Source organism: Zea mays, chromosome 2, assembly GCF_902167145.1.
Source record: "Zea mays cultivar B73 chromosome 2, Zm-B73-REFERENCE-NAM-5.0, whole genome shotgun sequence".
Taxonomy (NCBI): domain Eukaryota; kingdom Viridiplantae; phylum Streptophyta; class Magnoliopsida; order Poales; family Poaceae; genus Zea; species Zea mays.
In genome coordinates this window covers 7,122,816-7,189,965 of record NC_050097.1, presented here as the reverse complement: position 1 = coordinate 7,189,965, position 67,150 = coordinate 7,122,816, and the positions used below count along the sequence as shown (strand labels likewise).

Below are 67,150 nucleotides of genomic sequence, written 5' to 3'. Positions count from 1 at the left end.
TGCTACGCCTTGCTTCGGGCTCTGGTATCCAAAGGGGTCTACCTTTGACTTAGTTGGATACTCAGACTCCGACTATGCTGGATGTAAGGTCGATAGGAAGAGTACATCAGGGACGTGCCAATTCTTAGGAAGGTCCCTGGTGTCATGGAACTCTAAGAAACAAACCTCCGTTGCCCTATCCACCGCTGAGGCCGAGTACGTTGCTGCAGGTCAGTGTTGCGCGCAACTACTTTGGATGAGGCAAACCCTCCGGGACTTTGGCTACAATCTGAGCAAAGTCCCACTCCTATGTGATAATGAGAGTGCTATCCGCATGGCGGAAAATCCTGTTGAGCACAGCCGCACAAAGCACATAGACATCCGGCATCACTTTTTGAGAGACCACCAGCAAAAGGGAGATATCGAAGTGTTTCATGTTAGCACCGAGAACCAGCTAGCCGATATCTTCACTAAGCCTCTAGATGAGAAGACCTTTTGCAGGTTGCGTAGTGAGCTAAATGTCTTAGATTTGCGGAACCTGGATTGAATTGTAGCATACATGTATTTATGCTTTTGATCATGTTCCTTTTTGCATTTTGTTGCTTATTATGGTGCTCAAGTTGTACAAACACTCCCTGGACCTCACAAGTCCGCTGCAAAGTGATGCACATGTTTAGGGGGAGATGTGTTACAACTTGATCCTTTGAGACTAACCATGTGCTTGAGTTTGATGATTTAGTCTCGAAGGAGGATTGAAAGGGAAGAGGTGGACTTGGACCATGAAAGACTTCCACTCCACTCCGATGAGAGGGTAACTTATTCCAAGTTCATCTTTAGTCTCTTATTGCCTTTGTGTTCTCATTTGAAGATTTTGGTAAGGCAATGGGGTTAAAAAGGCCAAGATTGATCCCGTTTTGGTGCTTGATGCCAAAGGGGGAGAAAATAAAGGCCAAAGCGATAAATGGATCAGCTACCACTTGAGAAATTTTGAAAATAGTAGAATAGAGTTTTTGTTTTGTTAAACTCTTTTGTTGTCTCTTATTGTCTCTCTTGTCAAAGTTGGCTTCTTGTGGGGAGAAGTGTTAATTATGGGAAATAGGGGGAGTTTTTGAAATCTTTGATCAATCTCTTTTGGAATGACTCTCTTTATGCTTCAACATGTGTGTTTGACTTAGAGATAGAGATTTGAGTTTGATTTGCAAAAACAAACCAAGTGGTGGCAAAGGATGATCCATATATGCCAAAATAGAATCAAAATCAATTTGAGTTTTATTTGAAGTGATCTTGCACTTGTTCTAGTTGCTTTATGTTGTGTTGGCATAAATCACCAAAAAGGGGGAGATTGAAAGGGAAATGTGCCCTTGGGCCATTTCTAAGTATTTTGGTGATTGAGTGTCAACACAAGTGCTTAAATGTGAATCAATGCCCATGGATGAACAATGTGCAAATCTAGAGCAAAGGTATGTTTCTAAGTCTTAGTACATTGGTTTTGTGTACTAATATACTTGTCTAAGTGTTAGAAACAGAGAGAAGAAGAAAAGGAGAATGTTGGCTGTGTACAGCCAACAGGCTGGTTCGGTCTGGGGCACCGGACTGTCCGGTGGTGCACCGGACAGTGTCCGGTGCGCCAGGCTGCCTCGGCCGAAGAGGCCGCTCTCGGGAATTTGCTGACGGCGTACGACTAAAATTCACCGGACTGTCCGGTGTGCACCGGACTGTCCGGTGAGCCAACGGTCGGCCGCGCGATCTGCGCGGGACACGTGGCCAAGCCAACGGTCGGAAGGGGGCACCGGACTGTCCGGTGTGCACCGGACATGTCCGGTGCGCCAACGGCTCCCGCATCTGCAACGGTCGACCGCGCTGTTTAAGGAAGGAAATCGGGCACCGGACAGTGTCCGGTGTGCACCGGACTGTCCGGTGCGCCCGACGACAGAAGGCAAAGATGGCCTTCCAGATTTGCTCTCAACGGCTCCTAGCTGCCTTGGGGCTATAAAAGGGACCCCTAGGCGCATGGAGGAGAGAACCAAGCATTCCTTGAGCACTCTTGATCACTCACACATCAATCTTGCGCACTTGTTCAACATTCTAGTGATTTGAGCTCCGTTCTAGTGTGCTAGTCTCTTGAGCTCAAGTCTGGGTCTTGTGTGTGCGTATTCGCTGTGATCTTTGTGTCGTGTGTGAGTTGCTAATCCCTCCCTTGCTCCGTGATTCTCTGTGAACATCTTTTGTAAGGGCGAGAGGCTCCAAGCTGTGGAGATTCCTCACAAACGGGATTGAGAAAAGAAAAGCAAGAACAACGTGGTATTCAAGTTGATCATTGGATCACTTGAGAGGAGTTGAGTGCAACTCTCGTCCGTTGGGACGCCACAACGTGGAGTAGGCAAGTTTTGTACTTGGCCGAACCACGGGATAACCACCGTGTCATCTCTGTGATTGAATTCTTGTGGTTATTGTGTTTTGACTCCTCTCTAGCCACTTGGCATAAACTGTGCTAACACTTAATCAAAGTTTTGTGGCTATAAGTTTAAGTTTTTACAGGATCACCTATTCACCCCCCCTCTAGGTGCTCTCAGTGTTGCTGCCTCCTTCCAGCGTCAAGACCCGAGCCTGCAGGGTCAAAGTGTCTTGTAGCGTGTGCCTTGTGTGGCCGCCGAGGCCAGGACACGCACCCTCGCTGCATTGTAAAGCTGCGTCTCCTTTCCTCTTGTTTCAAGTATCTGGACTTTTTGTCGGTAACAGGGATGTTTGTGCGAGCGAGAGTTGCTTCTCACGGAAGGTGATGAGTGAGGTATCTGTATTCTAGAGGCGTGGGAGTCCCTCGGCTCGGTCGGCCTTGCCGCTTACGCGTACTTTCACCCGTCCATGAGGCCCTGTCACCGACTCGGTCGAGAAGGCTCGAAGGATCGCTTCGGCAGAAGGGCTTCCGAACGTAAAGACTTGTTCGATCCGCGGGGCCACTTTATCCGAACGCGAGTTACTTATCGCAGAAGGTGATGAGTGAGGTATCCGTATCCCGGAGGCGTAGGAGTCCCTCGGCTCGGTCAGCCTTGGCTGCTTACGTGTACTCCGTCGTTTCCAGGACCCACTTTTCGAAGTAGTCAAAAAGCATGGAAGATATTCTGGTGAAAGAGATCTTTTTTCGAGGAAAATTTCGACGCAGAGGGGGTTTCCCCCCTTTTGAGCCCCCGAGGGAGGGTCGGGCTTTGCCGAGGCGAGGCCGACCCTTCCTTGTTGACTAAACTTTGCATGGGTGCGAGGTATATGCACAACTTGAAAACATCTTAAGGGTAAAAGCGACGTAGTTGTTGGATGTTCCAAGCGTTGCCGTAGACCTCGCCTTTGCTGTTGGCCAGCTTGTACGTTCCGGGCTTCAGAACTTTGGCGATGACGAATGGCCCCTCCCAGGGGGGCGTGAGCTTGTGCCTCCCTCGGGCGTCTTGCCGCAGCCGAAGCACCAGGTCGCCCACCTGGAGGTCTCGGGGTCGGACCCCTCGGGCGTGGTATCGTCGCAGGGACTGCTGATACCGCGCCGAGTGTAGTAAGGCCCTGTCCCGAGCCTCTTCCAGCTGGTCCAGCGAGTCTTCTCGCCTAGCTTGGTTGCTTTGATCGTCGTAGGCCCTCGTCCTCGGGGAGCCGTATTCCAGGTCAGTGGGCAAGACGGCCTCGGCCCCGTAGACCAGGAAGAACGGCGTGAAACCCGTGGCTCGGCTCGGCGTTGTCCTCAGGCTCCAGACCACCGAGGGGAGTTCCTTCATCCATCGCTTGCCGAACTTGTTGAGGTCGTTGTAAATCCGAGGCTTGAGCCCCTGTAGAATCATGCTGTTGGCACACTCTACTTGCCCATTCGACATGGGATGAGCTACGGCGGCCCAGTCCACCCGGATGTGGTGATCCTCGCAAAAATCCAAGAATTTTTTGCCGGTGAACTGGGTGCCGTTGTCGGCGATGATGGAGTTCGGGACCCCGAAGCGATGGATGATGTTGGTGAAGAACGCCACCGCCTGCTCGGACCTGATGCTGTTCAGGGGTCGGACCTCGATCCACTTGGAGAATTTGTCGACGGCGACCAGCAGGTGCGTGTAGCCCCCGGGCGCCTTCTGCAAGGGACCGACGAGGTCCAGACCCTTCGGCGATGGAGATGCATCGCTGGAGGATGCCCGAGGGGCTGCGGTGGTAGAGCTCCTTCTCATCGCCCAGCAAGACGAACGACTTGGCGCGTCGCGCTACCCGCCGAGCCTCGGCTTGGTCGAGGGGTAGCTCTCCTTGGCAGAGATATTGCAGGTACGGGGTTTGCCAGTCTCTGTCAGGCGTGGCCCCGCTCTGCTCTTCCTCGATGCGCAGCGCCTCGCCCTCGAGGGCCGAGGGTACCTCGGGCCGAACCGAGGACGCCTCGGGATGGGCCGAGGGTACCTCAGGCTGGGCCGAGGGTACCTCGGGCTCGGGCACATCGTTGATCTTGATGGGGGGTTGGTGCAGATCCCGGGAGAAGACGTCTGGGGGAACCTTCGTTCGCCCCGAGGCTATTTTTGCCAGCTCGTCCGCAGTCTCGTTGTAGCGCCGAGCGATGTGGTTAAGTTCGAGCCCGTAGAACTTGTCTTCCAGGCGCCGAACCGCATCGCAGTAGGCCGTTCCCGACCCGTTTCCGACCCCCGGCTACTATCACAAAGTACTCGGGGGAAACGAGGCCGGAACTGTGGCTTGCGGACTACCGCCTGGCCTGCCAACTGGGTGGAACGGACGACGACAACCTCATCATCCGCAACCTCCCCCGTTCCTCTCTGACACTGCTCGCGCCTGGTTGGAGCACCTGCCTCCGGGGTAGATCTCCAACTGGGACGATTTGGTCCAAGCCTTCGCCGGCAATTTCCAGGGCACGTACGTGCGCCCCGGGAATTCCTGGGACCTCCGAAGCTGCCGGCAACAGCCGGGAGAGTCTCTTCGGGACTACATCCGGCGATTCTCGAAGCAGCGCACCGTGCTGCCCAACATCACCGACTCAGATGTCATCGGCGCGTTCCTTCCCGGCACCACCTGCCGCGACCTGGTGAGCAAGTTGGGTCGCAAGACTCCCACCAGGGCGAGCGAGCTGATGGACATCGCCACCAAGTTCGCCTCTGGCCAGGAGGCGGTCGAGGCGATCTTCCGAAAGAACAAGCAGCCCCAGGGCCGCCCGTCGGAAGAGGCTCCCGAGGCGTCTACTCCGCACGGCGCCAAGAAGAAATGCAAGAAGAAGTCGCAAGCGAAACGCGACGCCGCCGACGCGGACCTTGTCGCCGCCGCCGAGTACAAGAACCCTCGGAAGCCCCCCGGAGGTGCCAACCTCTTCGACAAGATGCTGAAGGAGCCGTGCCCCTATCATCAGGGGCCCGTCAAGCACACCCTCGAGGAGTGCGTCATGCTTCGGCGCCACTTCCACAAGGCCGGGCCACCCGCAGAGGGTGGCAGGGCCCGCGACGACGACAAAAAGGAAGATCACCAAGCAGGAGAGTTCCCCGAGGTCCGCGACTGCTTCATGATCTACGGTGGGCATGCGGCGAATGCCTCGGCTCGGCATCGCAAGCAAGAGCGCCGGGAGGTCTGCTCGGTGAAGGTGGCGGCGCCAGTCTACCTAGACTGGTCCGACAAGCCCATCACCTTCGACCAAGCCGACCACCCCGACCACGTGCCGAGCCCGGGGAAATACCCGCTCGTCGTCGACCCCATCATCGGCGACGTCAGGCTCACCAAGGTCCTGATGGATGGAGGCAGCTGCCTCAACATCATCTACGCCGAGACCCTCAGGCTCCTGTGCGTCGATCTATCCTCCGTCCGAGCAGGCGCTGCGCCTTTCCACGGGATCATTCCTGGGAAGCGCGTCCAGCCCCTCGGACGGCTCGACCTTCCCGTCTGCTTCGGAACGCCCTCCAATTTCCGAAGAGAGACTCTAACGTTCGAGGTGGTCGGGTTCCGAGGAACCTACCACGCGATATTGGGGAGGCCATGCTACGCGAAGTTCATGGCCGTCCCCAACTACACCTACCTGAAGCTCAAGATGCCGGGCCCCAACGGGGTCATCACCGTCGGCCCCACGTACAAACACGCGTTCGAATGCGACGTGGAGTGCGTGGAGTACGCCGAGGCCCTCGCCGAGTCCGAGGCCCTCATCGCTGACATGGAGAACCTCTCCAAAGAGGTGCCAGACGTGAAGCGACATGCTGGCAACTTCGAGCCAACGGAGACGGTTAAGGTCGTCCCTCTCGACCCCAGTGGCGACACCTCCAAGCAGATCCGGATCGGTTCCAGGCTCGACCCCAAATAGGAAGCAGTGCTCGTCGACTTTCTCCGCGCAAACATCGATGTTTTTGCGTGGAGTCCCTCGGACATGCCCGGCATACCGAGGGAAGTCGTCGAGCACTCGCTGGATATTCGGGCCGGGGCCCGACCCGTCAGGCAGCCTCTACGCCGATTCGACGAGGAGAAGCGCAGAGTGATAGGCGAGGAGATTCACAAGCTAATGGCAGCAGGGTTTATCAAAGAGGTATTCCATCCCGAATGGCTTGCCAACCCTGTGCTTGTGAGAAAGAAAGGGGGGAAATGGCGGATGTGTGTAGACTACACTGGTCTCAACAAAGCATGTCCGAAGGTTCCCTACCCTCTGCCTCGCATCGATCAAATCGTGGATTCCACTACTGGGTGCGAAACCCTGTCCTTCCTCGATGACTACTCAGGGTATCACCAAATCCGGATGAAAGAGTCCGACCAGCTCGCGACTTCTTTCATCACACCCTTCGGCATGTACTGCTATGTCACCATGCCGTTCGGTTTGAGGAATGCGGGCGCGACGTACCAGCGGTGCATGAACCATGTGTTCGGCGAACACATTGGTCGCACAGTCGAGGCCTACATCGATGACATCGTAGTCAAGACGAGGAAGGCTTCCAACCTCCTCTCCGACCTTGAAGTGACATTCCGGTGTCTCAAGGCAAAAGGCGTCAAGCTCAATCCCGAGAAGTGTGTCTTCGGGGTGCCCCGAGGCATGCTCTTGGGGTTCATCGTCTCCGAGCGGGGCATCGAAGCCAACCCGGAGAAGATCGCAGCCATCACTAACATGGGGCCCATCAAGGACTTAAAAGGCGTACAGAGGGTCATGGGATGTCTCGCGGCCCTGAGCCGGTTCATCTCACGCCTCGGCGAAAGAGGCCTGCCTCTGTACCGCCTCTTAAGGAAGGCCGAGTGCTTCACTTGGACACCCGAGGCCGAGGAAGCTCTCGGGAACCTGAAGGCGCTTCTTACGAAGGCGCCTATCTTGGTACCGCCAGCTGATGGAGAAGCCCTCTTGGTCTACGTCGCCGCGACCACTCAGGTGGTTAGCGCCGCGATTGTAGTCGAGAGGCAAGAAGAGGGGCATGCATTGCCTGTTCAGAGGCCAGTTTACTTCGTCAGCGAGGTACTGTCCGAAACCAAGATCCGCTACCCACAAGTTCAGAAGCTACTGTATGCAGTGATCCTGACGAGGCGGAAGTTGCGACACTACTTCGAGTCTCACCCGGTAACTGTGGTGTCATCCTTCCCCCTGGGGGAGATCATCCAGTGCCGAGAGGCCTCGGGCAGGATTGCGAAGTGGGCGGTGGAAATCATGGGCGAGACCATCTCGTTCGCGCCTCGGAAGGCCATCAAGTCCCAGGTCTTGGCGGACTTCGTAGCCGAATGGGTCGACACCCAGCTACCGACGGCTCCGATCCAACCGGAGCTCTGGACCATGTTTTTCGACGGGTCGCTGATGAAGACGGGAGCCGGCGCGGGCCTGCTCTTCATCTCACCCCTCGGGAAACACCTACGCTACGTGCTATGCCTCCATTTCCCGGCGTCCAACAATGTGGCTGAGTACGAAGCTCTGATCAACGGATTGCGAATCGCCATCGAGCTAGGGGTCCGACGCCTCGACGCTCGTGGCGACTCGCAGCTTGTCATCGACCAAGTCATGAAGAACTCCCACTGCCGCGACCCGAAGATGGAGGCCTACTGCGATGAGGTTCGGCGCCTGGAAGACAAGTTCTACGGGCTCGAACTTAACCACATCGCTCGGCGCTACAACGAGACTGCGGACGAGCTGGCAAAAATAGCCTCGGGGCGAATGACGGTTCCCCCGGACGTCTTCTCCCGGGATCTGCACCAACCCTCCGTCAAGATCAACGACGTGCCCGAGCCCGAGGTACCCTCGGCCCAGCCTGAGGTACCCTCGGCCCATCCCGAGGCGTCCTCGGTTCAGCCCGAGGTACCCTCGGCCCCCGAGGGCGAGGCGCTGCGCATCGAGGAGGAGCAGAGCGGGGCCACGCCTGACAGAGACTGGCAAACCCCGTACCTGCAATATCTCCACCAAGGAGAGCTACCCCTCGACCAAGCCGAGGCTCGGCGGGTAGCGTGACGCGCCAAGTCGTTCGTCTTGCTGGGCGATGAGAAGGAGCTCTACCACTGCAGCCCCTCGGGCATCCTCCAGCGATGCATCTCCATCGCCGAAGGTCAGGAACTTCTGCAAGAGATACACTCGGGGGCTTGCGGCCATCACGCAGCGCCTCGAGCCCTCGTCGGGAATGCTTTCCGGCAAGGCTTCTACTGGCCAACGGCGGTGGCCGAAGCCACTAGAATTGTCCGCACCTGCGAAGGGTGTCAATTCTATGCGAAGCGGACCCACCTGCCCGCTCAGGCTCTGCAAACAATACCCATCACCTGGCCCTTTGCTGTATGGGGTCTGGACCTCGTCGGTCCCTTGCAGAAGGCGCCCGGGGGCTACACGCACCTGCTGGTCGCCGTCGACAAATTCTCCAAGTGGATCGAGGTCCGACCCCTGAACAGCATCAGGTCCAAGCAGGCGGTGGCGTTCTTCACCAACATCATCCATCGCTTCGGGGTCCCGAACTCCATCATCACCAACAACGGCACCCAGTTCACCGGCAAAAAATTCTTGGATTTTTGCGAGGATCACCACATCCGGGTGGACTGGGCCGCCGTAGCTCATCCCATGTCGAATGGGCAAGTAGAGCGTGCCAACGGCATGATTCTACAGGGGCTCAAGCCTCGGATTTACAACGACCTCAACAAGTTCGGCAAGCGATGGATGAAGGAACTCCCCTCGGTGGTCTGGAGCCTGAGGACAACGCCGAGCCGAGCCATGGGTTTCACACCGTTCTTCCTGGTCTACGGGGCCGAGGCCGTCTTGCCCACTGACCTAGAATACGGCTCCCCGAGGACGAGGGCCTACGACGATCAAAGCAACCAAGCTAGGCGAGAAGACTCGCTGGACCAGTTGGAAGAGGCTCGGGACAGGGCCTTACTACACTCGGCGCGGTATCAGCAGTCCCTGCGACGATACCACGCCTGAGGGGTCCGACCCTGAGACCTCCAGGTGGGCGACCTGGTGCTTCGGCTGCGGCAAGACGCCCGAGGGAGGCACAAGCTCACGCCCCCTGGGAGGGGCCATTCGTCATCGCCAAAGTTCTGAAGCCCGGAACGTACAAGCTGGCCAACAGCCAAGGCGAGGTCTACGGCAACGCTTGGAACATCCAACAGCTACGTCGCTTTTACCCTTAAGATGTTTTCAAGTTGTGCATATACCTCGCACCCATGCAAAGTTTAGTCAACAAGGAAGGGTCGGCCTCGCCTCGGCAAAGCCCGACCCTCCCTCGGGGGCTAAAAAGGGGGGAAACCCCCTCTGCGTCGAAATTTTCCTCGAAAAAAGATCTCTTTCACCAGAATATCTTCCATGCTTTTTGACTACTTCGAAAAGTGGGTCCTGGAAACGACGGAGTACACGTAAGCAGCCAAGGCTGACCGAGCCGAGGGACTCCTACGCCTCCGGGATACGGATACCTCACTCATCACCTTCTGCGATAAGTAACTCGCGTTCGGATAAAGTGGCTCCGCGGATAGAACAAGTCTTTACGTTCGGAAGCCCTTCTGCCGAAGCGATCCTTCGAGCCTTCTCGACCGAGTCGGTGACAGGGCCTCATGGACGGGTGAAAGTACGCGTAAGCGGCAAGGCCGACCGAGCCGAGGGACTCCCACGCCTCTGGGATACGGATACCTCACTCATCACCTTCCGCGAGAAGCAACTTTCGCTCGCACAAACATCCCTGTTACCGACAAAAAGTCCATATACTTGAAACAAGAGGAAAAGAGACGCAGCTTTACAACGCAGCGAGGGTGTGTGTTCTGGCCTCGGCGGCCACACAAGGCACACGCTACAAGACACTTTGACCCTGCAGGCTCGGGTCTTGACGCTGGAAGGAGGCAGCAACACCCTCGGCATCGACGACACCTCCGGCGAGGCCCGACCTAGCCTCGTACGGCGACGTGGTCCGAGGTTCTCCGCTCCGAAGGACGACGTCATCACCACGCTCGGGCAATCGCTGCCTGGGACTCCTTCGGGAATCCGACCCGAGCAGGCGGCTCGGCCGGTCGCCCCTGGGGCCTCAGCCGACCATCTCCCGAGGGCGCCAGCCCGACCTGAGGCCTCGGCCGATCAACTCCGACATCGGTCCCGCTAACGGACAACCCGACTAGGCTCCGGCCAACCAGGTTTCATTCTTGAGCCGACTCCGCCTCTGTTCATACTGATATCGCTACCCCTGGCCTCGGCTCATCGAAGAGCGGCCGAGGGGTCCCTTTAACTGAGCTAGAGGAGCCTCGGACAGCAAGGCCGACCGAGCCGAGGAACTCCTACGCCTCCGGGATACGGATACCTCACTTGTCACCTTGACACGGGGCGACTCATGCTTGGTGAAGCGATTCAGATAATCAACAGACGAGTCTTAGCGCTCGAAAATGAGGAAAAAAACGTGGCTCTGTGCCGTAATTACATACATGTTCAGTCCCCGAAAGCCGTAATGAACAGAAATACCGGCATTCGAAGCGCCGTCTCAAACGGAACTCCGGTTCCGTCCCCCTGGGCACGAACAACCCCACAAGATTGGGGAGCCCGTGGAGCGATCGCGGGCCGACAGGTGGCCCGTCGCCGCCTGATCCGGCGATAGCGATAACCACCCTCGCCCCGAGCGACGAAGCAGCTTCAGCAGTGGCTTCGGGGCGGGTGCTACGGCAGAAGGACTCTCACCCACCGAGGACGAGAGCCAGCCATTCAGGCCGGGAGACGGAGCCCCAGGGCTACTGGCGGAGACCCGGGGCTACCGTCGTCCGGATGAAGGATGTGGTGCTGCGCCCTGGCTGAGTGACGGCGGCCCGCCTCTCCCGGCATGGCTGGAGGAAGTCTCCGTGAAGCTGGAGGATGCCGTTCTCCCCCAGACGCCCGGGGAAGAAGAGGGCAACCGACCCCCACGGAGGCAGCCCCCCGACTCGCCTCATCCTCCATCTTGGCCTGGATGACGAAAATCCTTGAGGCCGAGGTAGGGGCAGAGGCCGCAGCCCGGCTCGCTTTCCCCCACCATCAAGCCGGAGGTCACCGTCTTGGGTGACCGCCGGTGGAGGGGTGCGGCCGGGCTGCGTGATGAAAATCCTTGAAGCCGAACGATGGCTGAAAGGTACCAACTCCCACGGAGTTGCGTTCCTCCAACGATGAGGCGAAAAGACGGCGGTTTCCCCCATCCGGGGGCATGGAAGGTGGAAAGATGCGGCGCATGAGGGAGGAAGAAGACATGGTCGCCTTACGAAAGGGGTCGCCCTCCTTTTAAAGGCAACTCTCCCTGCTTGCGCTCCCAACCGTCACGGGCTGAGTCTTCTCCAACACGCTTCAAAGCCCTCCCCTGCGGCGCGGGGGCTAGGTCCCGCATGTCATGCAGACCGGCTCCGAGCAGAAGAAGCCAAACCGCCGCGCGTGGTGCACGCAACCGCCCAGCGGTTACAAGTGATCCTCCACCTTTGCCCAGACCAACGGGCGAGAGAGGCGGGCAGCCATGTAGGCAGCATGCAACCGCGCCAAGTGGACGCACTTCTCCGACTCCCGACACGCCCGCATGGAAGCCCAGGCCCACGCGTCGCGCAACCGGCGCGCCGGATGCTGCATGCAAGCAACTGCATCGCCTGCGCCACCACCGTGCCTCCTCGATTGCGGAACCAATACCGCGACTCGAGGCAACCCAGCGCGCGACCCAGCGGCGCCAGCCTGACACGGTGGCCAACGCGGCCAAAGGAGGGCCAACAGTAATGACGGTGGCAGACGCGCGGGAGCAGCGGGCACGTCGACAGCCAAGCTCACGTCCCATCCGGGGGCAGCGAGAGAGCCCCCTCTCACGGTGTGAAGACAACGCGCCCGTGATCCGTTCCTCGAACGGCTCGCACACGCGCAACGGCTGCCCCGACAACTACTCGCCCTGTTGCATTAACTCCAGGCTGGACAGGTGGCGCTTCTGGCAGGAGCAACGGGCGACGCTTCGCCTTTGCCGAAACAACCGCACCAAAAAGGTACGCCGCGTCGTTCGGTTTCGTATCCTTTTTCCCTTTTTTCCTCTTTCTCTATCTCTTGCAACAGGGACCGGGAAAGGGGGATACCCCGAAAAGGGATCCTTCCCCTTGAAGGAACCAGGCTCCGAGCCTCCTTACTGATCAGGGGTTCGAAGGCTGGCCCCCCGAAGGGTTCAACAGCCGCCTCAGATCGCGTGGGCCCTACACCCACTACTGGTCAGAGGTTCGAAGGCCGGCCCCTCGAAGGGTTCCACGGCCGCCTCAGGCTACTCGGGCTCCGTGCCCATTACTGATCAGGGGTTCGAAGGCTGGCCCCCGAAGGGTTCACAGTCGCCTCAGACGCCGAGCGAGGGATGACCAGGGGTACGTTCGATACATAACCGAGGCTCGGGCTGCGCTCCCGAGGTACCCTAGGACATTTCCGAGACCAGCGGGAGCGATCTTGTAACGGAATCCCATCAGAGGGAGGCATCGAGCCCTCGGACCCCGTCGCCAGGGGACCGGGTCCGGCAGATCACCCGCAGGTACTTTTGGGCGTGCCTCTGGGCCCCTAGCCGACCCCTAACGAACGGGGCACGGACGTCCACTCGGATTACCCGCTTGCAGCTCACCGGAGACACCATGTTCGGTGCCCATCGAGGGTAACATGGCGCTCTCCCCCCCCCTCCTCCTTGCGGAAAGGCGACGTAGGGGCGTATGTAAAAAAGTCGAGTCTGTCCCTGATCGCCCTCTCGCCCTGTGCAGAGGCTCGGGGGCTGCTCTCGCAAACCTGGCTCCGGCCGAACCGTTGACAGCGTCAACATACCAGCCCGAGAACTTGGGCCCCGACCGTACACCCGGGCTACGACCAGCTCGCATGAGGGAACAACCAGACCAGCCGAAGCATTACGCAAAGCATTAAGACCTCGAAGGAGTGAAACCACTCCTCCGAGGCCTCGGGGGCTACACCCGGCGGGTGCGCTCGCGCGCACCCACCGGAACCAAATGCAACCGAGAGAGGCTGGTCCCCTTGCAAAAAAGTGCGACGAAAGCCTCCAAGCGAGTGCTAACACTCCCTTCGAGGCTCGGGGGCTACTGTCGGGGACCATAATTAGGGGTACCCTCAAGACGCCTAATTCTCAGCTGGTAACCCCCATCAGCATAAAGCTGCAGAGGCCTGATGGGTGCGATTAAGTCAGGGATCAGTCCATACGAGCGAGTCGATCACGCCTCGCCCGAGCCTAGCCTCGGGCAAGGGCAGCCGACCCCGAAGGGGTTTCCGTCTCGCCCGAGGCCCCCCTTCAACGGCGGACACATCTCCGGCTTGCCCGAGGCCTTGCCTTCGTTAAGAAGCAACCCTGACTGAATCACCGCACCGACCGGCCAAGTCGCAGGAGCATTTAACGCAAAGGAAGCCAGGCCCTGCCAAAGGCACCATAGGAAGCTCCGCCCGACCCAGGGCTCGAACTCGGGCTAAGCCCCGGAAGACGGCGAACTCCGCTCCGCCCGACCTAGGGCTCGGACTCGGGCTAAGCCCCGGAAGACGGCGAACTCCGCTCCGCCCGGCCCAGGGCTCGGACTCGGGCTAAGCCCCGGAAGACGGCGAACTCCGCTCCGCCCGACCCAGGGCTCGGACTCGGGCTAAGCCCCGGAAGACGGCGAACTCGGGCTAAGCCCCGAAAGACGGCGAACTCGGGCGTTTCGAGACCGGGGGGTCCCTAAGCCGACGAGTGAGTGTGCCGCGTGCCCCAGCCCAGATGGGTCGAGCGCGTGGGCGAGCGCGAAGGGGGGAAAGGAGCGAGGAGGCCGGAGTCCGGCGAGAGAGAGGTGGGAATCCCGCGGCCTTCGTGTTCGTCCCGCGCCCAGGTCGGGTGCGCTTGCAGTAGGGGGTTACAAGCGTCCACGCGGGTGAGGGAAGCGAGCGGCCCCAAGAGAGCGCTTGTCCCCGTCCTCGTCCCCGCGCGGCCAACCTTCTCTAAGAAGGCCCTGGTCCTTCCTTTTATAGGCGTAAGGAGAGGATCCAGGTGTACAATGGGGGTGTAGCAGAGTGCTACGTGTCTAGCGGGGGGAGAGCTAGTGCCCTAAGTACATGCCAATGTGGCAGCCGGAGAGATCTTGGCACCCTGCTGGCGTGATGTCGTGGCTGTCGGAGGAGCGACGGAGCCTGGCGGAGGGACAGCTGTTGGAACGGTTGTGTCCTTGCTGACGTCGCCCTGCTTCCGTAAGAGAGCTGAGAGCCGCCGTCGTCATGGGGCTAGCGGGGCGCCATTATTGCCTATCTGGCGAAGCTAGCCAGATGGGACACCGGTCTTGTTCTCTGCGGCCCGAGTCGGCTCGGGGTAGGGTGATGATGGCGCTTCCTGTCGACGTGGCTGGCCTGTGCCCTAGGTTGGGCGACGTGGAGGCTCCTCCGAAGCCGGGGTCGAGTCTGTCTTCCATGGCCGAGGCCGAGTCCAAGCCCCTGGGTCGGGCGAGGCGGAGGTCGTCAGCAGAGGCCGAGTCCGAGCCCCTGGGTCGGGCGAGGCGGAGGTCGTCAGCAGAGGCCGAGTCCGAGCCCCTGGGTCGGGCGAGGCGGAGGTCGTCAGCAGAGGCCGAGTCCAAGCCCCTGGGTCGGGCGAGGCGGAGGTCGTCCGCAGAGGCCGAGTCCGAGCCCCTGGGGTCGGGCGAAGCGGAGTTCGTCGTCTTCCGGGGCCTTAGCCCGAGTCCGAGCCCTGGGTCGGGCGAAGCGGAGTTCGTCGTCTTCCGGGGCTTAGCCCGAGTCCGAGCCCTGGGTCGGGCGGAGCGGAGTTCGCCGTCTTCGGGGCTTAGCCCGAGTTCGCCGTCTTCCGGGGCTTAGCCCGAGTTCGCCGTCTTCTGGGGCTTAGCCCGAGTCCGAGCCCTGGGTCGGGCGGAGTGGAGTTCGCCGTCTTCCGGGGCTTAGCCCGAGTCCGAGCCCTGGGTCGGGCGGAGCGGAGTTCGCCGTCTTCCGGGGCTTAGCCCGAGTCCGAGCCCTGGGTCGGGCGGAGCGGAGTTCGCCGTCTTCCGGGGCTTAGCCCGAGTCCGAGCCCTGGGTCGGGCGGAGCTTCCTATGGTGCCTTTGGCAGGGTCTGGCTTCCTTTGCGTTAAATGCTCCTGCGACTTGGCCGGTCGGTGCGGCGATTCAGTCAGGGTTGCTTCTTAACGAAGGCAAGGCCTCGGGCAAGCCGGAGATGTGTCCGCCGTTGAAGGGGGGCCTCGGGCGAGACGGAAACCCCTTCGGGGTCGGCTACCCTTGCCCGAGGCTAGGCTCGGGCGAGGCGTGATCGAGTCGCTCGTATGGACTGATCCCTGACTTAATCGCACCCATCAGGCCTCTGCAGCTTTATGCTGATGGGGGTTACCAGCTGAGAATTAGGCGTCTTGAGGGTACCCCTAATTATGGTCCCCGACAGTAGCCCTCGAGCCTCGAAGGGAGTGTTAGCACTCGCTTGGAGGCTTTCATCGCACTTTTTTGCAAGGGGACCAGCCTTTCTCGGTTGCATTTGGTTCCGGTGGGTGCGCGCGAGCGCACCCGCCGGGTGTAGCCCCCGAGGCCTCGGAGGAGTGGTTTCACTCCTTCGAGGTCTTAATGCCTTGCGTAATGCTTCGGCTGGTCTGGTTGTTCCCTCATGCGAGCTGGCCGTAGCCCGGGTGTATGGTCGGGGCCCAAGTTCTCGGGCTGGTATGTTGACGCTGTCAACGGTTTGGCCGGAGCCGGGTTTGCGAGAGCAGCCCCCGAGCCTCTGCACAGGGCGAGAGGGCGATCAGGGACAGACTCGGCTTTTTTACATACGCCCCTACGTCGCCTTTCCGCAAGGAGGAGGGGGGGGAGCGCCATGTTACCCTCGATGGGCACTGAACATGGTGTCTCCGGTGAGCTGCAAGCGGGTAATCCGAGTGGACGTCCGTGCCCCGTTCGTTAGGGGTCGGCTAGGGGCCCAGAGGCACGCCCAAAAGTACCTGCGGGTGATCTGCCGGACCCGGTCCCCTGGCGACGGGGTCCGAGGGCTCGATGCCTCCCTCTGATGGGATTCCGTTACAAGATCGCTCCCGCTGGTCTCGGAAATGTCCTAGGGTACCTCGGGAGCGCAGCCCGAGCCTCGGTTATGTATCGAACGTACCCCTGGTCATCCCTCGCTCGGCGTCTGAGGCGACTGTGAACCCTTCGGGGGCCAGCCTTCGAACCCCTGATCAGTAATGGGCACGGAGCCCGAGTAGCCTGAGGCGGCCGTGGAACCCTTCGGGGGGCCGGCCTTCGAACCTCTGACCAGTAGTGGGTGTAGGGCCCACGCGATCTGAGGCGGCTGTTGAACCCTTCGGGGGGCCAGCCTTCGAACCCCTGATCAGTAAGGAGGCTCGGAGCCTGGTTCCTTCACGGGGAAGGATCCCTTTCGGGGTATCCCCCTTTCCCGGTCCCTGTTGCAAGAGATAGAGAAAGAGGAAAAAAGGGAAAAAGGATACGAAACCGAACGACGCGGCGTACCTTTTTTGGTGCGGTTGTTTCGGCGAAGGCGAAGCGTCGCCCGTTGCTCCTGCCAGAAGCGCCACCTGTCCAGCCGTGGAGTTAATGCAACGGGGCGAGTAGTTGGCGGGGCAGCCGTTGCGCGTGCGCGAGCCGTTCGAGGAACGGCCGTTTCGCTTCGCGTTTTTGAATCCCGCGTCCGGTCCGGGCGGAACGTTGGAACCGTCGTCGCCTTGGTCTTTATATACCCCGGAGAGGGTCCGGTGACGGTTCTTTGCTCCGCTTCCTGCCTCTTCCTTTAGGCTTTCGCAACCCGAGAAACTTTAGCCAGAGAAGAGGAAAACGCCCTTTCCTGCCCCCTTGCGCCGCCACCCTTTCCGTTCTGGTGATGGCTGATCGGGTGACCATAATCCCCCTGCGCGACCCGTGGCCTTTTTCCACGGTGACGGCGAGCGATTTGGAGGAGCTGGTCGGCGAGGGTTTGCTTCGCCCTCTCACCGATAAGCAGCGGCCAGAATGGATTCCTCCCACGGGCGGAGTTGCTCCATCCCCACCGCCGGGGTACGTCGTGAGCTTCGTCTCCTTTCACGAGCGGGGATTCGGCGTGCCGACGGGCCGCTTTATGCGGGCCATCCTGTTCCACTATGGGGTGGAGTTGCATAACCTCACCCCCAACTCCATCTCGCAGGCCGCTATTTTTGTAGCGGTGTGCGAAGGGTATTTGGGGATCGCCCCCCATTGGGATTTGTGGACTCATCTCTTCTTCGCCGAGCTTTTTGCCTTGCCGGCGGGGGAGAGGAAGGTCCGTGCAGCGGTGCGGGCCGGCGGCTGCACCCTCTTGTTGAGGCAGTCGCGGGTGTCGCAGTACATCCCTGCCGTCCTCGCGTCCTCGAACAAGGGGTGGCGGCGCCGGTGGTTCTACCTCCGGAATGACGGTGAGTTGCTCCCACCGTTCTCCCAGCGGGTAGTCACCGCCGCCACCGACGCCTGGCGTCATGGGACCCCGCACGAGAGACAGAAGAACCTCGAACCCCTTCTCCAGGCCCTGAAAGTGTTGCGGGAGGGGGGACTCACCGCTGCGGGAGTGGTTGCCGCCATCCACCGTCGGAGGGTGCTTCCCTTGGCGGAGCGACGGCTGCCGCTTTGGGAGATGACCCCGAAGGCTGACTGGGAGGGGTCACGAATGTCCCTTGATCCTCTTCCCTTCGACGCCCTCCAATGGCGGGTGTCGGCCGCAATGGGGAAGCCGGACTCCCACGCCTTCTCCCAGCTCCAGATGCGCCCCGACCAGGGGTGCGTAACTCTGGTGAGTGTTCGCTCCTTCCTTCTTCGTACACCGGGTTGCTCCTGGTTTTTACGATTGGGTTTCTTTCCCCCTTTCTTTAGGAGGTGGCGTGGCACAAGCCCTCCCTGCAACGGGTCCCGGAGGACGCGGTGGACCGGGCAGCGCGGCGGGTCGCCGCGGAGGAGAAGAAAAAGAAGAAGGACGCGGAGAAGGCCCGGGCCCGCGAGCGGAGGCGGGCTCGGGACGCCTTGGAGAAGCGCCGTCGCCAGCAGGAGAGGGAAGGACTCCCAAGGGAGCCGTCGCCGGAGACACCCGACGACGATGATGACGACGATGACGAGGAGGAGGACGACATGGCTGCCCCTCTCGGCCTCAGCCCTGGCTTGGGGTGTGGCCAGGAGCCGTCGAGCCAGCCCCCGAGCGGGCCGACTCCGTCAGTCCCCGGAGTTGGGGCGTCGGGGTCCCGGACCGAGGCACGGGGGCGACCCGATAGGTCACCTGACCCTTCGGCTGGAGGAGCCGAGGTGGCTACGGAGGGCCAGGTCAGGGCGTCCGCTCCCCAGGGGCCGCCGCTCGTACCGGCAGCGCATGGGGGTGACCCTCAAGTCATTGCGCCCGTGCCCGAGCCATCTGCTCCCCGGGCGTCCAAAGCCATGGTGGCGCCGAAGTTGCCGGCGAAGCGGACCTCGGCGGCTTCTTCGGGAGCCGGGATCCAAGAAACCTCCCCCCAGGCACGGTGGATCGTGCCCCGAAGTGGGTAAGCGCCTCGGAATGTCTTCGTCTTGGCTTCCCATTCATAGGTCTCGGCCGTGATTTTCCCTTTCTTTCTTTTCTTTTTTTTATTCAGCAAGCGGAGCTATGGCCAGACCGACCTGGCGCCCCGGAAGGCCCTTAAGGCGTCGGTCTATGCGGCCAGCGCCGCCCCGGGCCTTGTCGTCCAGCCGACCCTTTCACAGAGCGCTTCACCTCAGGGGGCTCGGGCATCGCCTGTCTCTGGGGGCAGGTTCCCGAGGCGGGCTCTTCTGCCGAGGCGGCCATCGTGATTGGGGAGGCGGTTGGCGCCGACGTGGTCCCGAGCCCGCCTGTCGTGCCGGCCATGCTGGCGCCTGCCGCCACCGAAGTCGCCGACGTTCCGGTCGGAGAACGACCGGTTGCTGCCAGCGTCGGGGTGGCTGATGCGCCGGCACCCAGTGCCTTGGAAGAGGTGGGCGTGGACGCGAAATCCGTCCAACCAGGCGACAGCCTTGTCGCTGTGCGGTGGAGCCCCGAGGCCCGGCGCCAGTTGCTCCGATTCCGGACCCGCGAGGCCTCGGACCCTGTCTTCGTTCTCGACGATGAACAGGAGGACCAGTCCTGGGATGAGCTCCGCGAGCGTGCCGAAGCGACGGTGGGGTCACTCCGGTCGTCGTTGGAGGTTCTCTGCAGGGATGTCCCCAAAATCCTCTAGGTAACGGTTTCAGGCATACCTTTTCCTTTCTGTGAGTGAGGCGTTCGCCGTGACGCCCTGTTTCCCTCCCCCAGGATCTGACGGATCGGAGCGCCGCCAAGTCGTCGTTCATCCGTCGCGAGGTCGATGTCTGGGGCTCGCTGCGATCCCTGAGGACCTCGCTCGCCGGGGCTACCACGCGCCTTTCTCAGCAGGATGCCAAGATAGCGGACCTCCAGTTGCTCTGCGCTGACCTAAGAGCCGAGGCGGCAGCAGCGCGCGCGGAGACGCAACGGCAGCGGTCGGTGTTCGTCCAGGTCATCGAGGAGCGGGACCAATCTCGGGCCCGGGCTGCCGAGGCCGAAAGCCGGGCTGAGACCCTCGCGGCTGACCTAGCCGCAGCCCGAGTCGCGGCCTCGGAGCAGCGTGCCCGAGCTGGAGGTACGTCTTGGCCGTCCCTGGCTCTTGTTCTTGTCTGTTTCTCCTGCTTGTGCTTGAGGTCTTTCTTCTGGTTGTTCGCAGAGCTCGAGTCCGCCCTTGACGAGTCCGCCAAGGCGCTCGCCCAGGCGCGTGCCGGAGCTGCCGAGCAGAGGGAGGCTGACCTCACGGCCATGTCCGAGGCCGTCTCGGACGTTTATCGGGCCCTTGGCCCCGGCGACGTCCCTTCAGGAAGCTCCCCTCAAAGCCACCTTCAAGCCTTGGGTGATCACGCGCGCGGCAAAGTCCGCGAGGCGCTACACCACGGCGTCAGGCGGGCCTTCGCCGTGCTCGCTTCTCATTACGTCGTGGACCTGGAATGGGTCAGTGAGGGGTATTGTCTTCCCGACGAAGACGAAGCTGCCCTGGCAGAAGTTCAGCGGCTCGACGCGGTCGCCGCGGGTCCGAGCGCGGCGCTGGCGACCACCTTCGAGGCGGAGATCCTTCCCCCTGCGCCGTCGCCGGAAGCTGAGATGGACCTTACCGACGGCGGGGACGGAACTGAGGGCACGGCTCCTTCCCAAGGCGGCGCCTAACTCTTTGTTGGGATAGTTTCTGTTGGATGTGCGTCTTACCACGGCCGCCGAGGCCTGAACTCTTTGTTTTTCTTGCATGAAGTCGTACTCTCCTTTCTTTTAATTTGCGTGTCCGGCCTAGCTTGTCAATAATAGGGTGGCTTCCCGAGTTGGGTCATTTTTCGTGGCAGGTGATGAGTGAGGTGTCCCTAACCCGGAGGCATAGGAGTTCCTCGGCTCAGTCGGCCTCGCCACTTACATGTACCCATGTTCGTTCCTCGGGACCCTGCTTCCGACATAGCCGGGAGAACGCAAAAGCCCCTTTTGGATCGAAAATTTTTGATGCGGAAAAGTACACCCAATTTCGACGTGGAGGGGTTTCCCCTTTTTAGCCCCTGAGGGAGGGTCGGGCTCTGCCGAGGCGAGGCCGACCCTTCCTTGACGACTGATACTTGTGTATGAGCGAGGTATACGAACATCTTAAGGGTAAAAGCGACGTAGCTGTCGGACGTTCCAAGTGTCGTCGTAGACCTCGCCTCGACCGCCGGCCAGCTTGTACGTTCCGGGCTCCAGAACGTTGGCGATGACAGGCGGCCTTTCCCGGGGGGGGGGGGGGGGGGCGCAGCCCCCGGGTGTCATCCGCGCAGAGGCCATTTGACAGGTTGGGCTCCTGCCCGAATATCCGGCGAGTGCTCGGCGACATCCCTCGGCGTGCCAGGCATGCCCGAGGGACTCCCCACGAAAACGTCGGCGTTCGCGCGGAGAAAGTCGACGAGCACTGCTGCTTGTTTAGGGTCGAGCTCGGAACCGATCCGGGTCTGCCTAGAGGCGTCGCCACTGGGGTCGAGAGGGACGGCCTTAACCGTCTCCGCTGGCTCGAAGTTGCCAGCGTGCCGCTTCACGTCTGGCACCTCTTTGGAGAGGTTCTCCAGGTCGGCGATGAGGGCCTCGGCGTACTCCACGCACTCCACGTCGCATTCGAACGCGTGTTTGTACGTGGGGCCGCCGGCGATGACCCCGTTGGGGCCCGGCATCTTGAGCTTCAGGTAGGTGTAGTTGGGGACGGCCATGAACTTCGCGTAGCATGGCCTCCCCAATATCGTGTGGTAGGTTCCTCGGAACCCGACCACCTCGAACGTCAGAGTCTCTCTTCGGAAATTGGAGGGCGTTCCGAAGCAGACGGGAAGGTCGAGCCGTCCGTGGGGCTGTACGCGCTTCCCACGAATGATCCCGTGGAAAGGCGCAGCGCCTGCTCGGACGGAGGATGGATCGACGCGCAGGAGCCTGAGGGTCTCGGCGTAGATGATGTTGAGGCAGCTGCCCCCATTCATCAGGACCTTGGTGAGCCTGACGTCGCCGATGATGGGGTCGACGACGAGCGGGTATTTCCCCGGGCTCGGCACGTGGTCGGGATGGTCGGCTTGGTCGAAGGTGATGGGCTTGTCGGACCAGTCTAGGTAGACTGGCGCCGCCACCTTCACCGAGGAGACCTCCCGGCGCTCTTGCTTGCGATGCCGAGCCGAGGCATTCGCCGCATGCCCACCGTAGATCATGAAGCAGTCGCGGACCTCGGGGAACTCTCCTGCTTGGTGATCTTCCTTTTTGTCGTCGTTGTGGGCCCTGCCACCCTCTGCGGGTGGCCCGGCCTTGTGGAAGTGGCGCCGAAGCATGACGCACTCCTCGAGGGTGTGCTTGACGGGCCCCTGATGATAGGGGCACGGCTCCTTGAGCATCTTGTCGAAGAGGTTGGAACCTCCGGGGGGCTTCCGAGGGTTCTTGTACTCGGCGGCGGCGACAAGGTCCGCGTCGGCGGCGTCGCGTTTCGCTTGCGACTTCTTCTTGCCTTTCTTCTTGGCGCCGTGCGGAGTAGACGCCTCGGGAGCCTCTTCCGACGGGTGGCCCTGGGGCTGCTTGTCCTTTCGGAAGATGGCCTCGACCGCCTCCTGGCCAGAGGCGAACTTGGTGGCGATGTTCATCAGCTCGCTCGCCCTGGTGGGAGTCTTGCGACCCAACTTGCTCACCAGGTCGCGGCAGGTGGTGCCGGCAAGGAACGCACCGATGACATCTGAGTCGGTGATGTTGGGCAGCTCGGTGCGCTGCTTCGAGAATCGCCGGATGTAGTCCCGAAGAGACTCTCCCGGCTGTTGCCGGCAGCTTCGGAGGTCCCAGGAATTCCCGAGGCGCACGTACGTGCCCTGGAAATTGCCGACGAAGGCTTGGACCAAATCGTCCCAGTTGGAGATCTGCCCCGGAGGCAGGTGCTCCAACCAGCCGCGAGCAGTGTCGGAGAGGAACAGGGGGAGGTTGCGGATGATGAGGTTGTCGTCGTCCGTTCCACCCAGTTGGCAGGCCAGGCGGTAGTCCGCAAGCCACAGTTCCGGCCTCGTTTCCCCCGAGTACTTTGTGATAGTAGCCGGGGGTCAGAAACGGGTCGGGAACGGTGCCCGCCGGATGGCCCGGCTGAAGGCCTGCGGACCGGGTGGTTCGGGCGAGGGACTCCGATCCTCCCCGCTGTCGTAGCGTCCCCCACGCCTGGGGTGGTAGCCTCGGCGCACCCTTTCGTCGAGGTGGGCTCGACGGTCGCGACGATGGTGCTCGTTGCCGAGGTGGCCCGGGGCCGCAGGCGCGGTGTTGCGCGTGCGCCCGGTATAGACCGAGGCTTCCCGCATGAATCGGGAAGTCGCGACATGAGGTTCCGAGGGGTATCCCTGCCTCCGGGAGGCAGAGCTCTCGGCCCGTCGGGCCGCAGCGCCTTCCAGGAGACTTTTGAGCTCTCCCTGGATTTGCCGACCCTCGGTGGTCGATGGCTCCAGCATCGCGCGGATGAGCATTGCTGCGGCTGCTAGGTTCTGACCGACCCCGCTGGATGCGGGAGGCGGCCTGACCCTGACGTCGTTGGCGACGCGGTGCTGGAAACCCTGGGGCAGGTGACGTATTTCTCCGGCTGGGGGCTGGCCCGCCCATACTTGCCCGACGTCCCGGCGGATCGACTCAAGTGCTCCCGCTCCCTCGTCGAGCCTGGCCTGCGCCCCGCGGACTTGCTCGAGCTGTGGGTCGTGACCCCCCGCCGGAACGGGGACCACAGCTAGCTCCCGCGGGATGTCGGTGCGAGGCGCCGGCCTAGGGAGATCACCGTCCTCCGGCATGCCGAGGTGGTTGCCTTCGGCGGGATCCCCTAGCTCGACGTGGAAACATTCGCGGCTTGGGCCGCAGTCCTTGTCGTCAAGGCTGCGGCTACCGTCGGAACAGTCGGAGAGGTAGTAGTCACATGCGGTCATAAAGTCCCGCATGGCACTGGGGTTGCCAAATCCAGAGAAATCCCAACAGAGGCTGGGATCGTCATCTTCCTCAGACCCAGAGGGCCCGTAGGTCGAGACGTCCGTCAACCGGTCCCAAGGCGACCGCATACGAAACCCCAGAGGGGTTGCACTCGCCTCAACGAGAGCGCCCGCCCAAGCGAGGTCGCTAGGCGGGTTGAGGCCGAGTCGAAATAATGTAGGATGGGAGTCAGTCAGTACCTTTTGGTCGACGAGGGGCGATGTAGTCACGTCGGGGGCTGATCGCGCCGTCGTCCTAGGTACGAGGGCGACGTCCTACAGGCCCTCCGCGAGCTCGCTGGCGTCGTCCACTTGCTCGGGATTGGCGTGTCGCGGGGGGGCGGCACTCGCCTTCGTCTCGAACGCGAGGTCGACGCCCGACGCGCCCTCCGTTGGGGCGTTGAGGACGTCAATTCGCCCGACAGCCGACGAAGCGCGGCCTCCCGCTCGGCCTTGGTTGCCCCGCCTCCTCCTCCGTTGGCGGGGGAGAGGATGGGGCGAGCTCGAATGTCGTTCTTCCACCGCACGGGGAAGATGTCGTCGATTCCGCCGCCGGAGGGCGGGTTGTCGGCCGCCATTGTCGTTGTCGCGCGGCGGTGGAAGGAGTATCATGTCGTAGCTGCCGTCGAGGGACATGAACTCAAGACTCCCGAAACGGAGCACCGTCCCGGGTTGGAGAGGTTGTTGGAGACTGCCCATCTGGAGCTTGACGGGAAGCTGCTCGTCAAACACGCAGCAGGCCCCTACCTGGCGCGCCAACTGTCGACGTTTCGAGACCAGGGGGTCCCTAAGCCGACGAGTGAGTGTGCCGCGTGCCCCAGCCCAGATGGGTCGAGCGCGTGGGCGAGCGCGAAGGGGGGAAAGGAGCGAGGAGGCCGGAGTCCGGCGAGAGAGAGGTGGGAATCCCGCGACCTTCGTGTTCGTCCCGCGCCCAGGTCGGGTGCGCTTGCAGTAGGGGGTTACAAGCGTCCACGCGGGTGAGGGAAGCGAGCGGCCCCAAGAGAGCGCCTGTCCCCGTCCTCGTCCCCGCGCGGCCAACCTTTTCTAAGAAGGCCCTGGTCCTTCCTTTTATAGGCGTAAGGAGAGGATCCAGGTGTACAATGGGGGTGTAGCAGAGTGCTACGTGTCTAGCGGGGGGAGAGCTAGTGCCCTAAGTACATGCCAATGTGGCAGCCAGAGAGATCTTGGCACCCTGCTGGCGTGATGTCGTGGCTGTCGGAGGAGCGACGGAGCCTGGCGGAGGGACAGCTGTTGGAACGGTTGTGTCCTTGCTGACGTCGCCCTGCTTCCGTAAGAGAGCTGAGAGCCGCCGTCGTCACGGGGCTAGCGGGGCGCCATCATTGCCTATCTGGCGAAGCTAGCCAGATGGGACACCGGTCTTGTTCTCTGCGGCCCGAGTCGGCTCGGGGTAGGGTGATGATGGCGCTTCCTGTCGACGTGGCTGGCCTGTGCCCTAGGTTGGGCGACGTGGAGGCTCCTCCGAAGCCGGGGTCGAGTCTGTCTTCCATGGCCGAGGCCGAGTCCGAGCCCCTGGGTCGGGCGAGGCGGAGGTCGTCAGCAGAGGCCGAGTCCGAGCCCCTGGGTCGGGCGAGGCGGAGGTCATCAGCAGAGGCCGAGTCCGAGCCCCTGGGTCGGGCGAGGCGGAGGTCGTCCGCAGAGGCCGAGTCCGAGCCCCTGGGGTCGGGCGAAGTGGAGTTCGTCGTCTTCCGGGGCCTTAGCCCGAGTCCGAGCCCTAGGTCGGGCGAAGCGGAGTTCGTCGTCTTCCGGGGCTTAGCCCGAGTCCGAGCCCTAGGTCGGGCGGAGCGGAGTTCGCCGTCTTCCGGGGCTTAGCCCGAGTTCGCCGTCTTCCGGGGCTTAGCCCGAGTCCGAGCCCTGGGTCGGGCGGAGCGGAGTTCGCCGTCTTCCGGGGCTTAGCCCGAGTCCGAGCCCTGGGTCGGGCGGAGCGGAGTTCGCCGTCTTCTGGGGCTTAGCCCGATTCCGAGCCCTGGGTCGGGCGGAGCTTCCTATGGTGCCTTTGGCAGGGTCTGGCTTCCTTTGCGTTAAATGCTCCTGCGACTTGGCCGGTCGGTGCGGCGATTCAGTCAGGGTTGCTTCTTAACGAAGGCAAGGCCTCGGGCAAGCCGGAGATGTGTCCGCCGTTGAAGGGGGGCCTCGGGCGAGACGGAAACCCCTTCGGGGTCGGTTGCCCTTGCCCGAGGCTAGGCTCGAGCGAGGCGTGATCGAGTCGCTCGTATGGACTGATCCCTGACTTAATCGCACCCATCAGGCCTCTGCAGCTTTATGCTGATGGGGTTACCAGCTGAGAATTAGGCGTCTTGAGGGTACCCCTAATTATGGTCCCCGACAATATGTCCAGGCTTTATTGGTTTATTTGAATGAGTTGTCATGACATTCGGTCTTAAAAATGCTGGTGCTACTTATCAGAGGGCTATGAATCTGATCTTCCATGAGTTGTTAGGAAACACTGTGGAAGTCTATATTGATGATATTGTAGTCAAATCGGCTGAGTTTAGTCCTCATATAGCTGATTTGCGCAAAGCTTTTGATAAAATGTGTCGGTATGGTTTGAAAATGAACCCACGTAAATGTGTTTTTGGAGTGTCGGCTGGTAAGTTTTTAGGATTTGTCATACATGAACATGGTATAGAGATAGATCCCGACCGAATCAAGTCTATTCGAATGTGGGACCTCCGACCTGTAAGGTCGAGGTACAGAAGTTTCTCGGCAAGGTGAAGTATTTACGAAGGTTTATTTCTAACTTAGCCGGGAAGATTGATGCGTTCACCCCTATTCTTCGGCTTAAGAATGATGCCGAATTCGCTTGGGGGCAGAACAACAAGAAGCATTTGATCTTATCAAAAAATACTTATCTTCGGCTCCCGTGTTAAAAGCACCACGAGCAGGAGTACCATTCCGATTATATATTGCAGCTGAAGATAAGGTCATTGGGGTTGTTCTGACACAAGAAACTGAGGGAAAGGAGCATGTGGTGACATATCTGAGTCGAAGGTTGGTGGATGCTGAAACAAGGTACACTTTTATTGAGAAGTTATGCTTATGCTTGTTTTATGTATGCACCAAATATAGATGTTATTTACTGTCTAGTCATTGCACTGTTTCTGGTCAAGCCGATGTGATCAAATACATGTTGCATAACCCAATTATGAGTGGTAGAATTGGTAAGTGGGCTTATGCACTCATAGAATATGACTTGGCCTATGAACCATTGAAATCTATGAAAGGCCAAGTCGTAGCAGATTTCATTGTAGAACATCGGGTTAATGATATTCATGAACTAGACATGTCATACCTCACTATTACTCCTTGGACTTTATATTTTGATGGATCGGTTTGCAATGAAGGGCAAGGAATTGGCGTTGTGCTTGTTTCACCAAGTAATGTCTCCTTTGACTTCTCTAGCCGATTGAAAACTTATTGCACTAACAACCAAGCCGAATATGAAGCACTTTTGTTCGGTTTAGAACTTTTAAATGGTATGGGAGTAAAACATGTGAAGGTATTTGGTGATTTTCAGCTGGTTGTCCAACAAGTGTTAGAAGAATATCAATGTTTTGATGGTACTCTAAATAGTTACCTTGAGAAATGTTGGAGCATAATCCATTCTTTTGACGAATTCAGTATTCGGCATATCTCTAGAGTTGAGAATCATAGAGCTAACGATTTGGCATAAGATGCATCAGGTTATCGGATAAAGAGAGGGAAATTTCACAAAACTGAAAATCTGATAACCAGTGCAGAGCCAAATTCCCAGGTCGCGGACCGTCCGCGTGATGACGTCGGACCGTCCGGGGTTACCAGAAATGTTCTCTTAATCGATTCGGCTGACAATGAAGCCGATGCAAGTGATTGGAGGACACCTATACTTAATTATTTACGAAATCCCAATATCAGGATAGATAAGAACATTCGGCGAACAACTTTCGAGTATGTTTTGATGAGTGATGAACTTTACCGCCGAACAGTCAATGACGTCCTGCTTAAGTGCTTGGGCCCAGATGATGCTATATTAGCCATGGCCGAAGTACATGAAGGAATTTGTGGTACCCATCAATCAGCTCCAAAGATGAAGTGGTTGTTGCGAAGGTCTGGTTTTTATTGGCCTAATATGATAGCTGATTGTTTCAAGTACTACAAGAGTTGTCAGGTGTGTCAAAAATTCGGCGACCTACAGTTGGTCCCTGCAGCCGAATTACATCCTATCATCAAGCCTTGGCCGTTCAGAGGATGGGGATTAGACTTTATTGGAGAAATTCATCCTTCATCATCAAAGGGGCATCGGTTCGTGTTAGTTGCCACTGACTACTTTACCAAATGGACTGAAGCCGTTGCTCTGAAGAACATGACACATAAGGAGGTAATTGAGTTCATAACTGAGCATATTATTCATAGATTCGGCATTCCCCAGACCTTGACTACAGATCAAGGGACTTCTTTTATGGCAAAAGAGGTACGTGAATTTGCTGAATTATACAGAATTAAGCTGCTTAATTCGTCTCCATATTATGCTCAGGCCAATGGACAGGCCGAGTCTAGTAATAGGACATTGATTAATTTGATAAAAAAGAAGGTATCTGATAATCCTAAACATTGGCATAAGATTTTGTCTGAAGCTTTATGGGCTCATAGAATATCTAAACATAGTGCTACTAAAGTATCTCCTTTTGAGCTTGTCTATGGGCAGGAAGCAGTGTTACCTGTGGAAATAAGTTTGAATGCTGTCAGGTTTGCCAGACAAAATGATCTAACTACTACTGATTATTATAATTCAATGATGAATAATATTGATGAGGTGACTGACAAGAGGATGATAGCTTTGGGAGCAATAGAAAGGACAAGATCATGGTAGTCAGGGCCTACAACAAGAAGGTCAAAGCAAAATCATTTCAAGTAGGAGACTTGGTGTGGAAGACCATTCTGCCTCTAAGGAATAAAGACCGAAGGTTCGGGAAATGATCGCCAAGCTGGGAGGGTCCTTATAAAGTGAAACAGGTGATGTCTGGTAACGCCTATTTGCTACAAACATTACAAGGCAAAGATTTGCCTAAGGCTTTGAATGGGCGTTTCCTCAAGCAGTATCATCCCAGTATGTGGCAAAATGCTTAAGAAAACCGATGTAATCACATCGTGTTAAGATGCTTTTGGTTCGCTCAGCTCCACCAAAAGGCAGGGGGCATATGTTGGAGCCCATTTTGAGCAGGGCGGACGGTCCGCGGTCCGGACGGTCCGCGCCTGGGGGCCGGACGGTCCGCGCGTGCGCAGAGCAGTTTAGGGTTCCGAGTTTTGTGCTACGGTTGTTAGCTAGATTCGCGGGATTCACTCGGAAATTTGTTTGTAACGGGTCCAGCCCTCCTCCTCTATAAATAGATAGGTCTACGGCCGATTTAAAACAACGAATCGAACCTTCAATCAATACAATTTACATTTTATCCTAGGAGTAGTTCTAGTCTAGTTTAGGTTTAGTCTTCCAATCCTCAAATTCTCCGCCTCTCCTCGACTCTACGTTGATTAGGGGAGTCTAGGTCGGTCTACCCGAGCCTAGACACCACCTAGGATCTCTCCTCCGGTCCTCCCCGACAGGGTCCCTCCCGGGAGCGAGATCCAGGCGCCGTCGACGATCTTTCGCCGCCCCTGCACACGCGCGGACCGTCCGGCCGTCAGGCAGGGAACCCGAGTTCCTGCGCCAGGTCACGGACCGTCCGGCCCTGTGCCGTGGACCATCCGCGCCTGACCAGAGAGCACCGCCGCCTCACGCCAGGTCGCGGACCGTCTGGCCCTGTGCCGCGGACCGTCCGCGCCTGACCAGAGAGCACCGCCACTGGTCCTTTTGAAGTGATACGCCTCTAAAAAGGTGTCAACACAGGTTATGTCTAGAGATTTCAAACATCTGAAATCGGCGTTCTACAGACTTCCTGATATGTAGATTGTTAGGCTTCAGTAAACGGTTTATAGGACTTTTTTTTCTTTCTTTCTTTCTTTCAAAATTGTTCAAGTAACGGGATTGTTCACTATTTTGTAGATTGTTCAACTAGGATCACCATTTCTTACGCCTTACAATTATTTCGTTTTCAAGTAACGGGATAAAAAGGGAAACATCTGCCACGAAATGCGCATTTATAAAGTCTATAAACCACGGACACTTGATGGAATGGAATGAAACCAGCATGCAAAATTAAGCTCCATGCGCGCGCATGGTGGTGTACATCGTGTCCATCAGCTTCCTGGCGTTGGCGTACACATGCTCATCCACGCATATATACTTGCTGGACGACGATTCATTTCATCGGCCGCTGCCCCACAAGCGAGAAATTTGTGATTGTGCCACTCTCAATTTTGGTTGTCTGTTATTATGCCATCCCGTGTCTATGACTGGTGGGACCATCTGTGTCTATGATTTGTGGGCCCGATGGCATACTAGCGAAGCCCACAAATCATAATGGCAAAATTGCCAATGTCTCCCCACAAGCACTGGCCTTGCCGATCGTATCGTTCGTACAACAGAGTAGGGGTAGTCACGAAGGGTCATGCATCTCAGATTGTTGCCCGGCCACTGCCAGCTTCGCTTCGCCTGCTCGCGCGATCACCAGCTACTGGTAGTTCGTAGCTGCTAGTTGTTGGGACCCCAGTTGCTGAGGTACATGACCGTCCGGAGCTCCTCCTCCTGCTGCTGCCTGGCTCTCCTCCTCGCCGCCGCGGCGCAGCCCGAGGGAGCAGAAGCAGGCGGCGCGTGCGCGCTGCCGCTGCCGCTGCCGGGGCCGACTGAGCCGCTCGCGCCTGCCGCTGGCCTCCTGGCGCGCTGCTGCGCCGCCTGCCGGAACGCGTAGTTCCAGCGGCACAGGCCGGCCTGGTCCTTGAGCGCCTCCACGGTGCCGACGCTCATCGCCGCCGCCCACGACGACGCCTTCGCCTTGCCGCTCCCGCTCGCCATCTACCTCTCCGCTCCACACCCCCTGTAGTGTTATTATGCTTCTATGGCCGGGCCGGTCGAGGAGTACTGGCTCGATCGATGCGCCCGCTGGTCCGATGCTGCTTGCTTGGTTCGGTGGCCGTGTGCTTGTACGTCTTGGGGAGACAGTGTCGTGCGGCCGGTGGTCTCTTATAGCCAGCCGGCCCGGCCGGCCACGCGGCACGTGGTTTTGGGGCTCCGCCGCCGGCGCGTGGAAAACAGTGGGGGGAAGCTCCTGAAAACCGGGTGCAGAGCGCCAGCGGGCAGCGTCTGCCTCGGCCTTTAATAACCGGAAAATGCTTGTGCTGTGTGCCCTGTCAGTTGTCACCTGTCGTCGGTGTGCTAACCACTTGCTCCGAATGCGGCCGGCCGTGTCCACCACACCTCCATCACGCACCTAGTAGCTTGGTTAAGACGTGGGCGTGCTCTGGTCTGGTCTAGTGGCCGCGTAGCCTGGTACTCTGCACTTGTGTGTCAGTCAGTGATCCTGATCCTGATCCTAACAGGAAATCGCGTCATGTGGCAAAATTTGCAGCTCACCCGACAAGCCAGCCGTGGGACTTGTTGTTGTTTTTCTCTCTCTCACCAACATATATATGTTTCGACACGAGTGAACAGTGAGCTGCAGGTTTTTTTTTTACCACATGCTCTGGCCTCTGGGACACGAATCAGCGTCAAGAACTATGGGAGAGACGGGCGGAGGGACTTCAAACCAGCGGGCTCGAGGACATGGTTTCCGCGCTGCCTTCGTCGTATCTGTGCGCGGAGCGGTCCCTTTCCACTTCCACGTTTGCTGATGCAACAGAGACACCTGCCCTGGCCTATCAGATTCAGATGCAGACGTCCCTGGCAGTTACATACATGAGTCATACATCTCGTACGGAAAACATCGAATTTCGCTACTGGTCTACTGGAGTATATCTATATAAATTTATTATAAATATATATATTCAACGATTAATTAGATTTCTCAACGAAGACACCACGCTGAATTCTCGTAATAACCAGAAGCATATGGAATTTGATTCATCAGTAGACTCTAATCATGAACATCGATAGTAGCCATGGGGATCTATTTAAATAGGCTGACGGTTAATATATTTTTTTATTACTATCAGTACTAGATATTTTGTGGCTATGATAATCTATCGATGGTTCAGCTGCTTGTTCTTTAGCGACTGTTTTTATAAGGTTCGTTCAGTAGATTTCGGTCTGTCTGTCTGTTTGTTTGATAAGGAGGTTCAGTGGAAAGTTGAAATAACAGAAGATCTCAGATGTTGTATTATAGGTACCATCGATAAAAGATACTCCTCCCGTGTCAAAACAAGTTCTATTTAAACGACCAAAGCGCACCGCCATGCGACGGAAAAAAAATGGTACAGACCGGATGCAAACTAGGATATTTATAGCCCCTCACAGAAAAAAAGATATATCCCACCTATAAACTTACTATTAGATAACGTTTTAGTTATTTCTGCTGCTGGTAGGATCTATCTTTCTTTTTGTGGGGGACTATAAACACCCTGATTTCCGGGCTGCACTAAATTTTTAGGTGACATTAAAGAAGGCATTCCAGAGCTATTGTGGTTTGTACCAGACTCGTACGTGTCTGGCAGAGTGGCACACGCCAATCCACCCAGAAAAAAACATGTTAGGCCTTATCATTTGTACCGGATTGATAAATCGAAACGATTTCTAACCGGATTGATTCTCTAATTTATATAAACTTTAATTAGTTGAAACGATTACAGATGCAATCCGATACAAACGAATAAGACCTTAGAGCTGTTCAGTTGTTTCAGAATGCAACCAGGATCCATTCCAATTTATGGATACTTATATTAATTAGGCAAACAATCCGATCTAGAATCCTTAGGGCCACCGTTCCGTAGGAACGCAACAGGCTCTTATGAACAGAAATGCACTCTTCATTTTATTTCCATGCCAGCACAGTAGCGTAGGGATTCAGAGTTTTGAGGAACTGAAATCAAGTGGCAGAACTTTTCATCATCATCATCGTGGTGCTATACTCCTATGTTACAGTGGGTCGGCAAGGCAACCAGTCATGGATCAGATTTGAAGCCGAGCTCGGTACGGTTGCAGGAAGCCGAAACTAGCAGAGGCCCTAGCTAGTTAGGGCCCCAGCAGCTGAGGTACATGACGGTCCTCATCCCCTCCTCCGCGGCGGCCTTGTCCGCGGCGGGCGGCGCCAGCTTCCTGGCCTGCGCGAAGCTGGGAGCGTTGGCCTTGGCGGCGCGGTGGACGGAGCGCAGCGCGTAGTTCCAGCGGCACAGGCCCGCCTGGTCCTTGAGCGCCTCCACGGCCCCGACGCTCATCGCCACCATCCACGACGCCTTCGCTGCAGCCGCCATCTGTGTCTCCTGTTTGTTCTTTCTTTCTCGGGCTTTTTGCTTGGCGATTGGTTCTCGCTGTGGTTACTCGAGCTGGGGAGAGTGTTGTGCTGAGGTGCAGAGAAGAGGTGGTGGGTGTGGGTTAATATACTCGTGTAGTGCCAGTGGTGGGCTGGTGGCCGGGAGAGGCGGGCGAAACAGGTGGCCGCGGACGTTGGTTTTCCAGGAATACCGGGGGCTCACCGCTCCGGTTGGTAGCAGACTAGAGGTAGCTAGCGCAGGTCGATCTCCGACCAGCCCACTAGCCCTGTGGCTGATGTCACAGGGAAATTGTCTCCATTCCCCATCCCGTCGGCTTTTATTTATTCGCTGCGAATGATGTGGCTGCTGATAGGAGTGCCACGAAGCACTGCTGCATACCTTGCGGATCCCGAGGTATGTTGTATGATGAGCGGCGACTCGGCAGTCGGCGCTCGCCACCTGCACTGCACGCCCAGTAGCCGCGCAATGCCTAGTGAGGCAGTGACTCGGTAGCTGCCCCCCGCTTTTCCGGATCTCATCCGAGGCTCACTGCATGGAGGTAGAGTACCAGGTTACCAGGCTCGTGTTTGTGATACTGTGCCTGGCCAGCTCGACCCATTCAACTAATTTAGACTGAGACTAGCTTATTCCGGCTACTGCAACTCACTTTGTTTGTGCACTTGTACCATACGAGTCTTGTTCAGACGAGCTGGTGTTTATCACCCAATATGCAGTCGGGCTAGAAGACTAAAATTAGCTAAACACGGAATCCTTACGCCTCGAGCAGCCAGGCTCCCAGGAAACGGACCCTGACCTCGTTTCTATGGAGCCAGACTGAGAGGCTAAATTTGCATGCGCACAACCAGACTCCTGAGCAAGCCACGTGACATAAACATGGGAGCGCAGCTAGGCCTGCAAATGGGTTGGGTGTAAATGGGTATTTTAGGTGGGTTAAGAAATGGTTTTGTTTTGGTGGGTTGTGATGGATTTTAATTATTAACGGGTTGGGTTGGGTGAGTTTATTTTATATTGCGGGTCAAAATGGTTAATACCCATGGGTATAGATGGATTTGTATAGGTATGGGTTTTCATGGATATTCACCAATCAGACTACCACCCTAATCAGTACCATTTTATTTCAGATTTAGAGAAGTCTTTGATTTCTTTAGTCACACAGCACACTATACTATACCATTTTATCAGTACCATTTTATTTAAAAATGTGACCAACTATAAAGTTGCATAACTTTTTGAGATCTACAAATTCTATTTTAATAGTTTCTACATCTAGACCGTTTACAAAATTTAAATTTTAAATTTGAAAACTTCATACGAATTTTTTAATGATAAGATGATTTCAAATAAAAAAGTTCACAATTACAAAGTTTCATTACATTTCAAGACCTACAACTTTTATTTTGGTGGTTTTTCCATCCGAGGTAGTTTGAAAAATTCAAATTTCAAAATTCAAACATAGTTTTGCATGACAAGATGATTTCAAACCAAAACATTGTCAACTACAAAGTTTCATAACTCTTCAATACCTACAACTTTCATGTTGGTGGTTTTTTCTTTCGAGGTTGTTTTCAAAATTCAAATTTTAAATTTTTAAAATTCAGACATAGTTTTCGTTGACAATATGACTTTAAATGAAAAAGTTGTCAACTACAAACTTCTATAACTTTTCAAGATCTACAAAGTTTATTTTGGTTGTTTGATCATTTGTTCATCTCACATGATAATTCTAACAATATGCACAAATTCTATACATATCTCTCGTAGTTCTATAAACTATGAGAGATATAGGTTTTATGACCAAATTTATTTTTAGTTTATCATATGAAGAAATGTTCAAAATATAAAATGTACATCATGATGAGTTATACAAATTTGTAGTTGAAAACTTTTTCATTTGAATTAATTTACTGCTTTAAAATGTGGTTTTTAAATTGTCTTTGTCTAGTGTTGGAAAAAAGCACTCGGCAAAGAGCTCTTTGCCGAGTGTTATATTTTTGACACTCGGTAAAGAAGCTCTTTATCGAGTGTTAAAAAAACTATCAGCGTGTATGCAACTATGTTTTTTATGTCACTGAAACTATCTAAAATTATCATTGTGTATGAGTGTATGCAGTTGGCTTGATGTGAGACAATAAGCTAAATCCACGGGTTTTCCATGGGTTTCCACCCAACGGGTTGGTTTGGGATCAATAATGGTTATTGGATGGGTTGGGTTTAACTTCCTTCTAGTATTTTTGGTTGGGTGTGGGATGAATATTAAAGTAATTAGATTTGGGTATGGGTGGGAATAGATTGGATTTTTTTGCCATTAGCAGGCCTAAGCGCAGCCAGGCTACTGGGCCATGGCTACAAACACGCCCTAATCTTTTCAATTAGGGAGCAAACCACCTAGACAAGCCTGAGCTGGCCCATGTGCATTCATATTAGCTTTACAATCAACAAACACGATAAGCGAGAAGTGAACACATGGTGATGCGACAAACACAAATTTTCGCTCACAAGTGGCCGCATCCACACGAAACTTATTGCATCCTTATCGAGGGAAAATTTTTAAAGAAAAAAAAAACAGGATGGCTTTACCCCTACTATGCTTTTATTAATAGGGGTAGGAAAACTAGCACAAAACTTTAAGAGACTAAAATTTTTTAAGGAAGACCATAAGCTTTTAGCCATAAGTTAATTTAAGGTTGTTTCTTCCCCTTAGAATAAGGAGAGCAAACTTGGTTTTAGAGATTCATTTGTTGCGTCGTAGTACTGACGTGGAGATGTTTCTAAAGATACTAATATTATTTCTAACCGCCCACCTGAACCAGCATATAGTAAATACAATTTCCATTAAAAAATACGACAGCCTAATTAAGTTGGGCTTTAAGACTGTCAATGACTCGCAAGAGATGACCGCTGATGACCAAGTTCAAAGCGTTCCAACAAATCCAAAGCAAAAGGACAGCCGCCTACTGAAACAAGGATTATTCGGAGCTTAGTGAATAAAACTCAGAACTATATAATTTTGTAGACGCATATTCCGTTGTCACAGCAAGTTTCGGCTGCTTATCAGCTTATCCGACCATATTAACAGGTAACTCCTAGCCATACAAAAAATCTGGTAAGAAGATTTGTAAAATCACTTGATGAACGTGTCTATGGCCAATCAAAAGTTGATAAGATTTGCTTAAGAGAGAGAAAAAATCGATCGAGAAACAGCGCAAGTTAGACCATTTTGATCTGTCATCAGTGGCGGACGCAAGACAAAAATTTATGGAGGGGCTAAAATAACCACATGAAAGCCATGGCTTGCTGGTTCATAAAGCCCAGACGAGATCTAGCTTATCGAGCGGATCAGCGTCGTAATGAAAACGGGGCAAGAGACAGAGGTGTCAGGAAGGGGCGGGACAGACGAGATCTAGCTTATCGAGCGGATCGGCGTCGTAATGAAAACGGGACAAGAGACAAAGGTGCCAGGAAGGGGCGTAGTCGGGCGACATCGCATCGGGAATGAGTCAGCGGCGGAACCGGGGCGTCGAAAAATTGGTTTAGATGGTGTCAAGAAAATTAGGGTCAGACTCATAGATGGCAGGACTTGTCTCAGAGGATCCGACGAGAAGGCTCATGACATGGTTGTTTTAGGCCATGTTCTAAACCTTTAGAGCTAATTGTTAGTTGATTTTAGCTAGGTTGGGGCATCTAATAACTAATACTTATTTAAGGGGTATATATAATAATTAGTTGATTTATTGTAAACCTCTTAGCTAATTTTAGCTACTAGCTATTAATTTTAGAGGTTTAGAATAAGACTTTATACTTTCTGAAACTTTAACTTTTTTCCTAGACATAACACTAATTATTAATCAAGACATAAAAGGTGTATAAAATTGACGACTAATTATTAATCAAGACATAAAAGGTGTATAAAATTGACGGGGCGATGACCCACTTTGCCCCCTATAGATCCGCCTTCTGTCTGTCATATCTGTGTGATGCTGAATATGCACATTGTGAACCAAACTTATAAGATACTGTATTTTGAGCATAAACTTCATCTAAAAGGACAGGGAATGCAACGCCGGTATGCGATGAACCCTCCCTCCTGTCTACTTGGAATTTGGAATCGTGGACTCAAAGCTCTCAGATTTCACGCCAGTACATTGTACAGGATCAGAAGTCAGTCGATCGTACACAGTCCAAAACGCCCGAACGGAAGTGGCAGAACTTTTCATCATCATCATCATCCGATCATCGTCGTATATTTACAATAATCAGCTCGCGAGCTCGCGGTCGCTGAAGAAGGCCAAAGACCAGCTAAGATACGAAAGGCTAGTTAATTGGGTCCCCAGCAGCTGAGGTACATGACGGTCCTCAAGCCCTCCTCCGCGGCGGCCTTGTCCTGCCGCCCCTTCTCCGCCGCCGGGGCCAGGTCCTTGTCCCGCTGCGCGGCGAAGCTTCTGCTGCCGCTGCGCACGTTGGCCTTGGCGGTCCGGTAGACGGACCGCAGCGCGTAGTTCCAGCGGCAGAGGCCTCCCTGGTCCTTGAGCGCTTCCACGGCGCCCACGCTCATGGCCACCATCCACGACGACGCCTTCGTCGCTGCTGCTGCTGCCATCTCCTCCCGGTGTTGGTCTTCTCCTCCTCTCTCGAGAGAAAACTTTCGCTTGTTGTTTCTTGTTTGTAGCGAGTGAGGTTGCTTGGTTGGTGGTGCTGTGTTGAGGTGGAGAGGCGAGCCGGAGCGGGTGGGTTATATGTACCGGCGGGCGGGGACGGGGACGGGGACGGGGACGGGAACGGGGCGGCGGAAATTGGTGGGCGCGGACCCCTGGTTTTCCTGGATACCGGGGGCTCTCCTCACCGTCTGCGGCTCGCTTTCTTGCGCGCCGGCACAGTCCAGTGGCACTCGTCGTCTTGTTTAATCGGGCCTCCGCGTCGACAGGGACGCGCAACCGCAAATAGCACGGGACGCCACGCTCTCATCCCTTTGCATTGTACCTAGACTGTTTTTGGGATTAGATAATGTAGAGAGCTTCGTAGCGGTGGTACTGGTAGTAGTTTTTTTTTTTATCTCATCTGTGGCGTGGCCGGCTGTGCTCTTTGTCTCGCTTTCAGCAAACAGGACGACCGAACAGTGAGATCCATCGCGTGGAGTGGAACGACGAGCAGAGCAGTGGAGGCAGCCGTCCAGGAATCTTCTCGCGTGCCTTTTTCGTGATCGTCGTTGCCTATTAGGATAATCCATCTTTAACACGCTGAATCACATGGGTTAATGGCTGCAGATTGTTACTGTTACATTACACCACATGGCCTGCAGATCTGTGAGCGTGAGGCGGGTGAGAGTGACGTTTCCAGACTGGTGCCACACTGCCACAGCACATGGTTTTCCTTGATACCACTGGCTTATCCTTTGGAGCGTTTGCTCATGGGAATGCGCAAACACTTTAGCGTAACACTATGGTAGTATAGTTAACGTTTAATTCCCATCCTATCCCATCCCATCCCAAGGAGGATATATCAGTAAAATACATGAGCGGTACTTAAATTTATCATGTTATGTTATTTGGGTTTTCAAACTCTTAAAGCCCAAAAAAAAGTGGTGAAACTTGGCGAATCACCAAACAACGGTTAGAAAACGGGTTTGGTTAAACCGGACGCCAACATAGCATGCAACATTAGAGTCACTTGGGCCCCTCCAATTTAGCATATGTTGTGTGACCTAAGTTTCGAACTTTTGTTAGTGTGCTCCAACGTGCCACGCTATATCCGGGTTTGAATAAATCCAATTTTGGATAGCTTTACGTGGACTGACCAGGTTATAAGAGCCGTTTCTAGTTATCTGAGTTCGAGGTCTTAAATAACACAGTATGACAAGTTCAAAGACTGTTATTGCATTTTATTTAGGGTATACTGCTCAGGATAGGGTGTGGTTCCAGGACAATCAGAGTCAATGACGTCCCACCAAACTGGCGGCAGTGGGATGTTTGGTTCTCTAGACAATAGACTAGCAAATACAAACTATCATGGTTAAGCGTCCACGATAAAGTGAAATTGTAGGTTGATAAGGGACTTATTATGATACCGCCGAGAACCTTGCTATTCGTGAGCCTGAGAGAGAGAAATCCCTATTTAGGGCTTGTTTAGCTGTTTATAGGAAGGAACAAAGTAGAACCTATAGCGAAACTGAACCCCACTTTGCAGAAGCACAGTTTGTCCCTGAACCTCGGAGTCGGAGATGACGAACAGTTTCCTTTTGGACGATGATCACGGTTGACTAACGTAACGTGGACAGTGAAAGCTTCACGCATAGCGGACTGAAATTGACCTCTGATGAACGAACCATCAGCAGGAACTGAGCTGAAACACAGTCTCGGTTGTACCGGTCATTAGAGAGCAGATCCCACGACCTGAGTGAGATTGCCATTTCATGCTTGGCATCACCGACTGTTATGTTCCAGCACATGGATATGGATGTTTCAGCCATCAAGCACCACCGAATTCTTGTTTTGAGCCCACAGGCCTGAAACATACAGTGGCAGAACTTTTCATCGTCATCATCATTCATCGTCGTGACCGTATTCCTATTTTACAATCGCAGGAGGCAACCGGCCAGCCAGGTCTGAACTGAACCCAGCACCAGCAATGAACTGAACAGTGAACCCTAGCTAGTCCTCCTAGTTGGGTCCCCAGCAGCTGAGGTACATGACGGTCCTCATCCCCTCCTCCGCGGCGGCCTTGCCCGGCCGCCTCTTCGACTCCGCCGCCGGGGCCAGCTCCTTGTCCCGCTGCGCGGCGAGGCTGCTGCGGACGTTGGCCTTGGCGGTGCGGTGGACGGACCGCAGCGCGTAGTTCCAGCGGCAGAGGCCACCCTGGTCCTTGAGCGCCTCCACGGCGCCCACGCTCATGGCCACCATCCACGACGCCTTCGCTGCACCCGCCATCTGCGAACGTATCTGTCTCCTTGGGTTGGAGTTGGAGGCTTGGAGCCGAGCTCTGGTTGGTGATCGCTGGACTTGCGAGTGATGAGAGATCGAGTGAGGTGGTTGGTTGTGTTGTGTGTTTGCCTGTTTGGGGTGGAGGTGTGGTGGGCGGGTTGATATATACGGGAGGGAGGACTGCAAACAAGCGGCCGCGGGCGCTGGTTTTCCTGGATACCGGGGGCTCTCCTTCCGCACATCGGTTTCGTCGCCTGTGTCTTGCGGCAGAAACGGCTGGACTTCCGCGTCGCGGACAGAAACGAGCAAAAGCTTCTCAACGAAGCACTGAAGCAGAGCAATCAAATTTTACCTGTGTCATCAGGGATGAAAACGGTCTGAAACGGTATTTATTCGATAATCAGTTTTTTAGTCGTTTTTCTTTGATTGCGAATAAATAGAATATAGAATCTACAATACAAATTTGTATTCATGTTTTTAACATCCAGCTTGTAAAGATTCATAAAAGATAAACCTTAAATTCATCTTATATTTTCTTAAATAATAGATATAAACTTCGGTATGGATTCGGAAACAAATTCGATAATTTTTTCAACTATTTGTGTTGTATGGACCAAATAATACATAAAACAATTTATGTAATATTTTATTCATATTTGTACTAATGTGCTTGATAATATAGGAAAAGATCAACATCAACATTTATACATATCTATTTTAAAATATTAAATTTGTCCTAACAGTTCGGATTACCACTTTCATCCCTCATGCTTGGTTCAAACATGAACAGTCGATGAACACTCCCTAACTTCCATAGCTGCTTTCTGCTTCTGTCATGGACTCATGTGTCGTTTAACAACCGTTGTCATTGCAAAGCAGCGAGTTACCATTGTTAGGTTTATCCAAGTATTTGCAAAACCACCATCGTCATCAGACCTATAATATATATATTATAGATAGAGACGAACTCATAAATTATAAATACAGATGACATAATACCAAAGAAGAGTGAGACCACAGGACAAAGAAGAGTGGAAGGCAGACTGAGAAGCCAATCGCCCAAACCGCCCGGCCGCTCATTTCGTCGAACACCTGTTGCGCGCCACCTCGTCACCGACGCACTCGATGCGTCGCTACTGCCACGTCCCTCGCGGCCGGCGTCCGGCCGCCGCTCCCAACGACCACCAGACGCTCCCGCCGCCGGAGTGGATCGAGCCGTACCCGGACCTCGCGGACCCGAGCCCGTACGCCTCCGCGTCGGCGGCCACGCCCGCGCCGTCGCCGTGGCTGCCCCGCGTGATCTCCCTTGTCCTCCGCTCCCCGCCCGCCGCCCTCGCCGCCGACCTCCGCGCCTTCTGCAGGACCTTCCTCCTCCGCCTCTCCCCGGCCTTCGTCGCCGCCGCGCTCCGCTCCCCGCAGCTCGCCCCGCACCCGCTCCCGTCGCTCCACTTCTTCCGCTCCCTGCCCAACGCCACCGACCTCCGCGCCCACCCGCAGCACCTCCTCAGCTGCTACGTCTCCCTCCTCCACTCCTTCGCGCGCTCCAGGGAGACCGACGCGGCCGGCCAGGCGCGGCAGCTCGTCGCGGAGCTGCGCGCGCACGGGGACGCCGTCCTCAGCCACCTCACGCCGGCGTCGTCGGCCTCGTTGATCCGCAGCCTCGCGGCGTTCGGCCTCTCCGAGGAGCTGCTATGGGCGTGGCAGGCCATGCGCCTCGCCGGCGTCGAGCCGTCCAGGCTCACCTACAACTGCCTGCTGGACGGCCTTGTCAACGCTGACCTCCTCGACACTGCCATCAACGTGTTCGACGCAATGTCCACGGAACATCGAGTGCGTCCCGACGTGGTTTCCTACAACATTCTCATCAAGGGGTACTGCCGCGCGGGGAGGACACAGGATGCAATGGCGCGGCTTGCGGATATGAGGGAACATGCAGAGCTCGCGCCAGACAAGGTGACATACCTCACTCTCATGCAGCGCCACTACAGCGAGGCCACGTTCCCACAATGCATAGCACTGTTCCAAGAGATGGAAGAGAGGGGAATGGGGAAGGAAATACCTCAACATGCCTATGTCCTGGTGATCGGCGCGCTCAGCAAGGACGGGAAACCATTTGAGGCACTGGCTGTGTTTGAGAGGATGTCGAAGCGAGGCTGTCCAGCCAATGCAGCCATGTACACCGCGCTCATTGACTCGATGGGTAAATTCGGGAGGGAGAAAGAGGCAATGGCACTCTTTGAGAGGATGAAGGCCACTGGAATTGAGCTTGATGCGGTCACGTATGGTGTGGTTGTTAATTGCTTGTGCCGGTTTGGCAATTTGGAGGAGGCACTTGCGTGCTTCAGGAGCTGTGTAGAGAAGGGCGTTGCAGTGAATGCCATTTTCTATACAAGCCTGATCGACGGTTTTGGAAAAACTGGGATGGTTGACCAAGCGAAGGAGCTCTTCGAGGAGATGGTTGCTAAAGGATTTGTGCCTGACTCGTATTGCTACAATGTTCTGATCGACGCATTAGTGAAAGCAGGACGGACAGACGATGCGTGTGCTTTCTACAAGAGAATGGAAGACGATGGCTGTGATCAAACAGTCTACACATATACCATTCTCATCGATGGTTTGTTCAAGGAACACAAGAATGAGGAGGCACTGAAGTTCTGGGACAGCATGATTGACAAGGGAATCACCCCAACAGCTGCAGCTTTCAGGGCCCTCTCCAATGGACTCTGCCTTTCTGGTAAATTCAGCCGTGCATGGAGGATATTGGATGAACTGGCTCCAATGGGGGTGATTCCTGAGACGGCTCACGAGGATATGATCAACGTGTTGTGTAAGACTGGCAGATTCAAGCAGGCCTGCAAATTGGCAGATGGCATTGTGCAGAAGGGACGTGAGATACCTGGGAGGGTTCGAACGATGATGATCAATGCTCTAAGGAAAGCGGGAAATACCGATCTGGCATTTAAATTGGTGCATAGTAAGATAGGCATTGGGTATGAAAGATCTGGCAGCGTCAAAAGAAGAGTGAAATTTCAAACACTGTTTGAATGATGATCAATGCACTAGGGAGGAAAGCAGGAAATACCCATCTGGCATTTAAACTGGTGCATAGTAAGATTGGCTTTGGGTATGAAAGATCTGGCGGCATCGACTGAAGAGTGAAATTCGAAACACTAGTTGAATGAGGATCCGATATTCTTTATGAAAGATGGGCTGGGCACATTTGAACTGACTGAACACTGAACCAAAACCGAGGCGAACCGACGGTTCTTTGGATTTTTGTTCGGTGTTGGCTTGGAACTGCATCACCAAAAGTAGGAGAAAATCTCAACCTAAAACTAGTTATTGGGGGGGGAGCTATGAAAACTTTTTTTTTAGATTTTGAAAGACCTCATGTCCAATAGAATGAGAAAATCTCACACCGCAGGCAACCAATTGCCCGGCTCAACCCACAAGGGCATCAACACCGCACCCGCACGACACTCCTATCCCACACCAGCGTCACACGACGCCCTAACCCTATCCACCATATCGGTCGCAGCGATGACGTTGGCGTCAGGTGAAACGACGGTGTCGGCGCGGCGCATCGGGCTCAGATGGCGACGGACCACACGGTAGCGCGGCTCAGCACCAACATATGTCTTCTACTCTTAAGTTCAGACTTCAGCTATCCTCTTTTGGATGATGGCGTATTTCATGTTTTTATTTATAGATAGGGGGGCACTGATGGAACCGTTGCAAATCATGTGAATGAAATGGTAGAGCTTGACGAGGAGACTGGAGGTAAACATCAAGAGGACGAGGAAAACAAGAAAAGGAAAGCAATTTCTTAAGTTCAGATGTTTTGGATCACGTCACCAAGGTAAAAACTACAAATGGGGAGGGAAGAGACAAGTGCAAGTACTATGCGAACTTGTATCGATGTGATACAGACAAATTGTAAGGGCCAACTGGAACCTAGCCAAGAAAATACTAGTGTTGGCACTACTCTATCTACTTGGAAATTTGATTTTGATGACCTTACAATAATGATTGAAGATGAGCAACAATTTGTCTTATCTGAATGCCTTGGCCTTAAATTTCTTTTTGGTCAAAGCATGACCATGGTTTACTTTACTATGTAGAAGAACAACCACTAAAGCTTGTGTCGAAGTTAATGATTCCTAAAAGAAACGCTTAAGATTTTTTTTAAAATATAATGTGGAAGAGTTAGCCTCACAACTGACACATGGACAACTAATACCAATCAAAACTACATATGTGTGTCAGCACAGTTTATTAATAATTATTGAAAGCTCCATAAAAAGATCATTGCTTTTCTTGATATTGAAAAATTACAAGAGAATTGCTTGTTAGCATGGAGAAATGGTACTGTTTTCACAATAACAATAAACAATGCTAGTGCAAACAACAATGCAATAAAACACATGTTGAGAGTCTTGAATGAATCAAATGGTGCCATTGCTAAAGAACAGTACCTACGCAAGAGATGTGTTGCGCACATTGTCAACTTAAGAGTTAGTGAAGGCCTAACGAAAATCAATACATTAGCGGCCTGTATTTGTACTGTTGTTAAGTTTGTCAAGGTGGAACATATAGATTGACATTGCTTAAGAAATATGCTGAATTAGCAAAGGTATAGAGTGAAGCCTTTCTCACCCTAGATGTTTGAAACTATGTGCAACTCTACTTACCTAGTGTTCAGCCCCGGTCCTATGATTTTGAGGGCCACAGGCAAACTAATCATGGTGGGCTCTTTAGACTATATAAAAAAATCTATGATATGCAGCGGAGCATATTAGCACTTCATAGGTAAATGATGATATGCATTCAAATTAGTTTTTAAAATATCTAAGACGCTAAATAATATAAATCGGTACAGATTAGCACTTTACAGGTTAAGAAATAAGAACGATTGTCGCAGGATAACCTGAATTCTTATTGCTCGAGCATGCGTGCCTGGAGGGTGGCACCCATCGCTCTGGAATCCTGGAGGGTTGGATCAGTGAGATGACGAATGACGATCGCGTGGAGGGTATGGTCGTACAGACGCGCGATGACGTGAGCGTGACGACTGGGCAGTGGACAACGCGTACCACATGGTCCGTGTGCGTCGGACGTCCGTGTGCCCAGCCCTACCGGCTTGTTCGCTACCTATACTATTTTACTACTAGCATATAACCCGTGCTAGCTATGTTCCTCAGAAAGGAAGCAGAGGGGTGGACGACGATGGTGGCACGAGGGGAGGGGTTGACGGCAGTGGGGACGTGGGGAGGGGAGGGCTGAAAAATGATCCAAATAATATTCAACGATCGATTTTGATTTTGTGTTAAATATGAGTGCAATTTATTTGGTGGATTTAGTTATGGGTGTGTGGATTATTTAGTTGGATGTGATTTGTAAAATTTAAATTAGTGTATTATATAGTGTTATAGATACTAAATATTGGGCCTTAGCGATCGCCTCCATCGTAAGGGGCCTAGTGTTAGGCCTCCTTTGAAATGCAGAAAACATGAAAAACTTCTCGTCCAATGGCCTAACCATCTTTCTATTCGTTTGTTTTTGAAATAATTAGCATTGATACTCAGAAATCTCGGCACTGGAGTTCTCCGTAATTTGAGTGATCCGACAATAATATTGCGCATTACATTCTGCTGTATAAAACCTGAAGAAATTGTCAGCTCGAATAATCAAATGTAATCTGAGAATCAGCGTTATAACACATGTTTTTACAATAACAATAGATGTCAAGGACATTTGCTTGCCATTCTCACTGATTACAAAGATACGGTCGGACGATTGAGCCAAAGTAAAGTACACAAACAATTACAGTACAATTCGTTTCCCATTCTATTAGAAAAAGCTGCGTATCGGAAGTCCAATGGGCTTGGTGACTCCTCTCTGTAGATATGCTTCTGCAAGATTCAGAAGCAACTTATTAAGTGCACAAACCAGAATTTGAGCTTAAATTGGGCAAATGCAAACCAAAGATTTCTAAATAGAAAATAATTATGATTCCTTGAAACTAGAAAAAATGATACAATAATGCATAGATATATCTGTATCTGTCTATCAGAATTCATATCATATTAGATGATGTTTCTCCAAGGAGGTTTTCCCTGAAGCGGTGACTTGGATTTGGATACATAGTCCATATTGCAGACAGAACCATCACTGAAAGATGAGGCCTGGATTTTGATATTGCCTCAACCAAGCTTTATGATAAAGTTCAACTTTCAGAATAAAAGAACAGAGCACGAAGCAAAAACTGAACGGAAATAGGGTTCTTCTGTAATGCCTCAGTGTTATCAAATGATGTCATATTATGTACCATGTTTCCACAGGACATCCATTTTGCAGACTAATCATCACTGGCAGTCACACAAAGTAATTTATTTTGATGGTAAATCACTAGGCAGAAGAAAAGGTATAAACATCAAACCAATGAATAATCATTACATGACGAATAACATGCACCTAAAGAACCCTAAACCGACTAAACAGGGCTGCAGTTACTGTGGAGGTAAAAATTGGACGCATTTGATTCATAAGCTTCCAAATATAACAGTGAAAGATAAGATGAGCTGATCATAACATAGGCAAACATTTAAACCTCAGAAAGTGCCCATAGAACTCATTTGAATGTAGGACTCCAAGTAGGTTCTCCCTGGCAAGCAGGAACTTGGAGTTGTCTACACCTCACAATTAGGCAAATCATCATCGAAAGCAAGAAATTTCTAAGCACATTGCTCCATCTATGTTCTGCCAAAAAATAAATTTTGCCATTTTCATTCAACAATATCCACCAGAAAAAAAAACACATGCATTGCTCAAAATAATGTTCAGAAAGCTCAGTTAAAGCCCATATATATCATTCCAATGTAGGACCCCAAGTAGGTTCTCCCTGAAACGCAGGGACATGGAGTGATCTACATCTAATTCAAAGGGCGATTCATCATTGCTTAGTAAAATAATTTCAAATCAATATAATAAACAAAAGTCAGTTGCCAATGCAATGGAAGGAATGGAAAGCTGCTGCAAACATTAAACAAGCTGAGAACATGCGACCACAGTTCTGGCTGATTTAGTGAGAGATTTTAGAAGCAATACCACAACAAGAAACAGCAAGCTTCCACGTCAAAATCACCAACAATTGCTGTGTGCCTCCAGGACTGGCTGCCTTGAGAGTAAAATTCTCAAGAAACCAAAGTTGAGGAGAGGCACATTTACAGGCACTACACATTCTACACTGAACTACTGATTTGATTCATCAACCAAAATCACAGCCTAATCGCAACAAATATATTCATTGAGACCTTGTGAGGAAAAGCTTACCATCCGTCAAGTGTCAGCCTTCTCAACTTATCATAACAATCAAGGACAAGCAGAAGAAGAGCTGGCTGATTTAGTGAGAGATTTTAGAAGCAATACCACGGCAAGAAGCAGTAAGCTTCCACGTTAAACTCACCAACAATTCCTATGTGCCTCCATGACTGGGCTGCCTTGAGAGTGAACATTCTCAAGAAACCAAAGGTGAGGAGAGGCACATTTACATACACGGAGTGCGACAAATGCCGGTGTATTTTAGCGAGCTAAAAGGATAAGCGACCAAAAAGCAAATTTCCCTACATACACTACACATTCTACAACGTAACTACTGATTTGATCGGTCAACCAAAATCACAGTTTGAGAACAACGAACAACTCTGCAGTGATCAGGAATATATTAGTATATAATGCAACATCCAGAGCTTGCGAGGTAAATCTTACCATCCGTCAAGTGTTAGCCTTCTTATCCGGCGAACTAAAAGACTGAGGAGAAGAACCAGTCGTCGCCGTAGGTGCGTCGTGGGAGCAGCACCCACCGGGGCCGTGGTGGTGGTGATGGTGGTGCTTCTTAGGTTGCGGCTGCCGGAGAGGCTTGCGCATGTCGAACGCGTCCTCTCCATCGGCGTAGTACTTGGCCTCGATGTCGTGGATCTGGTACCCGAGAGTGGAGGTGTAGAGGTTGAAGGCGGCGCGGTTGGATCGGCGGACGTGGAGGGAGACGTACTCGGCGCCGAAGACCTGGTCCATGGCTGCCTGCGCGGCGGACATGAGCTTGGTGGCGAGCCCGAGCTTGCGGTGGGAGCGGAGCACCGCGAGGGAGGTGATGTGGCCGTGGCAGGGCTCGGAGGGGTCCTCCTCCATCTTGGCGAGCACGTAGCCGACGATGCGGCCGCCGTAGTCCTCGGCGACGAAGAGGAGCTGCGGCCAAGACAGCATGTGGTAGAGGTAGTACTTCATCTGGTAGTTCTCCGGCAGGCACATCAAGTTGCACGCCTGCATCGCCAGCAGGTCGTCGATAGTCGCCTGCCGGATGCACACCATCTTGACCTCCGCCTAGTACTAACCTCTACACTCTCCGATGCCGTGGATTCGGTGGTTCTGCGGCGATAGGTCTCGGTGATGTTAATGGGGACGGCGGCGGCTGCCTTGTCTCCGTTCATATAGAGAGGCTCGGGGAGGCCTTGACCTAACCCTAGATGGAAAACCGGCCGAATTAGGCCTGTGGGCCGAGTGGTTGTTGGTTACGACCTTTAGCCGTGTTGGGCCACTATATAAATCTTCAAACTTATTGTGCCTTTGCATTCTGGCGTTCTCCAACAATCTCTACACTTTGCGAGTACATTATATAACCAGTGAAGAATTCATAATATGACAACTTTTTACTATCTAATCGAAGAACTTTTCTTTAACCAATAATTTTATTCCTATCGATACGGAGCAATATTCTTTTATAGTTCAGCACATGTATGCAAACACACAAATACTAGTCACTCGAATTTGAGTGCAAAAAAAAAAGAGTCATGAGAAAAGTTCCGCCATTGTAATATTCTAATCTAAGGGACCATTCTACCCTGTTTCATTCCTCCATTGTAACAAAACAACCTTCCTTATCTAAGTGATCAAACAATTTACAAACGGATTATTATATAAGTTCAAAGACAGACCTGACAGCCGCAACGCTAGGGAGCACGAGGCAAGCCGACACGCAGCCGCTGACCAAACTGCCAACCTACCCCCTACCGAGTTTACATTGCGACCTATTGCATGAATCCAATTACAGCGACCACAAGCTAACAATTCACCAGCGGAGTTTGCAGCGTACGATCCCTACCCCTCTGGTAGGACATGTTTGATCCTATGAGGTAGAACCAAATGACTAAAGTATAGTTACCTAAAAATCCAAACAGAAATAACTAAAAGTAACTAAAATAGTAAAAATATATTGTTCAGGTCTTTAGTTAGTTTCTAAAGTGATTAAAGTTTAGTCACTTCTCTTCAGCTCTTGGGATCCAAACAGACTCCTAATTAAAGGGCCATACCGTGCGTGCGTGCATGATCGTACTCGTGAGATCTGATTTGTGAGTTCTAAATAAGGGAAGCACAACCGCACACAATAAAAAAAAAGAGCTCGTATCACAGATGTTTTAAGTTGCACTTGCACGGTGAATATTACAGAGTTCATCACCAACCGGTACGAGAATAGAGTTCTTTTTCCCACTGGGACACATCGTTCTGAGGGTGACATGAGAGCACGGTTCTAAATAATCGACCAACTGCAAGCTTATGCTCCTTCCGCAAGAAAAGGGTTGGCGATCTCATCAGTTCCATCAGTCGGTGAGACCAGCATGACTGCCGTGCCTCTGCACACCTACAATAACCAGAACGGGATGTATGCGGTTAAGATCAGCACATTGCATGGAGCATCATCAGCTACCGATGCACATCACTCAAATGACATAGGAATGACCGAGTACAAAGGTTAAATCAATTGCCGGAAAGGAATACTAAATACTTACAATGAGGCCAAGCTGTCTGGTTTTCCCTGATAGCTTCAATGGGTCATCTTGCTCTACAAAACAAAATGACAAGATTACACATCATTCCATTCAGCACTGTAAACAGAAATTTAACATTGTTCCATCTGCACATGAAGCATATGAGCTTCAGATATGAGGCACTTTTTTTTTAAAAAAGACAGACACGAGGCACTAAGACCCTGTTATTTGCAGAACATATAGTCCATTCTCCATTCAGTCTTTAATATTTAGTTCAGCGCTAGTAAACAGTTATTTTATCCCCACAGCCAAATTTTAATTAAACAATTAACTTGCAAATGCTAACTGCCCAAAATGATTTAGGCAAAATATGCTTTTAAATTGTTCCATAAGTCATAACCCTAGCCAAGTTCAATGAGCAAACTCCGTGTCAAACAATAGAACCAAATGAATCACAAAATACCTCTTTCATATTCAACTGCTTCATCTAGCACTAGGTTGAGTAGCTGGTCATATCCCTTTAAAGTTCCTGTCACTGGATGCATGAATAAGGTGGCATGTCAGCATATAGAACAAAAACCAAAAAAAAAAACTACAAGAAGTTGCATGGCTTTAAATTACTAAAAGAGCTTTTACATTCTTCAGCAAGAATGTAAAACTGTTACCACGTATCGGATTTTTTAGAGAAAAAAAAAACACTTATTCACGTATCTGTATCCGCCTGATACTGATACACGTAGTCGTATCCGTGCTGCATATAGTACACAAACACATACACAGTAGAAGAGCAAGCACACATTATGTTCTAGAGTAAATTTCACAAAATCTAGGCTTACAACACAAGTGCCACAAAACCCTAGGTTTTGGCATGTAGTACTAATTGTCTAATCCCAAGTTTTGGGGCACCTGACACCCAGTTCTGAAGCCTCATTCTTCGCTGATTGGTGGTGGGATATCAGTTGCAGAATCAGCAAGGATAAAAGGAAGGGCCATAATTGCATTATCATTTTTGGAGCATGGTGCCTATGGCTGCAAAGAAACAGGGCTGTTTTTGATGGAGAGCCTCCTTCTATTACCAAAGCGCAGCATTGCTTCCTAAATGAATTAGGATGCTGGGTCATGGCTGGGGCAAAGCACCTTGGCAGCCTGGGTCTAGCTGAGGCCTTGTGGGTCTCTGGGTCGAATTAGTTTTTTTTTTCTTTTTTTCCGTGTTTTTGTTCTGTCTGGCGGGCCTTGCTCTGCATGGCCCTTTTGTAAAACCTTTTGCTTTCTACTCTCTTTTATATAAAGATGCACAGAGTTATTGTGTGTTAGAGAGAAAAAAGTTTTGTGGTTGACTAATGTACCGTCAGACAACAATGACTTATATGACTTAATTAAGCACTGGGATCAGTGTTCTTAAGGCGGTAAGGCGAGGCGCCACCGCCTGGATGCCTAGGGCGACGCCTTAAAAACACTGACTGGGATTTGTGTGGATTTTGTGAATTTCACTCGATGATTTATCAAAAACGAGTACACAGCAACACAAGTTCACACAAACGAACAAGGTATTTATCCCTCCGATCCATATCACCAGCTGGAAAGAGACTACCCAAGGACTACCTAGGACTCCACCAAACAGTAACCAATAGGTAAACCCTGCTCAAGGAAAACGTGCAAACTCGGAGCACCAATCTGTTCTGATAGTTACAGTTATATTAGGAGGAATGGACGAGGGGGGGGGGGGGGGGGGGGGGGGGGGGAGAGAGAGAGAGAGAGAGAGATGTGAAATCAACCTTGGCGGCCGCCGGTGAGCTTCACCTGGACGCCCTTGTCGACGAACTTCGCCAGGTCGAGTGCGGTCTCCTTGCGCCCAGCCTGACCGTGAAACAAACGGCACCGCTCAACCTCGCATCACGCGCTACCAAACGAGCGGAGTGTTCCCCGCAAGCGGAAAAGGGGCGTCGACGCTTACCATGTCGACACTACACTAGGACGCAGCCGAATCCTTCCCGCGGATCCTCCTGTCTGTTCCCGAGAGCCCAAAATCGCCGGAGAACGGATTTTCACCCTAGCAATCGATGCGGCCGCCGCAGCTCGGGAGGACGGCCAAGTGAAGGTGGGGAAAGAGAAAGACTCGCCGAGAAGAAAAGCACTAGCAGCTCTCCTTCCTTTTTTTGGGCCGTAGTTTGTTCTTGGACCGTGATTTTTAGGCCACTTTGTCACCGGTTTTTTTCGCGGCAATCAGTCCGCGCGGATGGGCTGGCCCACTAGCCGAAGCAGCATCCGGGCCTGAAAGGACCGCTCCAAGCTCTCCGTCAAATTTCCACAGGACCACCCCTGCCTGCGTCGTCTCCTCCCGTTCACCCCTGTCTCGTCGTGGCGACGATTGGGGACCCTAGCCTCCTACGCCCAATACCCTAAACCCTTCCCTTGCAGCACCTGCCACTGCCAGGTATGCCGGCCCTTCTCTTCCCTTGCTGCTGTGCGAACCCGAGCGCCCAAACCTGAACTTAAGCTATTTGGGGCTACTTGTATTTGGAAAAAATATATCGGGTCCTTTACTGGTCCGCCGGTGTTATTTTAACTTATGAAATGGTTGGTTTTTGCAGTGCATTAGATTTACAGCAACGGATTGGTTTGGCCAACACGTTGAGTTCAGGTTCAATGTCTGAACCAGCACAACCTAGGTGAGTTATCCTGTTCATTACATCAGTAGACCTTGGTTTCTGGTTATACAGAGGTTTACACTCTCTTGGGGTTGTTCCAATTGCTTACTTTGTGAAATGTACTAAATAGCCGCATAAAGCGATCAGTATGGTTGCCTGTTTTTTGATGCTGGTTTCAGAGTTCTTACTAGTTACTATGTTAACTGTCAAATGATGCTGCAGTGGAGGGGAAGGTGATGTCAACACGCTCCGAATACTTGTAGCAACCGACTGCCATCTAGGCTACATGGAGAAAGATGAGATACGTAGGTTTGATTCCTTTCAAGCATTTGAGGAGATTTGCGCATTGGCAGATAAAAATAAGGTTTCTATGAGTGATATTTCTGTCGCCGCCACTTGTTTTCACCAGCTCTGGCAAGCTCATTTGTTGTTTAATATATGAGATTACAATATTGCATTGCAGGTGGATTTTATACTTCTCGGTGGTGATCTATTCCATGAGAACAAGCCGTCACGCTCAACCCTGGTAAAAACGATTGAGATTCTACGGCGCTACTGCCTAAATGATCAACCTGTGAAGTTCCAGGTTGTCAGTGATCAGACAGTTAACTTTCCAAACAGGTTCCATGCTTTAGCGATACTCTAAATTAGAGACAACACCATAGAAGTACTTGCAGCAATGTTGTTCACTTTTGAATTCTTTTGTTTCACATATCGTTTGTGGACTAGTGAAAATGTGTAAATACATGTATGTGTGTTCTCTAGTTCTCATACGATAAAATTCTTATTGCACTCTCAGGTTTGGTAAGGTAAATTATGAAGACCCAAACTTTAACGTTGGTCTGCCTGTGTTCACCATTCATGGAAATCATGATGACCCTGCTGGAGTGGTATGGGTGTTGTTTCTTACTTTCTTACCATCTGAATTTTGTGTATTTATACTGAAGTTGTGTTTACGATGAATGCCAACTTTCTTTTATGAATTTATATTTCTGACTGTAGGATAATCTCTCTGCTATCGATATTCTTTCGGCTTGCAATCTTGTAAATTATTTTGGAAAGATGGACCTTGGTGGCTCTGGCGTTGGTCAGATAGCAGTTTATCCTGTACTTGTAAAAAAGGTGCACAGCTTCAGTTACAAACAATATCTTGATGTTTTATGCACTGACTTCTTTGCTGTTATTTCAGGGCATGACTTCAGTTGCACTGTATGGTCTTGGAAACATTAGAGATGAACGACTAAATAGAATGTTTCAGGTGCCTTTTCATCTTTGTTCTTCACAACTTTGTAATGATTTCTTGCACTGGAACAACTGCTTAGATAATTCAAACATTACATGTCAGCCTCTCCTTACTATTGATATCATATTTTGTATCACAATACTTCAGACGCCTCATTCAGTACAGTGGATGCGACCTGGAACTCAAGATGGGGAGTCAGCGTCTGACTGGTTCAATATATTGGTACTTCATCAGAATAGGTAGGTGTAGCAAATTAAACAACAAAGGGAAACAGTTTGTTCAATTGTTTTTGGACCTTCATTTTGGTTAATGAAAAGCAAATCTACAACTGAACTCTTGCAGGATAAAGACAAACCCTAAAAGTGCCATCAATGAGCATTTCTTACCACGTTTCCTGGATTTTATTGTATGGGGCCATGAGCATGAATGTCTTATTGATCCTCAGGTAACAGCTTGATATTTCCTTTTTTGTTATTAAGGACTAAATGGCTTTGCTGAGTTGTTGTGATATGTTTTTAAGGAAAAAAACTGGTCATGCATTCATACGTATATATACTATCTACAGGAGGTCCCTGGAATGGGTTTCCACATCACACAACCAGGTTCATCAGTCGCGACGTCCCTGATTGATGGTGAAGCAAAACCAAAGCATGTTCTTTTGTTAGAAATCAAGGTCTTCTTTCAAGATAAAACTCTCATGTTTCATGTGGATAAAACTCTCATGTTTCATGTGCTTGCTGTATTTTCTGAGTCCTTACATGTTTCATAAACAGGGAAATCAGTACAGGCCAACCAAAATACCTCTGAGATCTGTCAGACCTTTTGAATATGCTGAGGCATGTCCTTTCGTACTTAATGCTTCGTATATGAGTTAGTAAATCTCACAATTGATATTCGTAGGTTGTGTTGAAAGATGAAGCAGATGTTAACTCAAATGATCAGGACTCTGTGCTTGAACATTTGGATAAAATTGTGAGTTCACGTATTTGCATTCTATTACTCAATTTTTATCCATGTTATTAAGAAACATTCAAGAATAGTTTGTTTGTTATTTTCTCTTGCCTAACAAGCTTTTTTCTTAAATGTTAGTTTCAGTAAAAAAAAATTAACTGGTTTTTTGGGTATTGTATTACTGGATTGCTTTAGGTAAGAAATCTGATTGAGAAGAGTAGCCAACCAACTGCCAGCAGATCAGAGCCCAAACTTCCATTAGTTAGAATCAAGGTAATAAAACTCAACATGTACCTTGGTGAAAAATCATCAAGAAAGGAAAAACTGGTGCAATTGCTCATTTTGTTCTGCAGGTAGATTACTCTGGGTTTTCAACAATAAACCCACAACGTTTTGGTCAGAAGTATGTTGGAAAGGTACTGTGGTACTACTGATTACTGAAACGTGCTGCTGCATCAGTCTTACTTTAATGCTTACTTGAATAAACTTATTTGATAATTTTGTAAGGTCGCAAACCCTCAAGATATTCTCATTTTCTCAAAATCAGCAAAGAAGCGCCAGACTACAGGAGGTATTTCTTTTTGTTCAAGAAAAACTGGATCTGATACATATTTATTGAGAGCAAGCTACAACTGTCTATCTTGTAGATCACATTGATGATTCTGAGAAACTTCGTCCTGAGGAACTAAACCAACAAACAATCGAAGCTCTGGTCGCAGAGAGTAACTTGGTACCTTTTGAACTGCATATACTGTGTCCATTTGCTCCCTGTTTGAGGATGGAATAAATGTTGTCCATTCTATTCTTACTAGTCGCCTGTAATTGTGGGAACTAAGCAAAGATATAATCTTCTCCATATTCTTCTGTTAATTACATTTTGGTTCATTTGGTATATTAATTTAGTTCCCATAAAGATGCCTGGGTAGAGTTTTATTCTAGACATTGCATAAATTTCCAGTCTGTAATTTGATGAAAGTACATGGCTACTCAGGCACTTTCACAGCACATTATCTGGATATGCGCATGATGTTTTGTGAGGATCATTTCATTTTTCTAGGGTTTGCACTCCTATACTTCTTTTGTAGATCTGTTAGATAATCTTAAATCTCTTTTCTCTAAGCTTGTTATATGCAAAGTGTAACCTTTACAACAGCACATATTCCTTCTTTGGTTTCAGAAAATGGAGATTCTTCCGGTTGATGATTTGGACATTGCGTTGCATGATTTTGTGAACAAGGATGACAAGATGGCATTTTATTCATGTTTGCAGAGAAACCTTGAAGAAACCAGGGTATGATTCCCCACAATTTTCTGTTAACTTCAGCTCTGCAGTTGGGCATATGATGCCAGAGAAGCATCATAACATCTAAAGCCGAAAGCTTGATTAATATGTTTTGCAGAATAAGTTGAGTTCTGAAGCAGATAAATCCAAATTTGAGGAAGAAGATATAATAGTCAAAGTTGGCGAGTGCATGCAGGTCTTAAAGCCTTCTACTTTTGTACTTAGTCATGCAATAATTATTTTCTGGCTCTAAAATGTTAATGATTTCACATTATTTTACACTCTAGGAACGCGTTAAGGAAAGGTCTCTGCACTCTAAGGACGGCACACGTTTGACAACAGGCTCTCACAACTTGGTGTTTAATTATCTGAGCCTTAATATCTTTTCTTTTTGTATTTTTCCTGGGGCTGGATACTGGACAGCTAGTAACTCTTACAACCTTTAACTAGGATACTGGAGGTAAATCTTTTACAGCTCAAAGCAACCAGAACTCCTTCAGTGATGATGAAGACACCAGGGAGATGCTTCTTGGTGCAAGATCAACTGATGTTGGACGAAAATCATCTGGATTTACTAGACCCTCCAAAGATACTGCTGATGTTGCTAAACGTGGTACTTCCAAAAGAGGCAGGGGAAGAGGCACCAGTTCAATGAAGCAGACCACTCTTAGTTTCAGCCAGTCAAGGTTGTTCATTCTAACCTGTATAGTTTTTTGAACACTTTGTAGTGTAGTTATGCAGCCATGTGCAATTGGAATAGCCATGTCAAGCCTAATTTCAGGCTTCAGTAAAGCTAGAATGCTCTTCTTTTGGGGGGTAAACTAACTTCAATGCTAATTTACTAATCAACATTTGCAGGTCAGCTACCGTTATTCGTAGTGAGGATGTGGCTTCCTCTGAGGAGGAAGCAGATGCAAATGAAGTTGTTGAAAATTCAGTATGTCTATTTCCGCAAAATTTTATTGTCTATGAAAATAACCTGGATTGCGTTGTATGCCTACCAAATCATTTCATGATATGTTTTTATTCTCAAATGTCTGCAGGAAGAGGAGAGTGCGCAACAAGTTGGACGTAAAAGAGCAGCTCCTAGGGGTAGAGGTAGAGGTAGAGGCGGAGGTTCCACTGCAAAGAGGGGGCGAAAAACAGATATTGCTTCCATGCAAAATATGATGAGCAAAGATGATGATGATTCAGAAGATGAACCGCCAAAGAAAACTCCTCGGGTCAGAATTTCACCTGAGTGTTCTCAGTTCACATATTGTAGCCAAATTTTGTGATGCGCTACACCTGAAAGCAAACATATTGTGTAAAATGAGTTGACTCAGTAAGATTTTCTTTTTTGGTCTTTCGCAGGTCACCAGGAACTATGGCGCTGTCAGGAGGAGATGACCCTTTAAGGAGTTCTTGCTCATGAGAGTTATAGGCTAGGTGTTTTGTCTTGTAAAGTTGGAAGAGCCGACGTGTTTTTATCAACCTTGACGTCGACCAGTTTGCGTTGCCGTGAACTGACTGTACCTTGTACACGCCCGAATGTAACGGATTTTTGGGATTTATACATCCTTGTAGCTGCTTAAATTCCAGCGATTGCTGTCAAATGAACTTCGAGAAGCCACGGTGTTCGTCAAAGCTGAATTACACAACCCAGGCTAGCATCTTATCATACAAAACTCTGGATACATGGCACCCGTAACATGCAGCGAAATAATCACATTTCTGAGAATGTTACGAATTAACTATTCATGAATCTAGATTCCTGTTGGAATTCAGGGCAATAATGCAAAATGATATCCACCAAAATCAGAACTTTTGAAGAAGGTAATTCACAAACGTGTTGCTAAATGCGTAGCTTTGTACGTAACAGACGCACGAAGGTTCCCTAGAACGAGTAGAACCTGAGCACTGTTATTTACACCTCTCGTTTTAGGGGGTGTTTGGTTAGAGGGACTAAAGATTAGTCTCTAGTTTTTAGTCCCATTTAGTCCCTTTTTTGCCAAACACTAGGACTAAAATATGGACTAAAATGATTTAGTCTTTAGTCCTTCACATAGGTGCTAAAAGAGACTAAAAGCCCACATGAGTGTATTCCAAGAGCATTTGAGTCTATTTAGTCCCTAGAACCAAACAAGTAGGGACTAAAGTTTAGTCCTAGGACTAAAGTTTAGTCCTAAGACTAATTGAAACCAAACATGGCCTTATTTATATAGAAAATAAACAAGCTGCCATCAAAGCTAATTCTACCAAGGTCTCCGCCATTGATTCATGTAGTTTGGTGCAGAACCGTGACGATAGCATAGCTAGGATGTGGTGCCAAAGCAGCATTCGACGGCCGGTGCACATCTGCCATCAGTTGAAGAAAACGTGCGTTAGCAGAATATTGCTTCCATATTCAACAGGATAGTACTCAAAGCACGATCATAAAAGGGTGCATCAATGATTGTTAAATTCTGGCAAAAACCAAGTGACATGCAACCTGAATAGTGAATAGCAAGTAAGCAAAAACAGATTAGCCTACGAATATGAGTATATGATAGCTAATGTGCTAAAGGAACAGTAATTGTTGGTTTTTCTCAAAGATGCACATGGTTTTCAAGAATGATTGATAAAATGTAGACTGGACTAGATAGACCGCAAGACGATCACTTACCATGAGACTATTGTCCATAGTAAGGCCTGTAACTGTCAGAACTCCATGAGCGGGAACTACCTTGATTTGGCACCCACTGAGCAGCTGGTTGTGGACCATGTGCTGGAAAAGTTGATGGTGATAACACCTGATGTGGCCTCCCAATCAGATTTCCAGCTGCATAGCAAGGTGCCACATAGGCTTCGGCTGACCCAGGTGCTCGGTAGAGGTTCCTGCTACTCATGGGAGCCTGAATACCTTGGTGCATCTCAGAATTGTATGGGCTTGGGTTCCTGCGGGAAGCATATGTACTCTGTCCATATCCCGGAAGTGGTGTACTTCGGTAGCTTGCACGGACTTCATATTGGTTTGAGTTACTCAGGTAGCTTGAGGGCATCTGATATTGGTTTGGAGCACTTGGATAGCTTGAATGGATTCCATGTTGGTTTCCTGTTGGACTCCGGAAACTTCGAACGCTGCAGGGTGTCTGTCCATGTGTTGTGTTGCCTTCAGTATGCACACCTGTGCTGAAAGTAGCAGCACTGCTACGTAGGTCGCCAACTCCATATGAATTGGCCGTTGGTGGATAAAAGCCTGGCATTGATGACCTTGCACTAGGATCAAGTGGAGCAGCAGTCCCAGCATATGTTGAACTATACTGTAAGCACCAGAACATCAGAACATTGTTGTACAGAGTTGCATATTTACACTAATCTGATCCATGATGACATAAAACATACAAGGCACTGTTTCAAAAATAACAATAAAGGCACCATTACATGTTTTTGGTTGCCAGAGTTTCCATAGCTTGGGGTCACATTTCTTGGCAACACACGCTGCATATCATCTAGGGTTCTCTGAGCCTCATCCCTAGAAAGCTCTGTGAAGATTACCTGAAAATGTTTTTAAAGCTCAATGAGCTAAGTAATCATTTGACGCTAGTCAGAAGATGTACAATAATATCAACATTTGAGTATACCTCGTCAAAAGGCTCCTTCGAATGAGGCATATCCTTCGAGAGTGGTAGGACAAAATTGGCTGAAAGAGATAATTTAAGGTAACTGGTAAAGTAATGGATGTATAGATAATGGGAAAAAAAAGGAGCTAGACAGCGAACATGTTACTTTAAGAGTAAAATGATAATGTGTGTATGTCCAGGTACCTGTCATTTCGTTAACTGCTTCAGCTGGTATTTCCTTTCCCATCTCATTGAAACGCTTCGCTGCCCTGGATTTCAGTTCACTTGGAGTTGGGAACATGACCACAGCAGTCTGTTGCATATGGGAGTATTTATGAACCAATCCAGTGCTACCAAACAGGAAATCTATCATTTCCTTTTTCTCTTTTGCAGCTTACCTTGCGGTAGTTAGCAAATGGCCTCAGCTTGCGAATGCGAGCATTCTTGTAAACATTCGTTTGATCGATAATGAAGTTGCGAGGGGTATTTGCAGCCCTAGTCAGCAGTTTGTTGAAAATCCATGTAGCATAATCCATCAGTCGTTCAAAACGCTCACCATAGTTATTCTTACGCAATAATCCTGGCACCTGCAATGATCAAGGTATTAGTTATATATTGAAAAGAAAAGGTTGCAGGATTAAGGGAACTCCCCAATACAATTGCCACCAGAAGGAAACCAACCTTCATTTGCTCCAATACAAGGTTAGTTCCGAGAAGGATATAACGTTTCTCCTGATGCTCCTTGACCCATTTCTCTGCCCATGTTGACTTGCCAGAGGCCGGAAGACCGACCATCATCATGACCTCACATTTATTTTGCTCAAACGAAGGGCCAAATACTGAATTCCTTTGAGAAAAAGCTGAGGCCCAGGGTTCATAACCATCAACAGGCAGCAGCCCATCCTCCCTGCTGAACTGCATCTCCACGATAACATTCTTCAGCAGGACATGGGGAAACAGTGCGGATCCCCATCGCATCGGCCTCAGAGGAGCGTCAACCAGACCAAGCCCTTTCTCGCCCGCATCAAAATGCCTCGCAATACCAAGCCATTCGCCATTTCTCGCGAACCCTATCGACGCCATGGGCTTGGAATCGAGGTCCACGGCGCAGACGACCGTGTCGCCGACGCCGAACTTGACGCCGTAGTTGACAAACCTGCGCTGGTGGGAGAACTTCCCCGTGCCCCCGAACCCGAAGCTGTGCTGGGACTCCCCGAGCGCACCTACGGGATCATCCCCTCTCGAGACCCCAATGCGGCAGAGGTGGCGCTCCCCGGAGGTCGTGGGATCCATCTCCACCGGCTGCTCAGCGACGATTCTGCACCCGAAGCAGTACCGCCCGCCGCCCCTGGCGCCCACCGTCGCGCGCGCGCCGGACCAGCAGTAGGCGAAGCCGCCCTCGTGAAGCGCGCTCCCCCGGAGACCGCCCCCGCCTACATCGAAGTCTGGATGGACGCCGCGGTGAGAACACGATTAGAGACGCGCGTAATAGAAACGGAAGCGCAGAGAAGACGTGGGAGGTCGGGGTTGTCGGGTGCGTACCGAGATCGCAGTCCGCTGGGTTGAGCACCACGCGCGGTGATGGCTCAGCGGCGTCCACCTCAGGTTCGGCATCGCGTCGGGGCCGCTTCGATGGTGGCTGCGCGGACTCGTCGTCGGGCGACGCCATTGAGTTTCCGAAGGGAACAGACGGCGGAGGAATCGGGGAGAAACTGTTGTACGGTTGGTTCAGCTCCTGCCTCGTCGACTCGGAGGGGAACTCTCGAGAGCGAGGCGTTGGGCCGCGCGCGAAACGGGCCCGCCTGTAGAATTTGGCTTTTAGGGTCTGTAACTCTGTAAGTATTTTGTTAGTTTTGAGACAATCTCTACAACTATTAAGACTCATCTGTAGAATGCCCCCGCTCTCCCCTAACTCCCGCGGCTCCCGCGCGCCCGCCGAGGATCCCGTCGCCCGCCCGCACAACACCGCGATTCGCGGGCGCCAGCCGCGATTCCCCGCCGCCCGGCAACCAAACACCGCCGAGGATCTCGCGCGCGCCCGCCCGCCCCCACCCAGCCACGATTCCCCACCCAACGCGCGCGAGTCACGCGCACGTCGCGCCCGCCGCCGAGGCAGTTGGCGAAGACGAGCGTGTACTGGCCGGGCTCGGAGACGCGGAAGGCGGTGGAGAAGGAGGAGGAGCGAGCGACCTCGACGTCGGTGGGGTTGGAGGGCGGGCGGAGGCGGTCGAAAGAGAAGGCGAGCTTGACGAGCTCGGACTGGAGCGCGCAGGTGACGTCGAGGTCCTGGAGCTGGCGGAGGACGTGGACCCAGGCGTCGAGCGTGGAGAGGAAGAAGCCGAGCTGGGAGAGGTCCAGCTCCGCGGAGGCCTGCGGGTCGAAGGCGATGCCGGAGACGTTGAGCTCCAGCACGCCCGAGTGGGAGAAGCCGAACTCGTCCAGCGGGATGATGCTCCGCGGGTCGGCCCGGATTGCGGTCTCCCGGATCTCGGCCACCGCAGGGGGAACCAGCACCATCGCGGCGACGAGGAAGAGGAGGGCGGTCAGGGAGGGCCCCCGGTGCGCCACGGCGTGCAGCGACGGCGAGGCGGCCATTATGTGTGCCCGTCCAGCAACCTTCCGTGTCCTCCTCTCCCCCACGAATCCGACCTCCAGCTCGAGCATGGCTCGAGTACGCCGGCGACCGCTTCGTCCTGCGCGCCGTCCTCATGGACCTCGAGCCCGGCACCATGGACTCCGTGCGCTCGGGCCCCTTCGGCCAGATCTTCCGCCCCGGATCCGATGTTTTTCCAAGGTATGTATTGTCTATCTGATCTATCCCACCGGATCCGATGTTTTTCCACCTTTCCCCTCCGGGGTTACGGAGACACGAGCCCTTCTGGATCTAGGGTTTATGCGCCATTGCTGCGATTGCTGCAATTTCGCCTAGATCTAAGCGATTCGTGACATTTTGACGAATTGCACTGAGCCTGCAGTTCTCGTACCTCTCAGCGATTGCTGCGTTAGGACGCTTGACAACATTTACTGTTCGAGTATGATGCATTTTCTCCCTTATACTGTAGGGTTCCAGGTCTGCCACTCGCTGGGAGGAGGTACAGGTTCAACGGGACGCCCAGCCCGCAGGTACTCACCCCGACCACTCTGCCTCTCGTTGCCGTGTAGGGTTTAGGCCTCCAGGGGAATGGCGTCGTTTGGGGTGCCCACCTGTGATTGCTCCGTGCGGAGTTACGCTTCCAGCGCGTGCCCTGCTACTCACTCTTTCTCAATTAACGTGTAGGATCACGCCGAGAAGGTTGCTGCCCTGAAGGATCCGCCCGATGTGCTAGACGTTGCTATCGTTGGTGGAGGCATGGTGGGCTTGCCTGTCGCTTGTGCATTGTGTAGGTATTGTTGTTCTTGTGCTCTCCCATCTTTTAAGGTGCCGATGTGATGAGACGTGATGGTTCGACTTGGACCGACGTCTGACAGTTGTTGGTGGCTCGTGAAGGAACGCCGCCGAAGGGGACAACGGCATGGGCGCCGCCGCCGAAGCCGAGCGACGACGGCAGCGGGGCAAAGCAGCGAGAGATGGCAGGCGACGACGACGGTGCTCCGTGCCCGGGCCCCGGCCCAGTCATCGGGCGGGTCCTGCAAGCGCCGAAGCTGAGGGAGTTCACGCTCGCCGAGCTGTGGGCCGCCACGCGCGGGTTCAAGCTGGAGATGGTGCTCGGGGAGGGCGGCTTCGGGTCTACAAGGGCTGGGTCGACGAGCGCACGCTCAACCCGACCAAGAGCGTATTGTAATATGTATTTATATGGGTGACAATTTTGAAATATGAATATTTTCTTGCAGGAATAAAGGTGGAAGGAATTTTGCGGTCTAGAAGTGGAGGAGGTTGACAGTAGATTGCAAGAATATGAGCAAGGTTTTGTTCATTACTTAGTTTGTATTTAAAATTTTAGAATATGAGAAAGGTTTTTTGACACTCACTATTTCGATTGAAGATACTTTTGACTAGGTGTCCAGGATGACTGGGTTCGCTATGCTAAGATGACTGAAGAAATTGGAGAGCAACTGCATATTGTCGGTGATGACCATGTCACTAATCCCACTGTTAGTACCTTGTTTTCTTTCCTTCTAAAATAGAAGTTAAAATTCCAGTTTGGTTGTTGCAACACCCTTATGTCAGCTGCTTTTAATATAGTAGAGATATGTTCTGGTGTTTGCTAATCAGTAGATGTCATGCTATGAGTTCTGTCGTGAATAACTCTCTAGGAGCAATGACCTGGTTTTGTGGTGGGCGTTTGGACAAAATCTTTAGGATTAACAAGACTTCGTAGGTTGAATTAGACCTTGCAAAATTATGATTTTGTCTTAGTGGTGTCACTAAGCATTTGCCAGTGACCAGAAAATTATGACTTTGTCTTATTATATCGACACCATGCATATTCCAATCTTCTGTCATGCCTCGCCACTTTGGAGTCTCTATCCAGTCTGGTATGGCCCTTCTGGAACCTGTGCTTAATGATGTACAAAAAAGGTTGGCCAACATGTGGGCGTCACTACTGTTATTACGTGTCTAGGTCCGCTCTCTCTCCATATAAGGTTCTACCTTCTACCGCTCTTGCTAGATGGTCCATTGTATTATAATTTGATTTGTATCAGTTTAGTTCATTTATGAGATAATATGACTTGTTCGCACTGCATTTTTACAGTTTCTCATGCAGTGAAAAAGCTATTGTTGCACCACGGTGTAAGTAAAATGAATTATCCTCCGTAATGGATCATGCAGACAAATAGGAAATTGTACCATTAACACAAAACATGAACTATCACCCAAACAGACCCTATCTATAAGGCTAATAATATCTAACACTCTTGTGACATTGCTTATTGTGTGTAATCTTGTGTGAAGTCAGTTTGTCAGACAATGACTGGTTGGTTCGAGCTCTTCGCCATTGGCTGCCTCCCAGCTGTGGCTTCTTCCTGCTGGGAAACATGCCTCTCTGCCATCGACCGCCTCTGAGGTGCGGCTTCTTCCTGGCAAGAAAAATGCCTCCCAATTCCTCATGGCTTCCTTTCGTTACTTACTCATATCTTGCTAATGTGTTTCATTGTGCTGGTAATGAGCAATTCTCAAGGGGATTTCGAATGGACTCTCGTATGGGCAGGGGCTAAAGGAGATGGACAAACCGGTGCGATTCTCGCCTTTGTTGTTCATGTTCTTGGGGATGTAGGAGGGCACTATATTTGGAGCATATTTTTGGCGAAATTTGGGTTTTGTCAACAGTAGTAGGCAAAGGTTTCAGTGGTTCTGACAACCCTCACTTGCCACACAACCATGAAACGGATCAAGTTGTGTACTCTAGAACATTTGATAACGATACAGTTAGTTTCAAAGTTTTTGGTCAACTATTTTTCTTATTGTTGCTCTGATATTCTTTGCAAAGAGATCATGGTTTCCATGGATTTTTTTAGGTAAAACCATCGAGAAGAGGAAGCTGGTCATCGACGTCAAGTATTTCTTCTTCTATGTGCACTTGGAACCCCGCGACATCTGAGGAGAGACTTCATGCCTAGCAACCGGAGACTTCATGCTGTCCCACCAGCAGACATTGCCAGGCTTCACTCCGCTGGTGAGATCTCTCTGCACATCCAACATAATCACATGTTCAGTTCTGTTCAGGAAACCTCAGGTTCCTCTGAATCGGATTAGTATCAGTCAAGCTTTGTTCATGCACCAATGCGTTTTGAGGTTCTGCTAGGCATGTGCTCACTTATTGTAAACTTTTCTTTGTATGTCAGGGAACCTATTAAACATACTAAAACCCTATATTGTCTTTTAGATGCAAACTTTTAATAGAAACGTCTTCTTGCATTCTAGCCGTGTCGTCGTCATCTCTTTAGGGGCGTCTACTGCGCCATGCACCCTCCTCACCTTGCCTACATTGATGGTGAGAACCAGGATGCTATAAATCTGTAAGCCTGTCGTGTTGTTTTATCATAATAGAAATATTGTATTAAACATATAAGGTAGTTAGTGAACCAACTCTTTAGTTGTCTACTGTCATGAGTGTAATGACTGACTCTGCTAATTCTTAGTTTGGTGATACTATCAGATTTTGGGGTATTTTCAACCACAAGATGGAAAACCAACTCTTCTATTGGCCCCTGCCAAGTGATGATGCCTCCCTGGTGCTGTAGTGTTGTGCATCACCGGCGCTATTGGGCACTAGCTAGCCAACCAGAAACAGACATCATTCCCTTTTGTTCCGTCATCACATCTTGGGAGCTGGATATTGATTACTATCTTCATGTGATGAAAGCTGGGGATGATCTTATGTCTGATAGATACCACTTGAGGCAAGTTTTAGTGGTTCTTTGGTTCACTTAAGATGGTAACTCATAGTTTTAGTGGTTATGATACAATGATTTCAGGCCCTTAACAAGATGATAACTCACAGTTCTGCACCTCGAAATATGTGTTTGTGGGATTTGGAGTGAGGCTGGCGGGCGGGCGGGTGCGGCATGCAAGGACCGGATGGGTCCAGGATGCGTGGAGCACGATTGGGCATCGGGTCGGTGCACGTTAAAACATAATGCAAATGTGAGTAAACAATTTATCTTATAAGCATAGTAACTTGGACCCTATTGATTCGAACCTTAGACGACTATCAAAGGATGGCATTGGGGCCTTTAGACATCTTCTCATTTTGGTACTATTATTACTTTATCACTTCAGAATTTAGTGTTTAGGAAAATTTTATGGATGCCATCTTTACGTGCATGCTTTGGAGCACTTTTCGATGATGACCCAAAGAAGTGGAGGATGTATGCATATTTTATTGTAAGTGCTGGAAGGTTGGTGATAATAAGTTCTTAAAATAACATAAACCAATCTTTAGAACCATGTTACAAGTAGTCTAATGATGAAAGAAAAATTTGTACTAATATTATCTGTACCATTTTGCAGCATATTTGAGCTCATCACTACACTGTATCAGGTTACTTCCTTCCACTTCACCATTGGGAATCTTGCAAAGGTATTCTAAAAACATAATGCGCTCGCATTTAGTTGGGATGCATTAGACATTGTATGCTCCTAGGTGTGTAAGATCATTGGCTTTAGATTTTTAAGTAGGTTGTGGCAAGAGGATTTAAAGATCCTTCATTTCTTGTTATCCACTGTTAAGTGTGAGCCTAGATATGGTTTTATGCTGCACCTTTCCCATGTAAAACTTGTTACTACTGTACTTACTTTCATCTGTTGGATTGTAGTTGCTTTCGTCTGTTGGATTGTATTTACTTTTCTCTGTTTTACTTTTGGACTGCTCCGCATACTTATGATTTGATCTGGCAGGGGGCTCTTGGGGAATCGAAGAAGAGTGATAATGCCTTGATGAATGTCAAAATTGATGATCAGAAACTTGCCATTGGAACCCTCTCTGTTGATAAGAACCCACACATACAATTTGATCTGGTTTTCGATAAAGAGTTTGAGCTGTCGCACACATCAAAAACTACCAGCGTCTTCTTCACTGGCT

The 67,150-nt window shown here is 51.8% G+C and overlaps 9 protein-coding genes and 2 non-coding genes across 14 annotated transcripts; 2 read left to right on the top strand and 9 right to left on the bottom strand.

The window, feature by feature from the left end:
• Positions 1–30,167: 30,167 nt before the first annotated feature.
• Positions 30,168–30,913, bottom strand: LOC100280651 (wound-induced protein). The gene has a single exon (NM_001153569.1). The coding sequence runs from the start codon at positions 30,774–30,776 to the stop codon at positions 30,456–30,458; it is 321 nt and encodes a 106-aa protein (NP_001147041.1). The 5' UTR covers positions 30,777–30,913; the 3' UTR covers positions 30,168–30,455.
• Positions 30,914–32,705: 1,792 nt separating this feature from the next.
• Positions 32,706–33,255, bottom strand: LOC100285556 (wound induced protein). The gene has a single exon (NM_001353015.1). It carries the CDS (start codon positions 33,164–33,166, stop codon positions 32,924–32,926), a length of 243 nt encoding a protein of 80 aa, NP_001339944.1. The 5' UTR covers positions 33,167–33,255; the 3' UTR covers positions 32,706–32,923.
• A 3,928-nt stretch (positions 33,256–37,183) lies between these two features.
• LOC100282066 (Wound induced protein) lies at positions 37,184–37,891 on the bottom strand. The gene has a single exon (NM_001154979.2). It carries the CDS (start codon positions 37,782–37,784, stop codon positions 37,503–37,505), a length of 282 nt encoding a protein of 93 aa, NP_001148451.2. The 5' UTR covers positions 37,785–37,891; the 3' UTR covers positions 37,184–37,502.
• Positions 37,892–39,634: 1,743 nt separating this feature from the next.
• Positions 39,635–40,216, bottom strand: LOC100280530 (uncharacterized). The gene has a single exon (NM_001153449.3). It carries the CDS (start codon positions 40,105–40,107, stop codon positions 39,841–39,843), a length of 267 nt encoding a protein of 88 aa, NP_001146921.1. The 5' UTR covers positions 40,108–40,216; the 3' UTR covers positions 39,635–39,840.
• Positions 40,217–41,095: 879 nt separating this feature from the next.
• Positions 41,096–44,156, top strand: LOC100381578 (Pentatricopeptide repeat-containing protein mitochondrial). 3 transcript variants are annotated; one of them, XM_008670045.4, is made up of 2 exons: positions 41,096–43,712; positions 43,815–44,156. In XM_008670045.4, exon 1 carries the CDS (start codon positions 41,227–41,229, stop codon positions 43,147–43,149), a length of 1,923 nt encoding a protein of 640 aa, XP_008668267.1. In that variant the 5' UTR covers positions 41,096–41,226; the 3' UTR covers positions 43,150–43,712; positions 43,815–44,156. The 3 variants fall into 3 exon arrangements, with proteins under 3 accessions (XP_008668267.1, XP_008668266.1, NP_001167873.1); XM_008670044.4 differs by having other exon boundaries at positions 43,811–44,156; NM_001174402.1 differs by lacking the exon at positions 43,815–44,156 and having other exon boundaries at positions 41,153–43,302.
• Positions 44,157–45,704: 1,548 nt separating this feature from the next.
• LOC541935 (uncharacterized) lies at positions 45,705–48,567 on the bottom strand. The gene is made up of 2 exons (NM_001111598.2): positions 47,869–48,567; positions 45,705–46,013 (listed from the first exon to the last, which is right to left on the bottom strand). Exon 1 carries the CDS (start codon positions 48,466–48,468, stop codon positions 47,875–47,877), a length of 594 nt encoding a protein of 197 aa, NP_001105068.1. The 5' UTR covers positions 48,469–48,567; the 3' UTR covers positions 45,705–46,013; positions 47,869–47,874.
• Positions 46,710–46,823, bottom strand: LOC111591011 (small nucleolar RNA Z278). The gene has a single exon (XR_004856778.1). It is a non-coding gene; the product is annotated as a small nucleolar RNA Z278 (small nucleolar RNA).
• On the bottom strand, positions 46,947–47,061 carry LOC111591012 (small nucleolar RNA Z278). Its single transcript, XR_004856779.1, has one exon. It is a non-coding gene; the product is annotated as a small nucleolar RNA Z278 (small nucleolar RNA).
• A 785-nt stretch (positions 48,568–49,352) lies between the features above and the next one.
• Positions 49,353–52,080, bottom strand: LOC100285982 (LSM7-like). Its single transcript, NM_001158870.2, has 5 exons — positions 51,877–52,080; positions 51,698–51,779; positions 50,386–50,457; positions 49,944–49,996; positions 49,353–49,795 (listed from the first exon to the last, which is right to left on the bottom strand). The coding sequence occupies exons 1-5, from the start codon at positions 51,877–51,879 to the stop codon at positions 49,709–49,711; spliced, it is 297 nt and encodes a 98-aa protein (NP_001152342.1). The 5' UTR covers positions 51,880–52,080; the 3' UTR covers positions 49,353–49,708.
• A 158-nt stretch (positions 52,081–52,238) lies between these two features.
• On the top strand, positions 52,239–57,654 carry LOC100285133 (double-strand break repair protein MRE11). 2 transcript variants are annotated; one of them, XM_035964837.1, is made up of 23 exons: positions 52,239–52,356; positions 52,514–52,591; positions 52,793–52,875; positions 53,034–53,191; positions 53,370–53,460; positions 53,573–53,692; positions 53,760–53,828; positions 53,961–54,052; positions 54,156–54,258; positions 54,379–54,486; positions 54,587–54,649; positions 54,714–54,785; positions 54,960–55,037; positions 55,118–55,180; positions 55,272–55,335; positions 55,412–55,494; positions 55,942–56,055; positions 56,165–56,242; positions 56,334–56,402; positions 56,497–56,732; positions 56,905–56,983; positions 57,090–57,269; positions 57,400–57,654. In XM_035964837.1, exons 3-23 carry the CDS (start codon positions 52,867–52,869, stop codon positions 57,433–57,435), a joined length of 1,965 nt encoding a protein of 654 aa, XP_035820730.1. In that variant the 5' UTR covers positions 52,239–52,356; positions 52,514–52,591; positions 52,793–52,866; the 3' UTR covers positions 57,436–57,654. The 2 variants fall into 2 exon arrangements, with proteins under 2 accessions (XP_035820730.1, NP_001357628.1); NM_001370699.1 differs by having other exon boundaries at positions 52,793–52,934; positions 57,400–57,626.
• Positions 57,655–57,820: 166 nt separating this feature from the next.
• Positions 57,821–61,355, bottom strand: LOC103645879 (heterogeneous nuclear ribonucleoprotein U-like protein 1). Its single transcript, NM_001301580.2, has 8 exons — positions 61,170–61,355; positions 60,309–61,072; positions 60,026–60,214; positions 59,832–59,940; positions 59,649–59,707; positions 59,449–59,562; positions 58,691–59,327; positions 57,821–58,383 (listed from the first exon to the last, which is right to left on the bottom strand). Exons 1-7 carry the CDS (start codon positions 61,294–61,296, stop codon positions 58,698–58,700), a joined length of 1,992 nt encoding a protein of 663 aa, NP_001288509.1. The 5' UTR covers positions 61,297–61,355; the 3' UTR covers positions 57,821–58,383; positions 58,691–58,697.
• Positions 61,356–67,150: the final 5,795 nt, after the last annotated feature.

Excerpts from the sequence above, each read along its gene's own strand:
- LOC100280651 (NM_001153569.1), bottom strand. The coding sequence starts at position 30,776 with ATGGCGAGCGGGAGCGGCAAGGCGAAGGCGTCGTCGTGGGCGGCGGCG.
- LOC100285556 (NM_001353015.1), bottom strand. The coding sequence starts at position 33,166 with ATGGCGGCTGCAGCGAAGGCGTCGTGGATGGTGGCGATGAGCGTCGGG.
- LOC100282066 (NM_001154979.2), bottom strand. The coding sequence starts at position 37,784 with ATGGCAGCAGCAGCAGCGACGAAGGCGTCGTCGTGGATGGTGGCCATG.
- LOC100280530 (NM_001153449.3), bottom strand. The coding sequence starts at position 40,107 with ATGGCGGGTGCAGCGAAGGCGTCGTGGATGGTGGCCATGAGCGTGGGC.
- LOC100381578 (XM_008670045.4), top strand. The coding sequence starts at position 41,227 with ATGCGTCGCTACTGCCACGTCCCTCGCGGCCGGCGTCCGGCCGCCGCT.
- LOC541935 (NM_001111598.2), bottom strand. The coding sequence starts at position 48,468 with ATGGTGTGCATCCGGCAGGCGACTATCGACGACCTGCTGGCGATGCAG.
- LOC100285982 (NM_001158870.2), bottom strand. Across the intron at positions 49,997-50,385 it reads AGCAGTTGAATATGAAAGAG|AGCAAGATGACCCATTGAAG; the intron begins GTATTTTGTGAT and ends TTTGTTTTGTAG. Across the intron at positions 49,796-49,943 it reads CCAGACAGCTTGGCCTCATT|GTGTGCAGAGGCACGGCAGT; the intron begins GTAAGTATTTAG and ends TGGTTATTGTAG.
- LOC100285133 (NM_001370699.1), top strand. The coding sequence starts at position 52,569 with ATGTCTGAACCAGCACAACCTAG. Across the intron at positions 53,693-53,759 it reads ATCCTGTACTTGTAAAAAAG|GGCATGACTTCAGTTGCACT; the intron begins GTGCACAGCTTC and ends CTGTTATTTCAG. Across the intron at positions 55,181-55,271 it reads GTCAGAAGTATGTTGGAAAG|GTCGCAAACCCTCAAGATAT; the intron begins GTACTGTGGTAC and ends TAATTTTGTAAG.
- LOC103645879 (NM_001301580.2), bottom strand. The coding sequence starts at position 61,296 with ATGGCGTCGCCCGACGACGAGTCCGCGCAGCCACCATCGAAGCGGCCC. Across the intron at positions 60,215-60,308 it reads TTGTATTGGAGCAAATGAAG|GTGCCAGGATTATTGCGTAA; the intron begins GTTGGTTTCCTT and ends TGATCATTGCAG. Across the intron at positions 59,563-59,648 it reads CGAAGGAGCCTTTTGACGAG|GTAATCTTCACAGAGCTTTC; the intron begins GTATACTCAAAT and ends AAACATTTTCAG.